This window comes from Marmota flaviventris, chromosome 16 (genome assembly GCF_047511675.1).
Source record: "Marmota flaviventris isolate mMarFla1 chromosome 16, mMarFla1.hap1, whole genome shotgun sequence".
NCBI classification, from domain to species: Eukaryota; Metazoa; Chordata; class Mammalia; order Rodentia; family Sciuridae; genus Marmota; species Marmota flaviventris.
In genome coordinates this window covers 20,032,070-20,104,158 of record NC_092513.1, presented here as the reverse complement: position 1 = coordinate 20,104,158, position 72,089 = coordinate 20,032,070, and the positions used below count along the sequence as shown (strand labels likewise).

General features: G+C 37.8%; 1 protein-coding gene across 1 annotated transcript; it reads left to right on the top strand.

Annotated features, from left to right (window-relative positions):
• The first annotated feature begins 15,235 nt into the window (after positions 1-15,235).
• Positions 15,236-68,085, top strand: Rab27b (RAB27B, member RAS oncogene family). The gene is made up of 6 exons (XM_027949082.2): positions 15,236-15,320; positions 56,579-56,750; positions 58,432-58,517; positions 63,159-63,262; positions 65,944-66,067; positions 67,530-68,085. The coding sequence occupies exons 2-6, from the start codon at positions 56,598-56,600 to the stop codon at positions 67,717-67,719; spliced, it is 657 nt and encodes a 218-aa protein (XP_027804883.1). The 5' UTR covers positions 15,236-15,320; positions 56,579-56,597; the 3' UTR covers positions 67,720-68,085.
• Positions 68,086-72,089: the final 4,004 nt, after the last annotated feature.

Sequence of the window (72,089 nt, the reverse complement as noted above, 5' to 3'; positions counted from 1 at the left end):
TTGGATCTTCTAGATATAGAATCATGTCATCAGCAAATAGTGATAGCTTGAGTTCTTCTTTACCTATTGGTATCCCTTTAATTTATTTATTTTGTCTAATTGCTCTGGCTAGAGTTTCAAGGAGGATGTTGAATAGAAGTGGTGAAAGAGGACACCCTTGTCTTGTTCCAGTTTGTAGCGGGATTGCTTTCAATTTTTCTTCATTTAAAATGATGCTGGCCTTGGGGTTAGCATATGTAGCTTTTACAATGTTGAGGTATGTTCCTACTATCCCTAGTTTTTCTAGTGTTTTGAACATAAAGATGTGCTATATTTTGTCAAATGCTTTTTCTGCATCTATTGAGATGATCATATGATTCTGGTTTTTAAGTCTATTAATATGATGAATTATGTTTATTGATTACTGTATATTGAACAACCCTGCATCCCTGGGATGAATCCCACTTGATCATGGTGTACTATTTTTTTAATATGTTTTTGTATGCAATTTGCCAGAATTTGAGAATTTTTGCATCTATGTTCATCAGGGATATTGGTCTGAAGTTTTCTTTCCTTGATGTGTCTTTATCTGGTTTGGGTATCAGGGTAATATTAGCCTCGTAGAATGAGTTTGGAAGGGTTCCCTTTTGGAAGGGTCCTCTTTTTGCATTTCATGGAATACTTTGAGGGGTATTGGTGTTAATTCTTCTTTGAAAGTCTTGTAGAACTCTGCTGAGAATCCATCTGGTCCTGGAATTTTCTTGGTTAGTAGGCTTTTGATAGCATTTTTTCTATACATGAAATTGATTTGTTTAAATCATGTGTGACCTCCTCATTCAGTTTGGGTAGGTCATATGTCTCTAGAAATTTGTCGATATCTTTGATATTTTCTATTTTATTAGAGAATAAATTTTCAAAATAGTTTTTAATTTTGAAAATTTTGACCATGGCCTAGGTCAGCCAAATTGCAGCCAACCACAGATCAGTAAGCAAGAGAATAGACCTTGGTTTTAAGCCACTGAAGTTAGGAGTAATTTATTATAACTCATTATTTCAGAAAAAAGCTTAGCTAATGCAAAATTCAAAGCCAAGTGTTTGGGGGCAAAACTGCTTGGAAATGCTTTAGTGAAATAGATGCAATTGATTATGAATTAATTATGCACTCCAGCACAATTCCATATTTATTAAGCACATATCTACATGCAAAAGACTATACCAGATACCATTTAAAAATTAAGTATGAATATTATTGAACAGATCCTACAGTAAGATTGATTTCTTGGTAAACAGAACTGTCTTTACTTAATGGCTATATAGAGAATGCCCATTCATGTAGAGGTAATGGTCTTCTGGATTACACTGATTTTGAAAAATGTTAGAAAATTATGTTTAGTTTATCGCCATACCAATCCAAACTTGTATAATCTCAGAAATGCATCAGGGTGGGCCTTGGTTAGAACTTGGATGAAAGAAAGTCATGCTTAACTATTCGTTAATAATTAAAATAATCACAATTTTAATCTTCTGTCTAGAATAAGTTGACATTTTCAGAACGATTTATCTGAAAATATTGTTGAAAATACCCATTGTGAGGAAAAGTAACATCTTCATCTATAAATAGAAGAACAAGAGCCCACCATGCAGCTCACACTGAGCTAACTAGAATGGGAGGGGAGAGGAGTTATAAAAGATGATGTTTTGTTTTTAAGGGGTTGATCTTTAAGCCTAGCTTTATTTCTATGTTCCTTGTCTTGACAGCTTCATTGAAGTATAATTGACATATAATAAACTATACCTAATTAAAGTGTACAGTTTGATACATTTTGACATATGAATATACTCACAAAACCCTCACAATCAAGATAGTGAGCATATCATTGTCATCCCTTAAGTTGCCTCCTGTCCATCTGTAATCCCTCACATGCTCCCTTTTCACTTTGGGTAAAATTAAATTTACAGACTGTATCATGGGGCCTGCCATTTATATGCTCCTAATAAATTCAGTTAAACAAAATTTAATTCTAGGGAACACTGTGCTTCCATGCTTAAATATTTATCAAAAATGTCAAAGTGCATTTCATCCATAGGACCCTAGAAGTGGTCATTATTATTATGCCTTTTATGTTATACAAGAGGCAAAACAAGTAAGTAGAGAGGTTCCGAAAGTTGTCTGAGCTAATAGAGTTCTGAAATTCAAACTCAGGACCTCATAAAGTTTGTAGGTATTAAATGACTGTTGAATGAATGACTGAAAAAAAAAATCTGAAAAGCTCTGTGAACCCTGGACCTACTGTTGTAAACTCCTTGAGACCAGGAATCATGGCTTTCATATGAATTTTGCTATTAAACACTCTTTGTATCTTCAGCTTAATTTTCCATTATTTTTATGGAGTTGGTGGTCAATAAATGTTACCTGGAATTAACACATTTTATATGTGAAGAAAATGAACAGCGATTATAATCTAGATCATTGTGTTACCTCTCAGTTAGCCTTCCTGGTCTCATCACCCATGAGTCACTCCAGAGAAACACGTTTTCTAAACTGTTTGGTGGAAGAGGAAGTACTCCTCCTCAGGATGTTCACTGATTTCTGTATTTCGATTTCCTATCACCCAGTACTTTCTGTAACAGCTGGTGTGTTCAAGTGCTCAGTGTACCCATGGGTCCTGGGTGAATCAGCCATTCTCCATTTCCCCCAATGCAGGGCCATGGTGTAAGTTTCTTCTACTCTGCTAAGATGATAAGCACTCTTTCAGGTGTTTGCCAGTGTTATAGCTTTTGCACCTTTCTCTTGCTATTGTCCTTCTGGGTGAATGCCTTTTATTTATTTATTTTTTAATTTATTGTTTTTAGAAATACATGACAGTTGGGTGTACTTTGACATATACATACATGGAGTGCAATCCATTTCAATTAGGATCCCATTCTTGTGGTTATACATGATGTGGAGTTACGTGGTTGTGTGTTCATATATGAGTGCCTTTTTAAGTTCCTTCATTGCTGTATTTTGGAGTTTCAAGATGGATAGAAGGTAAACAATTTGCATTCAGCAGGATACCAGGATCTAGGTAACATTTAGATCAAGATTGACAGAAATGAGGCTGTCAGTTGCCATGGTCACTTCTTTGTCACACACAATTATATTTCCTCACACATAGAACACTAGATGAAGATCTACAGATGTTCTGGGAAAAATAATTTTAAGAGATGTTAAATAGGTGTTCTTTGAGTGAAGAAATTGTATTGCCATATTACTTTGGATGAGACAGGCTAAATAAGACTAAAGAAGTTTCATTACTTTGGAGATTCTAATGTGTCAATTCTCATTGTGAATTTCAAAAGGCAGTAGCAGAAGCAGCATTTTTCAAAGTAGTCTCACTGGAACCCTTTTTATGCATATACCATTGTCATTACCTCTCAGATGTAGTAAGTAACCTTGGGAGAGAGTTTGGAAAATTCTACTCTACTTGATTGCTTTCACATTTCGAGTTACTAGGACTACAAATCAAGTATTAAAGACAGTTTAGGAATTAATTTTGTTATGAAATTTTTTTTAAAATATATTTATTTATTAATGTTTTTTTTTAGTTATCGGCGGGCACAACATCTTTGTCTGTATGTGGTGCTGAGGATCGAACCCGGGCCGCACGCATGCCAGGCGAGCGCGCTACCGCTTGAGCCACATCCCCAGCCCTGAAATTTTTATATCTAATGGTTTAAAGTAAGGAAGAGCTTAACCTTTGGTGTAAAGAAAACAAAATACATGCACACATGTACATATATTCATACATACATATTTATACTTGCAAAATGTGGCAAATAATACTATTGCTATAAGAAATACTTGCTGTAGCTCAGTGGTGGAGCACTTGCCTTGTGTGTGTGAGGTACTGGGTTTAATCCTCAGCACCACAGAAAAGTAAATAAATGAAAATAGTGTACCAACTACAACTAAAAAATTAAAAAACAATCCTTGCCATCTTCTTGATGCAAATAATAATTCTAAGTCTTAGCATAGGAATTAGAATGAATAGACATAGAGTTCTTTGATCATTCTCTGCAATTATGCTCCTTAATTGACATAATTCAGAGAAGAAGCCAGATGTCATGGCACAGAAATAAATTCCATGTTCTCATGTTTCTCAGTCATGGCTTCTTTCTGTGGGACTTTATGGTTCTTGTAGATCACTGTGGCTCAAGAACACTGCAGCCCTAAAGGGTATTTCTCTACTCCTTTTTATATTCCATCTGCTTTTGAAAAAAGAAATAATAAAGAAGGAGGTTTTTTTTTTGTTGTTGTTTTGTTTTGTTTTTTACTTTCTCCTGTTGTTTATTTGAGGCAGAGGTAAAGGGACATTTTTTAAATACAAAGGTCTTGCCAAGTGTTGGACGTCATATTAGAACTTTTATATGTTTCATTTCAAAATTAAACGTCCATGGAGGATAGGTATCACTATGTCATTTTACATTAGATCAGCTTTTTCAGTAGGAGGGGAGGAAGATCTACATTTACAGACCCCACGTTATAAACCTCTCCTTGTTCAACACCCTCCTGTAAAACTATTTGTGATGTCTGTTCTCAGGTGGCTAAATGGGTTAACTCAGTTAAATTTGGGGGTATGTGCATTAAAAAGATGACTTTGGTTTTAGAGTGGTAATATTTTATCTCGATTTTTATTCTATCAATGCCACCTACACTTGGAAAATAAAATCCTTGTCTTTTTGACTTCAGTAAAAGAAAATGGATATAGCTCACTCAGGAAATGAATATAGCTCACTCAAGAAGTGTATCCTGTCAGTGGTTAAAAAATTTTGAAATTAAAACGGTAGCCAGGAGAGTAATCTGCTTTGGATCCCTGAGTTGGTCAAATGAGGTGGAATCACTATTTGGGATTTAATTCTCCTTTTTGTAAAAAAAGTGTTTCCTTGTTATCACTAGAGCAGTACTCTCTTTCATTCTAGTTCCTTGAGTTAAATAAAAAATATTTCTCTCTCTCTTTCTCTTTGGAACCAGGGATTGAACCTAGGGGATCTTAATCTCTGAGCCACATCCTCAGCCCTTTTTATTTTTCATTTTGAGACAGGGTCTTGCTAAGTTGGTGAGGCTGGTTTTGAATTCACAGTTGTCCTGTCTCCGCCTCCTGAGTCTCTGGAACTACAGGTGTTTGTCACCATGCCTTACCACAATCTTCTTCATGCTGAAACATGGACCAATTTATGTGAATTTTTAAAAAAGAATAGTCTTATTAAATGATTCTGTGTTGTAAATCTGAATATTTGACTGCTTTCCCAGTATAATGGCAAAGTTGAGCAGCTTCTGCAACCTCGCAGTTGCCCTGTGGCCTGAATATCTGAAATATTTTCTATCTGGCCCTTTACTGAGAAAGTGTATGTTGGAGGACATTGAATGAGGTGATGTTGGTCATGGTTAAATATTTGAATGTCTGTGAATATCCCTCACTGGGGTTGAAGGGAAGATGCTGTTATTGTGTGATTGGCATTTGGTTATATCGGTTTTTCTCAACTTTTATTTCACTGTCTCCATCTAGTCTCCTCCACGTCCACCCCAAGAAGTCTTTTCAGACATTTACTTCCCCAAATTAATTTCCATACCACCATTATACTGTATATCTTATTTATGCACCACATGTGTATCTGTGCTTTATACATAAAAGCAGTACGATTATTTCATCCTCCAAGAACAAATTTTGCCTTCTTGGGGCTATATTGTTCCATTAAAAATGCATCTAGAGAGATGGAGCTTCTAATCCTCTTGCCTCTGGATCTACCAATAACTATGTACCTATGTACCTATGTACCTAACCATACAATCTGTTAGTCCTTACTCTGAAATCAATTCCATGATTAAATCAGACCTTCAAGGAGCATCATTTGCCAGTCTCTCACACACACACACAAAAAAACTATTTACCTATTTTTAATGAATTATAATTTGCTATTAATGCCATTCTTAAACTCTGATGGCCATTTTGAAAAACAACCTCAAGCAATTTGTTACGGTATTTACTATAAATTTACTGTAAGGCTAGCTTGTTCCATAGGACAAGTCCTCTTAATGAACACGGGAGAAATCTCTTTTTGACCTTAGTTCTATGATTGTATTGGTTTCTCTTAAGCAGCACATTTGTTTTCTTGATATGGGAATAGTAAATCTTATCAATTTCATGGCCTTCATGCAGCAAATGTAAATGATGTTAGAGAAAGCTTCTTCTTCTTTTTTTTTAATAACTCTAACTTCTGACTTTACTTCACATTCCTTATCACCTCCATGAAATTTCAATTTTATTTTAAGTTAATTTTACTAAAATCAAAAACATACACGAACGTGTACAAATCATAAACATACAACTGGATGAATGTCACAAAAAACAAACAATCAAAAAAGCCACACCTAGGTATCCAGCGTACATGAAGAAATAGGACATCATTAGAAGCCCCTGTGTCTCTTCCCAGCCATGGTCTCCTGACCCCTGCAGGATAACCACCATCTTGACCTCTAAGCCATAGATTAATTTTATCTGACTTTAAAACTTATAGATATGAAATCCTCAGGTAATATTACTTTGTTGCCTGGATTTTGTCATTCAGCATTATGCTGATGAAATTCACTAATGTTGTTACACATAAGAACAGTTCATTCTCATTGCTCTATCACAGTCCATTTTGTGAATATACCTTATTTTAATATCTTATTTTAAAGTTTATGGACATATAGGTTGTTTTCAGTTTGCAGTTATTGCAAATAGCCCTTACAAAAACTTCTGGTAAGCATATTGCAAAGTTTAAGATAAGCTATATCTTGACTATAGTTCAGTTTTCTATCAATGTCAAACCAGTCTGGACTCCTGCCACTTAAGCTGTCCACACCCTCACCAACACTTGATATTTTCAGTCCTTTTACATTGCAACAATTCTGGTAGATGAAACAATTCTCATTTTAATTTTTACATTGCAACAATTCTGGTAGATGAAACAATTCTCATTTTAATTTCTCTGATGACTAGTAAGAGCAGCTTTTCATGCATATTGGATATTTGGAAAGCCTATTCAGCTTACTAATCATTTTCTATTGTTATTACTTTCCATTTTATTTTCTTATTATATTTCACTATTATAGAAAAAAATGCAATGTCTTTCTGAAACAAATTGCTGTCTATGTAGACACACACACACACACACACACATGAAAACAATATAAAATAGGTGGCAAACCCAACACTAATCCAAAGCCTAAGTCTTTTGGACATAGACCCTTAACTTTTTGGTATTAAAAAGCTCTGAGGGCTAAGAGTTCAGTGTTATCAACAGCACCATTTTTATTGCAGAAAGAATATAGTTTATCTGTCCTAAGTCTGATGTTAGTGTAAATTCTCAGTGATCAGTTTTGCTGATTAAGCTGTAGCTAGTAACTAAAGGTCTTTGTGAAATTTACTAGGAGTAAGTTAAGTCCTTTTGAAAATGGGAAGCCTCATGCGAGGGATACAAGTAATAAAACATGCATATGTCCAGTGTACCAGGGAATTTTATTGAATAAATCTCTATTGATTTGTAAATATTTATACACTAAAGGAATCAGCTGGCAGTAGTTGCCTTTTTGGGTTAACTTGTTACTTGTTTAAAATATAATTTACTTTTTCTCCTACAGATTAGTGGCAAATTATAGTAGTTGTTCTAATTTATGGCTTTAGTAAAAATTAATCAATCGAGAACTAAGAACTCTTTAGTTAAGAAAGGACAGCACTAAACATAACTTAATGGATAAACCAATGAAACTCAATTATAGAAGAGAATGCATTTTATTTTCAGGGAAAATTTAAGGAAAAAATGGTCAAAGAAAATACTGAGAACTCAAGAAGATAGTAATGAAAATTACAGGATGCAACATTTCAGAGAAAGGAATTGAATAAGAACTGTTGGTACAAAATGTAGAGATTTAAAGTCCTTCCTTCTTACCAGAAACATGATAGTTCTGAAAGATATTCACTCAAATTTAATTTAAACTTCAAAAATTAATTAAATGCATTAAATTGAGATACTCAAAATGACAAACAGGAAGACTACATGTTTTATTTTGAGGATGAGTAAATAAATGAGATCATTATACGAGGCAATGAGATCCAAAAAAGTAAATTTTGATTTTTGAGACTAAAATGTATAAGTGTTTGGCTTCTGTGACAACATTAGGGACCTTAGTATTTCATTTAAGAATACTAATTTACTAGCTAAGTAAAGGTATCTTTATCATCAAAACATCTTCATTTTAATGTTTACATTTATGAAGGTTGAATATCTAATCCCCTAATCACAACCAGTTTAGTGAATGTAACTAAATTGTTTATGTGATGGCATGAATCCATTAACATGAACATCTGTATTTACATGCCAAGGTGTAAGTAGCAAGCTCCTCTGGAATTACTGCAGGGGGTAGAGATGGTTCCTTGTCATGGCCCCAAAATACCAATTGTGTCTGCAAAAGTATTAGGTGGTCATTAAGGGCCTAGAAATGCTTTCTGGTCCTCAAGGAAAAACCCGAGGAAAAAACATTAATACCAAATCATATGACTCATGAAGTCACAGAATATAATGCTAAGTCAAGTAAGCCAATCCCAAAAACCAAAGACCAAATGTTTTGTGGTATTTTAAAAACAGCAAGTATATTTGTGCCAAAGCAACTGAGGTATTCATTTACATGGAGATGTATATATAAAAAACTTTATTGGATGGAGCCAGGCATGGTGATTCACTTCAGTAGTCCCAGGATTTGGGAGGATGAGGCAGGAAGATCTTTTGAGTTCACCAGTTCAAGAACAGCATGGGCAGCATAATGAGACCCTGTCTCCAAAAAAAATTTTTGGAGTGTTGTTAATAATAATAAAATGAATTATTATCTCATTTCCAATATTTCATTTTTATTTTATTCTAACTTTAAAACAGAGAAGTTTTAAGGATAGTTTTATCATGAGAGTGATAGTCTAAAGGAGGAAGAAGATCCCAAACAGTGATGGCCAGTGTTGAAAGACCTTAGAGGAAAGATCAAGTCCAAGTTTGGGCTGTGTATCTTCCGACTCCTGCAACTTTAATATTGCCTCTGATGAGTTGAGGCCAAGGGTGTCCAGCAATAGCCCAAAGGTGTTTCTGTCATTCATTTCTCTTCTGTTAAATAGTAGGAGAGGGAGTTGCCAAGGTCTACCTGTAAATGTGACACAAGGTCATGATGATTAATGTGAGGGTGTTGAAGTTCCTCTTTCTAATCTTCATCTAGAAAAATACACACATTTATGCTACTACACCTCAAGGAATTTTCTTTATGTGTTGTACACATTTTTCCTGCAAATCACTCTTATTTTGAGAGCCTGATTTGCAATGCTTTGCATCATTTTCACAAACTTTTGTTTTCAACTTTAAATATCTTGGTTATGAAAAACCAGACAATGAAATATCAATCACAGAATGGATAAGAATCTATGCTCTACCTATGTTCACACCTATATTACATATGTTGGTGTATGATGATATCTATGTGTAGTATATGTGTTGTCATAGTAACTTGTTGTCATAGTAACTTTCCTATATACTTAATTTTTATTAATATGGTTTTCCTTCTACTTCATGTTGTAATTGACATTGATTAAACTATCTTGTGATTGTAATTATGTCCACAATCATAGAATTTTGTCTTTATCAAGGGGTCTAATGTCACTCACAGACAGAATCATGGTACACTCAACTGCTGTGACTTTTGGCAAAGTCAGAGCTCGCATTAAAACTGCATATGAACATTGCTCATCAAACTGTTTAGACCCTTCCCATAGCATGTTCCTTGCACACAGGAAGCAAGATTCAACTAAATTACTTCCATATCAAGTCCACGTGTATTTTCATTTCACCTTCTAAGACAATGAGATGAAATGAGGTTTAGAGGTGGATAGGTTATGACCTCACAATTGGGGAGATGTTCTGTGTACAATTGTAAGAATAATTCCAGTGGGAAAAACACGTCTAAAATAAATCTTAACTTGCTTCACATTTGAGGTAATTTGCTTAAGCACACCTATTTCTTGAAATTCCATCCTTGAAAGTGGTAGAACTGGCATGGCCCGGAAGTCCAGTCTTAAGACCTGTTAGTCATGCTGTGGGCTTTCCTCAGACCAGGGAGAGGTTGATCTGTGTCTGCGATTAGACAGACTTCACAGAACTGGCAATCAGCAGGTGGTGGAGACACACCTGTGCCAAGCCTGCTTTCCCTGCAATCCTGGGCAAGAGGTGGGTTAGTTTGGAAATTTCTGATCTCATCAGTGTAGGGGTCAAGTCAAGAGCAATCTTTAAGAGGCTTTGGAGGATAAAAGGCACTATCAGGACCAAAAAGGCAGTGGTTCATGTTGCCAAGGACAAGAAAGAAAAAAATCAAATGCATTTGTTGTTCAAAGTTTTAAAATACTCATCTCTGTCTTCAGCCCTTTTATTCTTCCTTCGGTTCTCTACTGTATCCTTCATGCCTAGCAGAGAACCAGGCAAAATGTTTGCTGAATGGATAAATCACTGTGCAAATCTGTCAAATCTGTCTTCATTCTGCACCCTAAATTCACTTTCTTCACTGCTTGTAGGTTATTATATAACTTGAAGCAGATACTTTTAATAATAATAAAATGTAATGTTATGTCTCTGGAGCAAACATGTTTTGTTTCCATATGTATATTTTAAAGGTACTTACATTCATTTTATTTTTATTTAGGTAATACATTTCATAGCTCAAAATTAAATAGGATGTTGTTTTAAAGTTATTCTAAAGTGACTCAAGCTGGTCTCCTAAGCTCTGGTCTCAATTTCCACAGGCAAACATTTGACTCATTTAGTGGTTTCTTATTGTTCTTATGTATTTCTAAGTGGTTTGCTTGTCCTGCTATTTTTTATTTAGCAATCTTGCACATTAGTTATTTACTTTATATTATCATCATTGAGGATTTAGTTGTCTTATGTATACATAGGTACCGTCTTCACATAGTTTTATGGCAGTTTATAGTCAACCATTTTGTCAGTCTTCTCATTATTCTGATTATATCCACGTCTGAACGAAGCCGTGTTCTATCATATTTATTTTTCTCTCACAATGTTTTGTTTTTCCTGGAGTTCATAATGTCCTTTGAGAATTTATTTAGCATACGTTTTACCAACAGTAAATTATTCCAAATTGCCTCCAAATTATCTTTCAAATTGTGACAGAATAGTCTAATTGCTGTAACCACCCCAGAAATCTTGGAGATTTTATGAAAGTTTATTTCTTGTTCAAGCCATAGTTCAACAGGTGGCAGCTGGGATTTCTATGGATACAATCATTAAGAGCCACAATTTTTTTTTTCCACTCAGCAGCTTTTACATTCCCTAGGGTCTTAGAGCTCTTCATTGCTTCTCTTCTCTGCATCTCATAAGGAAAGGGAGAAAGCATGGAGGATCTCTGGAGCCATTTTTTGGGCGTGGCCTGGAAGTGATGTTCCACACCTCTGCCCACAGTCTGTTCTAGTTTGTTGGATAGAACTCAGCTGGGTGCCCTCCACCTGCAAGGCACTCAAAAATGAAATCTACTGGGGTGTGGAGGAAAAAGAGAACATGGAATCTGGTGAGTGCTGCCAGTTTCCACCATTACAAAAAAAAAAAAAAAAAATTATTGATAAATTTCAAATGCACAGGAATACCAAATAATCATTTTCTATCTTTCTCAGAGACGTTCCCACTGCAAGTCATCCTCCTGCTTCTCTTTAGGACTGATTCACTGCCATTGTTCTGAAAAATTCCCTTTTCTGTCTCCAATGTTGGACTGGCATTTATTTATTTTCAACTCTTTTTCTTTCTCAATTTGTAAGTTTTTTTGGGGGGTGGGAAAGGGACTCTTCCTCAAAAATGGCACACAGGAAGAACATTTTTTGAGTCCTTGCATGTATAAATGTCTTATTCACACGGGTGACAGTATGTCTGGGAATATGATTCTAGGCTCAAAATAATTTCATTTTAAAGATGAAGAGGCATTCAAACAAACTTCTGGATCCATTATTGATCTTGAGAAATCCAATGTAATTTCTACTCTGTGTTTCTGGAAGACTTTTAGGTTCTTATTTTGTATTTTGGGGTTCTTATTATTGCAGAATGATGTATCTTGGTGGTTTTACTAATTAACTATTTAAGTTGAAATGTATTCACCTGGACTTTTAGTGGAGGTTTTGATCCCTAAAGTTCATGATCTTTACTTCTGAAATTTTAAAAGCATTATTTTTTTTAGTTAATTTCCCATTCCTTTCTGCATAAAAAGAACTCTTTTCTAGAACTTTCTGGTATTGCTGTTAGTCAATTTTTCCCTCTCCACTTTTTTTTTTTTACATAACCTTTAATTTTAATTTCCTAAACTTGTTACAACTTAATTTTCTATCCCATCTACACATGAGTAAAACTTTCAGTATATTGTCAATTTTTGAAGCTCCAAACTCCTGGAGGCTGAACTAAGCAGATAAAGGAATTAATTATTGTTGGTTGATTGCATGGCAGTGGGAAAGGGAACTCTGGGTCCAAGCATTCTGGAAACAGACATCTAACTGAATCCTTTTATTTACCCCATCACTTGGCCCTCTCTGTGCCATATTTCTGCAGCTGGGTTTTGCCAGGAGAAGTGTCTTGCTTCTTGCTGATACCCCTTCTGTGGACACATTGTATGTAATCTGTGCTTGATCAGGTACCAAGCATCCAACTGATTTAAATTCTTCAAAATATTCACTGTAATTTATTTTAACTGTCATGGCTCTTCTCCCTTTTATTTTTCACTGTGGTATAAAAACATTTTTAAATTTTCATTTTGTGTGTGTATTAAATGAGTTTGAGGAAAGGGTAATTAAATGTGATTGACTGGCCATTTTTCACTAGAAGTCTCCTAAGTATATTTATATATCTGCGTACCTCAGAGCTGTTTTATTGAATTAGACAGAAATTACATCAATTTAATTTGTGCTACATAAACTCCAGGTACAGGAAATTTTTATTTTATTATTACCAAGACATGGGATGCATCCCCTTGTATTTACAAACATTCAGAGTTTCTGATTCTGCTCTACCTCTAGTCAAAGTAACTTTTGTGAAATGACAAAATAATATTTCTCTCTTGTCCTCTACCACCTTGTCCTGGGCCTCCCTCTTCCCACAGGGAAGGAAATATTCTGCCATTCTCCAGTGATGACAGTATGTTACACTAAGGGCTCTCAGAACAAGAAAGACAGTACTATATGTGACAAGTCACTCCACCAGAACTGTCCCTGCAAGAGCCAGCCTTACCAGGCAGGTGACACACTTATCTGCAGGGAGGGTGAGACGGAGAGCAGATAATAAATGTGTGTGTTAGATTTGCTCATGGCAGGGACTTTTCCAGAAGTACTAAGGAGGCAGCAAAATATAGTGATCACATGAGCCCTACATTTAGAATAAGGAGACCCACATTCTACCTTTACCGACCTTCGTGATTCTGGGAAAGCTATTAGAACTTCCTCAACCTCAGTTTCTTCATTCTTAAAATGGGGACAATAAATATAACAGAGGCCTTGCCTATTTCTGAGCAATGTTGTAAAAGTCAAATGAGATGATCCATGGGCAAGGCTTTATGAACTCTATTGCATACAAGAAATAACTATTAGGATTAATGCAGCTAGTGAACACATTAACTGAATAAGAATGTGAACTAATATTGTGAACACAGTCATTTTAAATCAATGCATTCACAGAAGAATAAAATCAAGGTTATATGTTTTTTCTTTTATCTCCATTGGGGTGTGTGGATACATACTTGTTCTATATATACATATTGTTGATGGAAAGCACAATGGATTTATCGTAACATTAGATTTCTAACATATGTATTTTGAAAATATACAAACTAAACTTTCTATAATTTCTCCTAGCAAATTCAAAACAATTTTTATAGATGGTATCATGCCATGGAAGAATGGAGTAGATTAGATACTGCTACAGCAATAAGCCTAGACAAATATCTGTAGAACTTCTTGTGTCAAGCACTTTCACAGTCATCTTACTGATATGAACTGGGTTACTCATTGTATTCCCCATTTGCAAGACAAACGCAGTCCAAAAAATAGAACAGCTTCCATAGGTTTCTAACAGAGTTGAGAACCTTCTGCGAGAAGGAACATTTTCTCTGGTTTTCCACTATTTCACTACCGATTGTATAGGCTTTGGTTTGAGGCTGTTCCTTTGTCCCTTCCACAAGAAATTCTGGGGAACATGCTTCCCAACTAACAGCATTAAGTCCCCAAATCACCCAGTCAGAACAGTTAAGCAATTTAAATTTCAACAATTATCTCATTGCTTACTAATAAAAATGCAAACAATAGGTTTGGAATATTTTTATTTTCTTCTCAGAGGAATAAAGCCATCATAATTACAGATATGCAACCTTGTGGTCTTACTTTTACCATGAGTCTGAAAATTAGGGAAATCAGAGTTATGTCCAAAATGCAGTCCCCAGCAGACCAGCCAGGATCTTTGCTTTGTGGATAAACCTGTAGTGTTCAGAACAGGACCTACCACGTAGTAGGTACTTAGTAAATATTTGTTCAATGACCGTGTGTGCTCATTATTTTAATAGTAACTTATTGATTTCTGCACTGATTTTAGGAAGCAAGGATTAGGTTGGTGAAACCAATGTATTCGTGTGCACACATTCTAACTTTTAAAATGCAATTTCTTTCCAATCCCCTTTTACTTCCCTGAGGCCTTCCTCTGTCCCCGCATCCCTGGCTCTCTCTGTATTTGTAGACACCCCTCGGAGGAGAGAAACACTCCAAGCGAGCGGTTCTCTCAAGGTGCCAGGGGCTCTTTGAATAGAGCAGAGAAAAATAATGAATAAAAATGAGCTCGCCGTTCGGGCTTGGAGCCCACAGTGCGGAGAATTTAACCAGGAGCCAAATGCGTTTCTTATTGCAGCGGTTGAGTCACTGGCAAGATCTGCCTGAGGTGAGCCTGGCACATCCGCGTTAGGACTCGGAGACACGCCTTCTTCTCACACAAACCTTCCTGATCCAGTGGCCTCGGAGGACTCCCAGGGGTGGTGCTACCAGACCTGCCACTTGCAGTCCCGACTGGCAGGGGCTGGGGACCGCCTGGCTTTGGACCTATCCCGAGCCACAGGTTGGAAAAAGAAGGAGCCTTTCCTATGCCCGTCGCCCGGTGAAGCAGATCGTGCGTGGTGGCCGGTCCCGCGGCTGGGGACGGGAAAGAGACGTCGCTGAAATCTGACACCAGCCTCCTCGGCGCTGAAACTTCGCAGGCTGGTGAGTTGGGGCAGGAGGGCAGCGGCGGCTGGAATGCGTCCCCACCCACTCTGGGTATTCGGCGGCTGCGGGTGCCCGATCCCCGGGGGACGGCGACGCGGAGCGAGCGCAGCTGCAGACTGAGACCCGGGCACCGCGCGCCGCCGAAGCCCCGGCCAACTCCGGGTGGCTCTTTGTTTTGCTCTTTGCCTACCCGACAGCTGGTTAGGACAGAAAACCAAAACCCGGGGTCCAGGCACACGGGTCATGCCAATTCCCTCCCCTCTGTCTCTAAAAAACAGAATACCGATTAATCAGGATAAGGATGATGATGGTGTGTTTAGAGCTTCGTTGGGAAGAAGTGACTTAGTGAGGCCAGTCTGGCAAGTGAGAGGACAAAGATTTTTTTTTTTCCCCACTTCCTAGGGTGAATCAGCCATAGAGAAATCAGGAATGATTTCTGTGTTTCAATGTTTGGCTGTTACTTTTGAATTCTGATCTACGTGTTACATGTACTATGATGTGCATACATGGGTGCCTGTGTGTGTGTGTGTGTGTGTGTGTGTGTGTGTCCCTTCAGATGGTCACAATAAACTAGCTTCCAAGATTTTCCCACCTGGTACATTACCTAGTTAAGCCCCCAAAGACTATTGAAGCAGATGGGTTCTAAGCACAGACTCCCTTCTTTGGAAAAGCTGTTTTGGGTTATAACTGGTTAGAGCTGTCACACCTGTAAAGTGCTTAGCAGCATCTTTGGGAGTCCAGACCAAAAAGTAAGGATATAGGATTTCAGTAGTTTTAAAATGGTCTTCATTCTAAATAAATAGCATGTAGTTTCAAACTTGTATGCAACAAAATTTGAAAGCTATAAATGTTGACATCTACATTTCCAAATATTTATATATATATTTACACTTGTTCATAAGATGATATGTATAGAACATAAATAGTTTATAGTTATGAACTTCAAAAAGTAACAGAAGAGGTGGACTTTGCTATGGTGACATACTCAGGTATGCAAGCTTACTGCATTTTCAAGCTACTATGAAGTCCACATTATAGTTATAAAATGAAAGTCATATTAAGTTATACTCCATGTGTTTATAATATGTCAAAATACACTGTACTGTTGTGTATATCTAAAAAGAACAAATTTTTAAAAATACAAAGCCAAAAGATGCTCAAGTACTTGAAATTTTTTAAATATTCCCTTAAATGATCTGAATTAGGGATGATTTATTGCATACAATAGTAAAGCAATTATGTGGCTCATTTAGACATAAACAAAATGAGAGTCAAACTTCTCTTGTGCCACACTGCCACACCCCCCAGATAGTTTTTTTTTCCATATTTCCTAGCATAATCCCCTGCCCAGATGAGTTCAGCCACTCTTGAAGGCAAGAGGAGATGCCTTACGGATGACCAAAAAGGGTGATCTTGACTGGTAGTTTAATATTAATGAGGCTTTTCTGCTTAAGAATCAACTGTGGACTCCTGTACAATGTTAACATCACTGTTTTGAAAGGAAAACAAAACATTTCAGATGAAACCGGATAAGCCTGTTCTCATAGTGGCCAAGAAGGAATAAAGGGGATCTGTCAAATGCAAGCAAACCACAACTCTCCTTTCTCATGGGTCATTTCTGAGCAGTCACATTTGACCTGATGGGAAGGTAACACTAGGAAAGTCATCTCATCTCCTTGGTGTACCACCCTGTACTAGAACTTCCTTCCACTTTCAGACTCGCTGCTCATTAGTTATCTGCTCTTCTAGGAATGTGAATATTGTCCCTAACCCCCACTGTCCCAAACCCTCAAGTGGTTCAGAACAGAAATCGGCTCTTTTCCCATCCTCCTTCTTGGACATTTTGGTTAGGTTTCTGGTCTCTCTGGACAGTAGAGCATGAAATGTAGATCAACTGTTCACATAAAGTTTGTGTCATGATTAATTCAGTTTCTTGAGTCAACTCATCAAAGCTGTTTAGCCAACAGTTCAGCTCTGAAGCAAGTAATTGTAATGTTGAGATGCAGGAAAACAATTACAATAGAAACAGGACAAGACAGATGTTTCCGATGGAGAGTAAGTCACTTTCTAAAAGATGGCTGCTGAAGGGGGATGATTTTTTATTCATTAGTAGGAATATGTGGGGCTCAAGTTTATTCTGTAGACACAGGAAGCGTCAACATCATTGAGCATAACAAGTCTATTTCAAACTCTACATACGGAGTTGAGGCTCTAACCTCGTTTGTTTCAGGTCCTTCACAATAATTATTCATGCTCTCCAAATATTAACCTTTATTCCCCAGTCCTCTTTAAATGGCAGGCTAGATGATCAGTGATGTGAAGAGCACTCTGCTTAACAAATGGTGAAAAGAACTCTTCAATAAGTTCAGTCTTTTTAACCAAACAACTGCTCAATATACTGAGAAAAAACTATATTAAGTTGATTGTCCTTTTATTCAACACGTATTTATTAATAGTGTCAACAAGCACTATTCTGGATTCCATGTGGGACAAAAGTGGACAAAACAGACAACATTCCCTAACCCTATGGAGCTTACCTTTCCATGGGAGATAAAAAATGAATAAGATGAGCAATTAAATTGATGGTGCATTAGAGAAAGGTGCTAAGGAAAGAGACTAAAGAAAGACAGGCACGCATCAACTGTCACTGTCAGAAGGCAAGGAGTGTGGGAATGGTAGATCAGGTGCCCAGGGCAAGCCCCGCTGAACTTGTATTTTAGTATTGATCTGAACAAGGAAGAGAGTGATCCCTGTGGATGGGAGAAGAAGAACATTCCAGACTAAAGGATAGGAAGCAGGGGTTGCCTGGCACCTTCCAGGGACAGCAAGAAATTTGTGTATCTGGCTCAGACAAAGGGAGAGGTAAGGTCTGGAGAAGGGAGGGAGGGATAGTAATAGGGTCAGGTCATGGAGGCTTTGAAAGTCATAAAAAAATATGTTGGCTTTTGATTTTATCCTGGGTGAAATGAGGAAACACAAAAACACTGTGCTTTAGGTACAACCTGTCAAACATTTTTTAAGAAATACTTTATTGAGTATTCTATGAACTTGAATATTCCCCTAAGCACTGTGGATAAAGTAGATTAATAAAATATACTGGGATCTCTGCTATCATGAAAATTACATTCCAGGGATATAAATAATTAAACAAATAAACGGTTCTATAAGTCTCAGTGTTGTTACGGAAAATATGTGAAAGAGTAAAATAATTCTCCAGGGGTGGAGGGTGACTATTTTTTAGAGTTTTATTTTATTTTTTATTGGCAGACAATAATTGTACATGTCTTTAGGGTACAAAGACATGTACAACTATTTGATGTTCAATATGTATACAGTTGGCCTTCTGTATTGGTGGGTTCTGCACCCTCATAATTAACCAACTGCGAATCAAAATATTTGAAAACAAACTGCATCTGTATTGAACATGGACAGACTTATTTTTCTTGTCATTATGCTGTGGTTTGGATCAGGAATGTCCCCTAAGGCTCATCTATTGAAGGCTTGCATCCCAATGCAGCAATGTTCCGAGGTGAAGCTTTTAGGAATTGATTGGTTCTGAGGGTTGTGACCTCATCCACTGATAAAAACTGTTGGAGATAACACCTAGTTGAAGGGAGTGGGTCCTTGGGTATGTCCCTTGAGGGCTATATCTTGTCCCTGACTGTCCCACTCTTTTCTTTTTGACTGCCATGAGGTGAGCAGCTTTGTACTGCTACACTCCCACATGAGGTTCTGTCTCATCACAGGGCCAGGAATAAGAGTCAAGTGACCATAGACTGAAACTTCTGAAACTGTAAACAAAAATGAATCTCTCCTCCTCTAAGTTGTTTTCGTCAGTATTTTGTCATAGCTACAAAATAGCTGACTAACACACATTGTCCCTAAACACTGTAGTATAACAACTATTGTCATAGCATTCATATTCTATTAGGCATTATAAGTAATCTAGAAATGAGTTCAAGTACACTACAGGGTATGCATAGGTTCTATGAAAATGCTGTGCCCTTTTCTGTAAGGGGCTTGAACATCTATGGATTTTGGTATATGCATGAGGTCTAGGAACCAGTTCTTTCCAGAAACCGAAGGACAACTGTATATTGTGTAATGATCAAATCAGGAAATTTAGCATATCCACCTATCACCTCAAGCATTATTTCTGTGTGATGAAAGCATTCATATATAAGGAAATGATCTTTCTGCAGAGATCTCTCTGCTTCCTTGAATACATACAGTGGGTTGTGAGCTGACTAGAGTAGACAGAAGGCTATTTCAGGAGAATGGAGAGGACAAGGGCATAGACTAGAGTGGGAACCGTAGTCCAGAAGAGAAGTATATTTCTTCAGAAAATATTTGAGGGAAGAGCTAAGAGGACCTGCTAATGAAGTGGTTAAGGGGTAAGTATGATGGAAAGAAAAGGTCAAAATGATCACCAGGATGCGTGGTGAAGATACTAGGTAGATGGGAAAGCCATGTTCTAGGATGGGTAGACGTAGGGAAAAGCTTTGCAAGGGAAATGAAGAATTTGTTTCCAGCCATTTGAGGTATTTTTAGGGATCCAAGTGGAAATATCCAACTGAGCTTTTGCATATATGAATCTGGAGCCCTTAGAGGAAGTCGTAGCTGAATATAGACATTTCAGAATCCACTGCCTTTGGATGCTGTTTAGAGCCATAGTCTTGGGGATATCACCTAGAGAGAGATTAGAGAGAGGGATCTTGCACAGAAGAGTTATTTAAAAGCCAGTTAAGTGGGCGGTAAATTACCAGAAGGCAATATCATCAAGAACTCAAGCCAGGAAGTTTTTTCTAAGAATGGTGAGTGTTGTCAGACATTTCTAGGATAAAGGACAAGGTGAAGACTGGGGCATGGTGATTATGTGTGGCTATGTGGAATCATTAGCATCTCGGATAAGAAGGGGATGGACTTCTCAAAATAAGATTCTGAGAAATGGAAAAGAGAGAGACCACTGGAAAAACTCATGCGGTTACATGCAGGCTTGAATAAAATCCATTTTTAAAACTGGTTTCTAGGACAGATCAGCATAGGAACGTACAGGGTGAAATGCTTGCACAGGTGTTCACTGAGCTCCCAGCATGGCTTAAGGAAGACTGAAACCAGAATGGGTTGAAGTTTGGAAAACATTACTGAGAACCAAAGATTCTGTGAGCATTTGTACAGAACAACGCAGTGGCTAAGGAGGGGTCACTTATCATCATGTGAGTACATGCAAGAGAAAGTGAGTTTGTTCAGTTACTGTTCTGCTTCCCTCTATTTTTTGTGTAAAAAAATGTGTTCAAAATTGAAGGATTAGATAACACTAAAGGAAAATTAAAATCCAAGAATGTGAAGGGATCTTCATGGCTGCAAGTAGCTTCTTTAAATGGGAAATAATAATGGTGGGAGTGGTCAAGAGGACTTGTGTGAGGAATTAGCATTTCAGCTGAGAGCGAAAGGATGTCTAGGTGCCAGGCAGGTGAAGAATCGGAAAAAAAAAAAAAAAAACCACAACAAGCAACTCACTGTTCAGAATGTAACCTGGCTTAGAGCTGGGCACATTCAAAGACTGAGAGAAAAGTATGGAGAAGAGAGTGGAAGGCAGGTGGCAGAGAGGGCCAAGGTAAGGTTGGAGACACCGCTTGAGAAGTCACTGCAGGGATCAGACCAAGGAGGACCAAGAAGGGCAGCCACCCAAGACTTGTTAGTCACAGGCATTGTGAGATGACTGCTACTGGGAAATGGAATGACATGACCTTCAAACTCTCCTCCAAAGCTGTCAGCCTACAAATGTAAGAACACAATTTGTATAATATTGGATCACTATTATAGATCAAAAGTGAAGAACTGACAGTGAAAATTTATTTACAAGAAATAAAAGAGATCAATGTAAATTATGTTATAACTGCCATAAAAGCCAGTTTAAAGAGATTTAGTAAAGCAAAAGCAACATTTTTTAGTTGGTAAAACTATGTTCAAGAATACTAAGACCCACCGACATAATTTTGGAAGTGATTTCATAGAAGACAGATATAGGCTTATAAATTCGTATGATTTATGTCAACTAATTATTGTAGTCTATTATTAATCCAGTATTGTCAGTGCTGCAAAATGTATAGCTAAGGCTGTGACATTCGGTCTGCTTAAGATCTTGATTTTCTCCTGCCTAAAATGAAAGGAATTACTGATTATTTTAGCATTCCTACTGTTTAATTCTAAACCTGGGGGACTTGTACTTCTTCAATTTTAGTTTCTTCTTTTCTTCATTCTTTCCATTTATGTATCTATCCACTTAGATAGAGATACAGATGTATCTATCTATGTGTATAAGTAGATATGTGTGCACTTGAGTATGTGTGTGCATGTATATGAACACACACACACACACACACAAATAAATTCTGTAAAGGAAGAAAAATTCATTTAAAGGGGTTTAGAAAGAAACTACCAGACTTTAGTTTTTTCTGTGGCACATAACTTATTTCTAATTATAGTAAATTGAGGGTCAACATCTTTTCTTGTTGCTTCCTTAACATTCTCAGAAAAAATAAAACTGCACATTAAATCTGACCTGAGGGATACACCAGAATAAGAATAATTAGAAAAAGTGAAATTGGTTTATGTTGTATTTGCCCTGCCTAACTTAGGAGAGATCATCAGAGCCTGAGAAGTTTATTGGAAAAGTCACTCAATACTCAGTTCATCTTATTTTCACAAATAACATGAACTGTTAATAAATAGTTCTGGGCATGTTAAAACATTAAAAATCTATAAAGAAGTTAGATTTTTCAAAGAGGAGGAGGAAAACCCCTGGGCATCTCAGTGCTTTAAAAAAAAATTAAATCCTTTTCCAATACCAGGGTTGCCACATATTGACTCAGGTACCTGCTTGGGCAGCTCCACCTCTGATTTGAGAAGTTTTCCCCAAAATGCAGGAGCGTCACAGCTAGTTTGCGAATTTCTTAATTCCTGGAGTGAACTAAAGATCTCTACCACGACTCACTATGTGGGAACTGTGGAAAATCAGGTCCCTGTGCTGTCCCTCTCCCTCCCTCTTTGATCTTCAGCTCCCTAAAGTTAGTAACACCAGCTGTATTCTCCAATGCTGCCTGTGAAGGTTTGCAGGTTACACTTCCATTAGATACAGTAGTGAAAGCCACACTGTCACACATAGCTTAGGGAAGATCACTGGATGCAGATGCTCTCACTGTGTAACTGAGGGTGAAACAAATCACACATGCTAAACAGACAGGCACCCCATGGGGGGACCTGTTGCTACTCCATCAGCTGGAAGTGGGGTGCCGGCTGATCAACGCCCCTTGATAGCACTAAGACGGATGAGCAGCTCTGGATTGTGTTTGGGACTGTGCTAGGGCCACCGTTACCTGCTGCTTATCTCGAAGTTGGCCCACACAGTCTCCCTGCATCTCCCTTGTTTGATTTTAATTTTCCACTTAGCTGCTAGGATAACCAAGCAAACAAAAGTAGAAAATGTAACTCGGTGAGTAGGGCTTCTGATGTCCTTAATTGGAGTACCCTCTCCCTGTCCCCAGTGTTCACAGAATTGATAAGAATTCATTCCATCTGAGGTTATAAAGAGTGTATCTTGATTTTAAAGGGCAAGGTGAAAGACGGAGCACGAGGACCTTGTCCAGTACGTTTGGTCCTTCCTCCAGTAGAGAGAGTAACAGCAGCCTGCAGACCTAGTCCCCTCTGCAGACTCGAAAAGCCTTGGTGTCATCTGTTTCCTGCATGAGCTCTTGGGAAGGTCTTGAATTCTATCTTGTGGTTTTCTCTGTAAAATGATTCTATGATAACAACTGAGTAGTTGCGCAGATGAATTTCCTCTGTATTATAATGTGCTTTTTAGTTCCCAATGGTATTTCTAATCAAGCTTGTGGTGCTGACTCTTTATAGCACTCACCTTTTCAGCAGATGCTTTGACTTTTAAAGTAGACCCAGTGCATGACTCTAAAGACAGTTCCCTAATCTTCAGTTCCTGGAAGGTGTGTGATTAGAGCGATTTGAGTGAAGCCTTGAGGTATAGCATAAGCAGCCTGGAACAGAAGGGTTGATTCTTAAAATCAGATGGGTGGATATTCAGACACCTAAGGAGCAAGGCTTGGCACCTTGAGAACAGAGAACTAATTGAAAATAGAAAGGGAACATTTGAAACTCATACATGTTGCCCATATATCTAAAGAAAGATGTATTGTTTGCACCACCATATTATATAATCTGTAGAAACATTTTTTTATCCTATTTTTCAGGAATCATGTTTTTAAAAGGTGCACAGGAATTGGAATAAAGGGGTTTAAGAATAGCTCAAAACTGCCTTCGAATCAGGCATTTTACACAGCAAACTTATGTTACAAATGGTTGCTGGATGAAAAAGATAAACATAACAAATTCAAGAATTATTGACATTCTTTAGGAGCATAAATTCTGACTATTTGTAGAATGGCATAAACTTTAAGGAAAATGTCAAGGTAGTTAAAATTAACAGTGGCATTTATTACAGTAAAAAGACCTGGTTACTATGTTAAACTTGCAGCAGCAATTTAATCTCCAGCAGAAAATTTTCTCTGTGTGAAGTTTTTAACTGAAAAAAATCATTCAGGCTGTACATAGGATCCGCTCTTAAAGAGCTTAGAATCTGGAGAAACATGTGCGGGTAATTTTAGTGTAACCCATCAGACTCAGTTCATCATTTGAATGTAGGATTGTGGTCATAAATAGGAAGATAAATGTAAGAGAATTAAAAGTGTAGAAAGATTAGTTAGGGGTTGGAAAAAAAGGGGGGGGGGTGTGAGTGGGCATTGGCCAGATATTGGGATAAAGGAGAAAATTTTATAAAGTCTCACTTACTGGTTTCATTTTAAATAATAAAATTGATAGATGAATAGTGGTTCCCAAAATTGAAATCAGGCATAAAGGAGGGGAAGCAAGTTGGAGGCGACACACCGCGTCGAGGTGGCTGTGTTCCTTCTATTATATCTGCATGAAAATCACTGAAACCAAGGCCTCTTAGGTGAGGTCAGGAAGTTAATCCTGATTGGGACTATTGGTGGCAGGTGATCACTAAAATCCATGAGACCAAATGACACCTCTTGCAGTGTCCCTGGGGAGAGGGAGGAGGGTAGACATAAGACTAATGATTTTTTTTTCTCTGTAAGCATCACTCTGCTTTGACTAATGATGGCATTTACATTTTGGAAGGAGTTAGGGGAAATGTAAGATATATAATCATGCATATGTAACAGTATCATCATTGTTGCTGTTGAATTGGAAGGACACGATTTAGCCTGTAGTTCTTTGATATGAATATGGCATTATTTATGCCTTTCTGTGGTTTGTTCTGTTCACCTATATTTACCCATCCCCCACCCTGTAAAAGGTAAGGTGGATCTCAGTTAATTAGAATATGTGCCAATACTATAGAATGGGAACCCAAAAGGTCCCTAAAGTGATTGAATCTATTGATTCAGGCTCCTTAATATCATGCCCTAGTAACTGATACCCAAGCGCTATTAATTTAAGAGTAAATTAACTCTCACTCTTCATTTTACTTAATAGCTTTTTTCTAGCTCTGCTGTGACTAAGTTTATGAAAATTTTAACCTCAAGACCTACCTACTAAAGCAAAACAAAACATATCTTGACATGCAAAAAGAATTAAAATAATAATTCTGTAGTAATAATTATATTGTAGGATAAGTAATATGTATAATATCATCAAATGATTGATTTGTTAAAAAAAAAAGTAGAATGACAAACGATTAATCAAGTTCAAGGATGTTGTTCTCTTTCCCTACTTTCCTTTCCTCACCCATCTTCATCTCCCTGTTAATACTCTTTCCAGTTGGCTATTTGAAAAAAAGTTTGGAAAACATTCTGTTTACAGTAACTCTTTGCATAGCCATCTGGCTGCTTCTCACTCTCCATCATAAATATTTGTGAATATTAAATAATTACTCTGAGAACATACTGTGTGTCTGCTTGTCCAATTTATATGCTCTCTGTGTTACTTGGATTTCAGGTATGCAAAGGTTAAGTATGCATCAGTTGAGACATTTAATTCTAAATAACTGTTTTTCATGAAATCTCCTTGTAATTTGCCAGGAGCCCAGTTATTTGTTCTTATTATAGACAGAAAAGCAAAATCCTAAAAAATAAAACAAAACAAAAAACCCTCAATGACTCATGTATGAGTTAGATACACTACCCCTCTCTACAAATATCCCACTCAAGACTTCTGATTAGAACCCAGTTGATTTTAATCCTTCTATTCTTTTTTTCCCTCTAGCATTTGGTTGCTTATGTTTTTCTCTAAGTTGTTATCCAACTGTGAGTCTTCTCAATTTAACCCAACTGTAAATTCATCAAAATTTGGGAAAGATGTGTGTGTGTGTGTGTGTGTGTGTAGTGTGTATGAGTGTGTGTTGTGCATATGTGAGTGTGTGTGTGTGTGTGTGTGTGTGTGTGTATTGTTTGAATTTTGAGTACAGGTAAGCTTACATGACATTATGGGCTCAAATTTCTTGTTTTGTAAAGTGTGTGGCCCTGTATGAAACTAACAATAAATATGACAAAATGGGCACAAACCATAATTCCTGCAGAGGAAACATCCTCCCACAACTTTGATAAATGTTCCTGAGCCTCTTTAAAGGGTGACTGTTGGGCATGGTCATCAAGTGTGGAAAGCTGTGTTGATGTTGAGCCCTTGATTAAAGATCTGACAATGAGCATTATCATTTTCAGCTTTGAAAACCTAAAGCAAGCATCCATCACACATGACAGTTTTCAAATCTTCACTGTTGTGGAAGGACATCAAAAGTTTGATAATCTGGGTTTTAAAGGGCACCTTTTTGCAAGTTCTATTTGTTCTTACTAGTGCTTTCCCTTTGGAGTCATTTTTGCCATAAAACTTGTGAAGATTTCAGGGCTTTTCTATAATATACCTGCAAAGTATGTAAAAGGTAAAAGAAGGTTAAAGAAAATAAATATTCCTCCCCTGCTAGACATAATCTTTCTGAATTCCATTTTATTTAACACAATTCCTAAGAATTGGCTCAAGAAATGATTTAAAGGCAAAACTGAACTAGATGATGTAAATGGTGGGTCTTCTCCAAACCACAAGGTTCCAGGAAAAAGGGGATATAGAAACAGAAGGAAATTTTTAAAAAATCTATTAAGGGCCTTTTTCTTGGTTTGATAGTATCATCTAGCACCACCAGCTATTGAGAGCAGACCTCAAATCCACCACCAGTAAAGAAAAATCTACTGAGTGGACTGGATGTTGAATAATATTTTTTTTCTTTTCTAAGCAGAAAATACCACTTGATTACTGTGACCTTAAAATTACCTGTTTACTTGAGTCTGAAATGAATTGATACTAGAATTAAAGAGAGGAGTGAATAATTTTATGATATCAATCCCAGTGATATACATTTATATAAGAGCAATGTCTACATATAAATATATAAATCCATGACATTCTTAACAATATTTACTTTTGACATGAAATGTTGTTAAGGAAGAAACAAAAGATGTCTATTAGCAGACTTTTTAGAGAAATAATATGTCCTCAGCTTCTCCTACTTAATTGGGAATAATGAAGCTTTTTGTATGGCTAAGCATGCTCGAGGGCCCCTGAACTACTCTCTGGGTAAATAATCTTATTACATGTCAGCTTTACCATGCAGGTAAAATTGTCTCCTTGAGTCTTTCATCTTAAACATTCTTTGAGGATGGAGTAAAGAACTTACTTTTTAATACAAATCATGTGTAAAATTGATCTCCAATGGAACTTTTAACTCCGAGCCTATCTTTCTTTCTTTTGATATTGTTCTACATTGCTTAGTGGCATTTGTCACTCCCAAGCTGAGGAATTAATGACTTGTGGACCAATCTTTCTGATTAGTTGATTTCTGCTAAAGTACCTGTGGCTGAAACAGCTTATCGATTGCACGTCCTAACAAGCATATTTGCTTATTTACAGGCAGTAAAACTTCCAAGATGTGCCTAAATCATGGAAGTCCCAGGCTTAAAAATGGAGTTTTAAGGAAATATTTCGGGGCAACAGGAACTTGATCAGTCAAAGCTAATGTGGTCTATGTGGAGGGCACCACTATGACCTGGAATTTGCCTTCACTTCAAATCTTCCAATACATCAATGGATCTAGGGTTCAACAATTTGGACCCCCAGTTCTGAAAATGAGGGCACTATCCCTTCTTGCAGAAAGGGCCTTTGGTCTGCTTTCAGTGCTCAACCAGCTTGAAGAGTGGATTTTTTTCCCCCTGAGCCTAACTAGATAAGAATAAGGGGTGGGTTTATAAATAAAAGTAGGCTCTGCATACATGTCACAGTTACAAACTAAATGGCTGACTTCCCAGCCATTAGCTGAAGATCTCTGGGTTGATTGTGCCTTGGTAATTTTAGAGTAATCAGAGTGTAATTTTTTGCCCTGTGAGTAGTTATCTTTAGAAATAAACAACAATACATGATGAGGTCCTATTTCCAGGCTACCAGCCTAGAAAAACAGGCTTATTACACAGAATAAAATGGTTCCCAAATCAAGGAATTATAAAGAGAAAAGAGCTCGACTTTTGCTAAAGGACAAAAACATACCCTTATTGGTTAGAGTAAGTAGACTGGTGTCCCACGTCCACCACAAGAAGATATTTGCATATGTGGAGGAAAAAGTTGGGTCAGATGTGTCATGGGAGAAGACTGCTATGTAAACAGTAGCTCAGAAACAAAACAAAATAGGTGATCAGGGGGAAATTTGGTTCTGGGTCCCTCCCTCCCTGCCTGCCATCCTTCATTCCTTTCTTTCTTCCTTCTTAAATTTTTATTTGGTCCTAGTTTTCTTCATGTACTTATCTCCAAGTAAAACTCAATTGCAAGATGGTGAAATGTACAAAATGGTGCATAAATGATTATCTCACTTCTTTTGTTTCTTGCTTCCTCTGCCATAAGGGAAACCTGGGTCTAGGTAACTTGAAATTCTTGGAGATGTTACAGGGTTTTCTTTGCAGAACCACCAGGGCACTTGATCCAATGCACTGAAATAATTTCAGTTTCATTTCAAGGTAACAAATTTTTGATTTTTTTTTTTTTTTTTTGGTACCAGGGATTGAACTCAGGGGCACTTTACCACTGAGCCACATCCCCAGCCATATATTTTATTTAGAGACAGGGTCTCACTGAGTTGCTTAGCACCTCGCTTTTGCTGAGGCTGGCTTTGAACTCACGATCCTCATGCTTCAGCCTCCCCAAGCCGCTGGGATTACAGGCGTGCGCCCTGTGCCTGGCTTTAATTACTTTTTTTTAGAAAAAGATTTCTGTAAAGCCGTATATGTGAAACGAAGTTGGGATATTTTCACCTAATCTTTGAGCATAACCTGTTTTTTTCAGGACATTTTCACGTTCCTCAGAATTTAGACGATGATATCAAGTAAAACGAAGAATTTAGCCATACATTTCATTAGGGTAGGTAGAAATCTTTTTCGTGTGCATCAAAGCAGAAATCAAAACGTTAACAAAAATATATTTTATAGCCATTGCCATCAGGTTTTATCTATCTTTACTCTCAAGAGCAAAATGTTTGTTTAACAAATATCCTTAGATTGCCAGGTGCTGCAACTAATAATTTTGCCTTAGATTTACTAGTTTCAGCAAAACTGTATTGTGAATTCATGTACTCTTGTTTCCATGTCTTTTAATGAACAGACATTAAACCTCTATAAAGAAAGTCACTGTTCTTCAAGTTCATTTGTACAATAGTCAGTGGTTACCATAACCTAACTATAGAGTTTGCAGTAAGAATTTCTCTGGGAAATTTTATTTCAGGAATGCATAAAAATGAGTTACTGCCCTGTAGAGTTGTATTGTTGAAGCTGGGTGGTGATAATGTTTATTTTCAATAAAACATTATTATTATTATTATTATTATTATTATTATTAGCACTAGTAAACTGCCGTACATTTAAAAGATGCTTGTAAATTCCAGGGATGGGTCTCAGAGGCAGAGTACTTGCCTTTCTATCCTTTTTTTTTTTTTGTCAAAGGTTCTCAGGTGAAACTACCTTCTCTCTCTCTGGACCACAAGGCTCAGCTCCTGCTGGATTTTACTTTTTCTTTAGGTACTTGACTGCATTTTTATCTCTAAGGTTAAATTACCACCAATCTTTCCATGGGAGGAAGTAAATAGAGTAAATTCTTGGCCCTGGGTCCCATCCTGGTACCAGAGGTGGGTGGGCAAACATCAAAAAGTGATGATGCTTCTAACTTACTCTAAAAACAACTTACATTTAAAGTTATTGGAAAATAGCGTCAGGAATGAATTTGTACTTATCTCTTCTGTTTCCTCTGCCAATCAAACACATGTTGAATAAGGTGTCATATTAAACAAGGTGATGTAGTGACCCCATAATGAAAATGTCCTGACCAGAGGCGGGTGGGAACTAATTCTGTGTTTCCTCTATAACAGGGACTCGGTCTTAGCTAATTTCATGTTTGAAGCAACTTTGTAGACCATAAATAATGTGAAAGACAAGAATTTACTCTTGTAATTTACGCATATTAGGCTTGCATTTACATTCCAAAGAGCTTCAGATGAAATTATTCTAATGGTAGAAACACCTCATTCTCTGGAAAGTTGGAGGAAGGGTGTGTTTGAGCAGGCTGCTGTTTGGGAACTCCAAAACCACTGTAAAAAGAGGCAGCCGTCCTTGGCCTACCACCTGCAGAGCCTCCGTGGTGCAGCCCAGAAAATTGAGGAAGGCTATAGTCTCGAACCCGTGTCCCAGTTAGGAACATAATGATAAGTACAAACCTGTGTCCCAGTTAGGAACATAATGATATGCAATTATTATTATTGTTAATTATCTACCTGAAATATCACCCTCTAAGGCCTGACTTTTAAATATCCACATCTATTTTATTTATTAATTTGTCCTACCACTGATGCTAATAATTTTCTGATGTGATGCTGAGAAAGGTATAGAATATAGGCTCAAATAACAAGGGGAAAAAAAACAAAGATTAGCAAAGACTTATCGACTTACTTAAACCTCTCCACATGCATTTCATAGATTGATTGTCCAAATTCAAATTCTTTTTTTGGGGGGGGTACCAGGGATTGAACTCAGGGGCACTCAACTACTCAGCCATATTCCCAGCCCTTTTTTGTATTTTATTTAAAGACAGGGTCTCACTGAGTTGCTTAGCGCCTTGCTATTGCTGAAGTTGTCTCTGAACTTGAGATCCTCCTGCCTCAGCCTCCTGAGCTGCAGGAATCACAGGCGTGCACCACCGCGCCCATCAATTGCCCAAATTTTTGAGGTTAATTTGTACTGATTTTCCAAACATGGTCATGAATCTAACTCTTGTGAAACTTTATAAAGAGAAGTATCTATGGCTATCTCATAACTCCGTATTGTTAGTAATTGTTTTAGATGTTTATATTGAAGCTTGAGTCCTTCATATCGATAAATTATTAAATGGGAAAAATTCATGGAATTTTTTCATGAAGAGATGTACATATATTTTCCAAATCTTTAGAGAGAAAGCTGTTGAAATAAAAATGGATGGTGACATACAGAGGGAAAAGGAGGGTTTCAGAAAACTGAGGGGAAAAACTTTAAACCTATTATGGTTCATAAAATATATCAGCAATTCAGTTCCCTGTTTCTTAAAATTAAGAAAGTAAACAAAAAACTTGATTCAGTTAGATATAACAAACATGATTAAGTAGAGATGCAATTGAATTTATTGGAAATAATGTAAGTTTTATGCAGATTAACTGCAAGCAGTACCTTACCAGTTTGTAATGCATTCTGGAAGATATCTACTGAATCAAATATGGGAAGATATCAAAAAATTTCATGGTGGACGCTAACAGTGATGTGAGGTCCTCCGTTATTTGCTGCTCTTTAGAAATGATATTTGACAGTGTAGATCTTGGCATGTTATGCATGTTCTTTAATTTTGTGTTGTCAAAGCAAATGCTCACTTTGATGAAGAATAAAGAAGAGAATAAGTGGAGTCCTGAGATGGTGTGTACAAGATGCAGGGCTGACAGCTGAGCCACCCCCTGGCCAGCCACAGCTCTGGGGCATGGTTTTAAATGTTCATTCCCGAGTTGGCTGATTAAAAGCCTGTGCTAGGATTGTACACTGCCTGTTCAGCAGTGTTGGTGGGTAATGGCAGAAAGTTCACAGTCTGTACACAAGGCCCTCAAGGCTCACCTTAACCGTGTGTGCCGAATGTCCACATTGGTCAGGCCTCATCTCAGGTCTGCATGGAACCTGCGGCTCTCTTCTCCGAGGGATAATGGCTCTTGATCGACTGTTTTAAAGAGTGTTAAGTTCAGTGATCCTTCAGTATTCATTTCCAACAGTCATCCGGGGGTAGTCTTCTTTCTTCACACTCCTCCAAACTCCCCTGCATTAAGAAGGTGGATCACCCCAAAATGCATAGAGTGTAGAGACCAAAACATATTTTGAAGAAATCTTTAAAAACCATTCACAATAGAGAACTAAATAGCCCTCTCACAATATTCCTGTCTTGATAAGTTGTGAAAACAGTACTGGTTTGATAGGTTAAGTGACATTCTGCTTCTCCCTGGCAAATATTTACTCATACTTTTAAAACAATAATTAGCTAAAGGGAGGCTTGACACAAACTTAACCTAACTAATTAAGTCCTTTGTAACTTAGCAAAACATCATATCCACACATACACCACCAGTCCTGTTTTGTATTACAATTCATATCAAGAGACCATCTCCTACTTAATCATATTTGTTATATCTAACTGAATCAACTCTTAGCAAACTCTTAGATTATTTTATTTTTCATTCTGTCCAAAACCGGTGAACTGGGGTCAGTCATATTACAAAAATCTCTCACCATTAAAAAAAAACAACATTTAACAGAGAACTTGTCTAAAAAGCAGACATTTGGTTTTATTCTTGATATGATCACATTTGCATAAATAATATTTAGAAACAATTTTCCTGAAACAGGAACATTGCATAAAGTGACATATATTAGTATATTTTCTTATAAATGATTAAGGATGGAAGGAGGGAAGGATTTATTAGTGTATGATCATTCATAGTCCAGTGACTGATATGGTACATAAATGAATTTATTCGTTGGTTTTCCTCTTTGCACTGATTTTCATGACTAAATGCATATGTTCTGACTTTTTAATGAATATATATTCTACCAGGTAGCTTTGTATTGTGTTGTGTTGTGTGGTGTGGTATGTCATTAAAAAGGAATAGGTTGTGGATTCTGAAAGACCTGGATTCAAATCCCAGTTCTGCCAATTAGCTGTTGTGTGTTCTTGGGCAAATGACTTCCCCTTTCTGAGTTTTAGCCTTTTAATTTGCAAAACCTCAAAGGATTCTTGTGATAATAAAATTAACTACTATGTGTAAAGTACTTAGTAGAGTAGCAACTCAATTGGAAGTTGCTAATATTAATTTGAATTAAAGTCCAACACCTTGACAAGTGATCATCAATTCTTCACCTACATCTAACCTCACCGAAAAATTAGGGTACAGTAAAATAAACTATTTGAGCAAATTCCTATCAGTTTTGTTTTCTAAGCATATCCCATATATTAGTTTATGTTCTTATATTGATTTTTAGCTCCTATTGGAACTTACTTTTAAACATTATAATATCTGTTTAAAAATGTGTACAAATACATTCATGTGATTCAAAATAAACAAAACATCTGCATTGAAAGGTGTTTTTTCCTCCTGCCATAGTTTCCTTCCCCAGAAAAAAAAATTCAAAAATCTGTGTCATGTGTATATAATCAGACAATTAGATACATATATTCCACACTTCCCTTTTTTTGCATGAGATTTAGTGTACTATTTAGGGTTGCCAAATGAAATTTGGCAATATTGGGGGCATACAGTAAAATCTGTAATATTGGGGGCATACACTAAAAGTTAAATGGCGTTTTATCTGAAATTCAAATTTAACTGGTTGCTCTGAATTTTATTTGCTAAATCTAGTATCCCTATGGTACACTTTACACTGTTTTGCATCTTATTGTCTTTTTATTTTAATTTTTTTCCACATTATATCACCTGGGATAGTTTTAAAACTCCCCAGGCCCAAGTCACACTTTCTAGAATCATCATTTCATCAGAATCTCTAAGGGCTGGAACTGGGCAACAGTATTTTTTATTTACATACACACACACACACACACACACAACCAATGAACCCATTTTAAGTATAGAGTTCAGTGAATTTTGACAAATGTATGCCCCTGTTTTTAATTAACACTGTATTTTGGCAATCACTCAAAAATCACTTCTTTAATTGTAAACTGTTTAGAGCAAACATGATATGTTATGCTTCTTCTCTTTCCTAGGACTTCTGTGTTTCAGACATACAGGTTGACTAATAGAGTTCTTTATTGCACTTGGTAAATAGTTTTAATGAACAAAACGAGAAATATTATAAGTGTTTGCAACTGCAACACTCATTGCCAAAAAAAAAAAAAAAAGAAAATGAAAAAGAAAAGGAAAGATTGCAAAGCAAGACTTGCGAAGTGCTTCATATCAAGAGTCCACCTCCACCTACTCCAGGTCTCTGCATTGTTGAAGGAATGCTAGGTGATCCATGGTGCTATGTGACCCCATTCATACCCATTTACACAGGAGGACCCTGACACCCAGGTTAAGAAATTGCCCTCATAGGTAGGTAATTAGAGGAGCTAGGATTCGAGCCACATATTCTGACTGCAAAGTCTTCGTAGGGTCAGTTCTTAATCTGGCCTAATTTTGAGATTCCACCATTCTAAACATGATTCAGACTGCTGTTTTTGACTGACCAGGAGAAATGATTCAGAACGATAGTTTCTATTGCTGAGCCCATGATTCTTAGCCAAAATGCCTTCCTCAGAGAACCAGCCAATTGAAACCAAACAGGTAAAATTCCTCTGGGCTCAAGTTTCTTGATCTCCATTAAAGTCTTTACTAGGTGGCTCTGGATTTGTGTTTGTTGGTTCACCTGCCTTGAATCACCTGAGCATGAAGGGCTCATAAAAAGAGTTGCAAGGATGTAATTACAAATTGTGACATAGGGGAAAGGCAGTTGGGTCTTTTGCTAATGAACTTCATGATTCTCTTCAAATTGTGTGTATACCACACCCATGTTGTGATGCACAACTAAAGTGACGGGATTAAAAAGCTAAGGGTGGCTATCTTCTTGCACATGCCAATGTCTTCTTCCTCTTCCTTTATGGATGTGTTTTTTGATGTGCATGCTATAGGGACAGACCACAGAACCATTCAGTTTTCTGCAGCAGAACACACAATGTAAGTATCTATTTCAAGGTCATTTCCTGATAATGATGTCTTTCCATAAATTTGGAAGCTTAGATCAGGAAGGAGAGAAGCTGAATTCTGTTTCTGGCTTAGCTAAGTTCATTTGTCTGTTTTTACAGCAGTTTTGAACATCTCTTACATACAGTTGATTTCTGTAAATGTTTATTGAAGTATTTTGATGTTTGAAACATGAGGATATGTTCTGGGGTCATTTGGAAATGAGGAGATATCAATGGGGACATGTGAAATCAGTGGCTGTGGGGCTACACTGGGATCTTAAATTCTTTTAATTTTGACAATCTCGATTTACTTAGAAGATCTTTAGAAGATCAACTAAACTCAAAATCTTAACATTCAGCAAACAGTAGATGAGAAAGCACTGTAAGTTCTGGGAATTTAAGAGAGCCACCGAGGGCTTGATAACAGTTGTGGGTTTGCTTAAAAAAAAAAAAAAGATCCATGAAACCACAGTTTGAGCCATTTCAGTAGTTTGGGATTGTGTTTAGGCCAGAATCCAGAGAATAATGCTGCAACAGCAACAAAGACATTATAAATATAATTTTCTCTGAGGACTATTTAAAAAAAAAGAGAAAAAAATGGGAGTAGGTTACCTTCTTGGTGTTGTGTTTTGCTCACTGTTCAGACTGTTAAATGGTCTGAAGATTCTCAACTCTCTTTCTCAGAGGTGTGGTGGTCACATGTGCTTTCCCATTCAGTGGGTTCTCCCCTGGCTGTTATTGCTAGTCCACCTTCTTTTGGTTGAACTATTAGCTGGTATAAGCTTAGAAAGATGTGCAGTGTTTGTCAGGAGTTTTAAATCCCCCCTTTTCCCAGCTCAGAACTTTCAGTGTGTCACACCTAACATTGTCACTCAGCCCTCCTTCTTCAACCTGCTTCTATTTGGATTTTTGGGTAGTTTTTTGCCTTTGGCTCCTTTTACCTGTAGAATCCAATAATGCCAGTACGTCTTCATAAATGTATTTAAACAGATCATTTTGATGTCCCCTTTCCTCCTTGCTCCTGGTTTCGGCACCTAGTGTATTAGTAAAAGTGCAGATTATTATAGATCCGGTTAAATGCCACTGGTAAAGGGCAGAGTGGTTTCCCTGGGTTAATTATTTACAATAGCCATAGAGCGCCACAAAAGTGGGCTGAGGCCAGCTACAATACAAGTATTTAGAATTTGATACAATAGCTTTAGGGCCAACTTGGAACAAAATTGTGAAGGAGGGGCCTTGACTCTTAACCCCTCTACTCTTATTTTTTCCTTCCATCTGCCCATTGACCTTATTCTACTGTTTCCTGTTTCTCCTCTGCTTTCTCATTCAGAAATTTCACTGATAGAAATGTGCCCCACTCCAACCCTTTGTCTTCTTTTGATTATCCAACAAATGCCTCTTCTTACCAGGACTTTGCTAAGGGAAACCTTCCTTTAGGAGATTATGGGAGGTAATAAGTTATTTAATGAGTTTACCTAGTCAGTACAGATGAGCAGAACCAGTTAATATGTTCCCTCGTTGGGAACCTCTTTCCCAAGTACAGTTAATATTGCCTTTTCTTTTGGGTCTGTTAAGAATGTCATCTCAGGACAGTTGCAGGCGGTGTGGTCAGGCAGATGCTGAAGGCCAGGGTAGTCTTTCAGTGTCCCTCCAAAACCTGTTTACCAAGGCCACATTTAGGGAGCGACTCTTGGGGTACTTGGGAAAACAGGAGATTTCTATTAGTTTGCCTTTGTATCACACGGGAATGTCAAACATAACATTTATTTTAAAAATATGTTGAGATTGAAAAATAAATAAGAATTAAGTGCCAAATCCCCTATAAGATTTCTATAACTAGGGTTCTGAGAATTCAATGTAGTAGAAATTTGTCTCTAGATAGACTTTCCTCAGGTCCAGTCTCTTACTGAGCAATTAATTTATCAGCTATTGAAGAATAAAGTCTAAAGTAAAAACAGTGGTAGAATACAAACTTTATCCTTAGGATATGTATACTGTGAGCTATTTAAACCTTGTGGTGATAGTGTTTTCTTGATTTTTCCTGAAAATGCTAGATATTTTTATGCGTTAAAAATATGATTCCTACCCAGTGCAGTGGCTCACACCTGTAATCCTAGTGGCTCAGGAGGCTGAGGCCGAAGGATCTTTAGTTCAAAGCCAGCCTCAGCAATTTATCAAGGCTCTCAGCAACTTAGTGAAATCCTGTCTCAAAATAAAACTATAAAAAGGGCTGGGGATGTGGCTTAGTGGTTAAGTGTCCTTGGGTTTAATCCCTGGTGCCACAAACAAACAAAAAAATTATGATCCCTGCTTTTATTTGAGGTACAGATTTTTTTTATTATGTATACATGTATCCAACGTAAAGCCTGGGTCCATTCACAGCCTTGCACGGGGTGTAGCTGAGGGTTGGGGCTAGTGCTTCTCTTGGATTCCCACTTTGATAACCTTACCCTGCAGCCCCAAAGACTCTCCAGCATCTCAGCAAAATCCTCATTAGGTATCTTTACTGTACATGGTTCTAAAAACCAAGAAAGCGAAGTAGATATTAAATACTGTCTTAACAAAAGCTGTTGATCTAGGCACAGTGGTACAAACCTGTAATCCCAGCAGCTCAGAGGCAGAGGCAGGAGGATCATGAGTTTAAAGCCAGCTTCAGCAACTTAGTGAGACCCTCAACAATCCAGTGAGACCTGTCTCAAAATAAAATATGAAAAGGGCCGGGGATGTGGCTCAGTGGGTAAGTGCCCCTGAGTGGGTAAGTGCCCCTGAGTTCAATCCCTGGTTCCAAAACAACAACAACAACAACAACAACAAAATAAAAAAAATAAAATAAAAACAAAACCAAAGAGCTGTTGATGGGGTTGGGTACTATACACTTCCTCACCAGGTGCCTTGATTTTATAGCTTCCTACTAGGTCATTTTAGATTGGTTTCTTCTTTGGGTTCAGTATATAAGGTAACTGATTCTTAAATAAAGTATTTATTTTTCTTGTCTGTACAACTAGAAGTTCTCCAAGACCCACAGTTTTTAGTACATAACCCACCAAATTTGGGGTACCAGAGCTTGTATGAGTGTATTCACCAAAGTGTTGTTGAGTGCATGTTTTGATCTGGGACCCAAAGTGAACAAGATGCACAGAGATTCTGCCCTCTCCCTTGCATTCTACCGAGAAAGGGGAAGTGATAATAAACAAGAAGACAGGTATCAGCTAGGGAGCAGCTAGAGAGCAGGACTGTAAAAATAATTAAAATAGTTGGTGAAGACTTTCTTTCTTTTGGTACCAGAGATTGAAACCAGGGGCACTTAACCAGTGAGCCACATCCCCAGCCCTTTTTAATATTTTATTTAGAGCCATGGTCTCAATGAGCTCTTGGGGCCTTGCTAAGTTGCTGAGGCTGGCTTTGAACTAGAGATCCTTCCGTCTCAGCTCTCCCCAGCCTCCAGGATTACAGGCGTGTACCACTGTGCCCACCCGGCAGAAGACTTTTCTAAATATGCACCTCTGCAAGATCTCTCTGAGGAAGAAACATTCGCGCTGAGAAATGGATAATAACAAGGAGACATTTTGTGAAAATGGGGGCGGAGGAAATGTTATAGGGGGAAAGAACAGCAAATTCAAAGACCCTGAGGCAGGATGAAACTTTGCTCCTTCAAAGAATATAATTTCAGTAGGCACAGAGAATTAGTAGAGACCATCATATAGCACTTTGTAAAGCAGACCAACGATGTTAGGCTCTATTTGCAGTTTGATGGGATAGCACTGGGGATTATTAAGTAGAACAGGAATGTGGTCTCAGTTACACTTTTAAAAGATCACTCTATTTGTTTTGAGTAATGGATGTGGGAGGGCAAAACTGGAGGCATAAGGACAAGTTAGGAGGCTCCTTCGTTGCAGGGACCCTGCCTTTTATCTACATGAGGACCCTGCTGAGGGTGAAAATGGCCGCCATTAACAGAATGGAAGGTATAAACTGGGTGTATGCTGAGCAGAGGGTTTTGTGGGATTTTTAACTATTAGTCATCTTGATAGGACAGGAGAGTGGATAGTGCCTTTAATGTCATTTATTTTAATCCCCATAATAAACTATGTGCCCAGTGCATATAGGTGCCCAATGAATGTTGGTGAGTGACTGAGTGAGCGAGTGGGTCTGGAGAGGTTTGGTGTCCTTGCTTTGAGGAGGGAGCACGCCACCCCATGCTGTGAAGTCTAATTCTTGGTGTAAGAGCACCACGGTCTACAGCTTCTTTAGGGCCCCATTGCTGTTTAAATGCTCTAACACTGTGGCATCTATTTCTCTATTTTCTTCCTTTATTTCCACTTCTCCCCTAGGTTTATTGTTCTACTTTCAGACATTCCAGAAATGCATTCGCTGTGCTAGTTTTTATCAAAGGCGGGGATCAGAGCGACCAGAGATAGTAGAGTCCTCGGGTCATGTTTTGATCTTTCCTTTGAAGGAATCCCTGCCACATCTGATGTCCAACCTCAGAAGCCGGCCGTGTGGGCCATCTGCCAGGGTTCCTTTAGCCACATGGTGAAGGTGAAAGTGCCTTTCCTCTCCCACTTCCTGCAGACAGCTCCCTCCTTTGTTCTTTTCTCTCCAACATATACCTCACTTTTCTACTATGAATTACAAACGTACATTTCCAATTTGAAAACTCGGTAAGATTTGTGCTGTAAATTGTATATGTTTCTTTTTTGGCTTACTTTATTACATTCCAAGTAGACACACCTGACAAGACCAACTTAAATAGAAGACTATTAAGACTATTAAGGAGTGGATCAGAGTCCTAATGATCCTCCAGTGTGTGATGTGTCTGTGCACTTGTGTGTGTTCACGTGTTCGTGTGTGTACGTTCATGGGTGCACATGGGCTTCTGCACATGTGCAGGTGTGCATGCACCTGCCCTCACGGTGACCATGCTCGTCCTCTACAGCCAAAACCTGATATAACCCAGTCAGTGCTATTTGCTGGAAGATAGTACGTTAGCTCCTGTCCTCATCCCCATTTTTACATTTTATCCTCATCCTCATCCTTACATTTTATCCTGTTTTTCTGCATTGCTGAAGAAAATGTAAGCTCGTCTCCCTGGAGAGAGAGGATTTCATCAGCCAGCATCTGTGAGCACCCCACAAAGGTGCCTCACCTGCAGATGAATTTAGGAAACTAGTTTCTGTTTTAAATGCTTGGGAATGTCAGCTTTTTCAGATGATGCCAGCCTTTGCTTGATTAGGAAAAAGACAATGAGTGGAGTTAACATTAGCCTGTTTGTCCTTCTGTAACTGTGAGCTCCATGATGAGCTGCTGCATAACATTAGGAGAGAAGGTGCCGAGAACCTTCTGTTAAAATATAAGCCCTCTCACAGTCACATACAGTGCTGTATTCCACTTTATGTACTCCACTGGAATGCAGAATCAGAGCAAATGCAAAACATTTCTATTCTGTTATTCTGTGTCCTCAGAATCTATACTCCTAGAATTTCACGTGTAAGAATTTAGCTTTCACAATTATGCTTCTTTTGGGAATAATACCATCTATCAAAATAGGCTCAGATTCTAGCAGGAAAATCTTGATTTTAGCTATAAGCACCTCCCATTTATAGTTGAAACTCCTAGAATATTATAAAATAAGATGTAAAAAGAAAGATTTGGATTTTCCTTTTTAAAAATTGAAGGAAGTGGCATAGGAAGAGTGTTCTTGGTCATTGGAGGAATAAATCAATTTCCAAGAATTTCTTTGCTATCCAGACATTTGACTATGATGTGTCAGATGTAGCAAATATATGGTGTGATTTTTTTCCACTGTATAGTTTATATTAAATATTTAATCTTTGATTTAATGGAGTAAGTTTATTTGTCCCTTTGTTAAAATTCACTGGAAACTTACAACAACAGAAACTGTGGTCATGTTTTGCCCTTGGCCAGGAGTCATCTTTAGGGCCGTGGCTTTGTGTGAATAAGATATACTATCACCAGTCTGTGTTCTTTCAGAGGCCACACACTGTGTTCTCTATATCAACTCCAGCACATGTGGGCAAAGCTCATTTTTTAAGCACTGTCTTATAACAAATTTATTTTTATAAGAACTTCAATTTTGGGATTTTTTTTTCTTCCAATTTTGTAATTTTGTTCAGCAAGAACAGTCACTCTGGAGAAGCACAATTAAGAGAGAGTGTGTTTCCACTCAGAGATTCCTTTCTTAGCTTCAGGAAAAGTTGAGCAAAGTGTAATTCAAAATTCTAAGTGGAAAGCTTTTGATAAGTGTAATTTCAGCTCACAACTGTTGCTGGACCCAAGTTGCCCACTCAGCACTTGAAGCCGCCACTTGCAGAGGAGAGTGGGTGGGAAGGAAATCAGTTTTATTCAAGGGTTGGCATGCTGAAGGGGTGGGGAGGGGGGGCTATCACCCCCCAAACAAAGACTATCTTAGAGAACTCAAGTTCACAGCTTGTATTTGCCTCCTAGGCCAGCCCCCCTAGAATTCTTTAGACAAAGACTATTTCTCTACAGGTGAAACATTCCACTTTAAAATATATATATATTTAATGTGGTGCTGAGGATCGAACCCAGTGCCTCACACGTGCGAAGCAAGCACTGTACACGCTGAGCTATAACCGCAGCCCCATATTCTACTTTTTAATTAAAGAAAAAGTTTAGCAAGACCTCAGTCCACACTTTGATGGTATCTGAAGACCTTCAGATATTCTGAAAAACAAAGAAATGATTACCAGTTACGGGATCTTGGGATCAGGGTTTATGTAATTCCTTTTCCTGCAATAATTGACTCTGGCAGGTAGCATCTGAGTCATTTAAATGTGGTTTTCTTTAGAATTTACAATGCCTCCTTAAGAAGACAGAGAATAACTTAATGAGGGAAAATTTCCAAAGTAGAACTAATCTAAAAGAAGGTGGCATAAGAACAGTGGTACTGCCATTATGGCTGTTAAACTCCTCAAATTTATGAGTATTTCATAATTTCTGTCAACCCAAAGTTGTCATTAACTTCCTCAAAAATGTGCACCACCTCTAAGTTGTAAGCATATGAGGACTGCACTGCTTTTTGCTAGAACTCTCCATGGTCAGAACTGGAGTAGATCCTGAGCAGGACCCCAGGAAGCTGCCTTCTGCCCTGCTCTGATTAAACTTTAAAATGCACCAAACAGCGGGAAAGTTGGTCAGAGCTGTTAATGTCTTGATGCTTAAGCTGTAAATGTCTTGGTGCTAATGACGGCTTTTCTCACCGGGAACAGCTGGGGGTGAGAGTTGACAGAGACCGTATTATGAATGTTTTATACTGGAAAATGTTAGGTGAGTTTAAGACATGGTCCATAGATGAGGTTACTGCCAAGAAGGAAACAATAGTCTCATTAATGCTGTAATTAGTCATTGTTCACTATTGTTTTTTTAATCAGATCTCCAGCAGAGCCTTAAATGGCAGAAATAATCTACTACTTTGTTAAGTAGCAGTAAAACCAGCTTTTTAAACTTTCGCCAAGGGTTTTTTTGGGGGGAGAGGTGAGGGTGCTTTCTATACTACCTTTGTTCTGAGGAATTCAGTGACTTCATTTTAGGCCTTGTTGATTGTTGATTGATTAATGATTTTGTGGTTTTGTTATGTTAGGGCCCAGGTCATTTTTTTTTTTTTTTTTAACTCCATTTCTTGGCAAGTCAGGAATGGAGAGAAATTCATGGTACCTGAATGCATTGAGCTAGTGTTTTACACAAAAGTGCAGATTAAAAACCTAAGAATTCAGAGTTAGGTAAGTGCCCCTTGGTTGGAAATGGCTATAATTCTACTCTAAACTCAGGGATGTGGATTCTAATGCCTGCCCCTTACCATTACACCACAGTCAACCTTTAATCCTGGACACCAAAACTCATCAACCACAGCCACCAGGACAGTTCTGCTTCCATCTAAACTGAGTGACAAGGGTCCACATCCAGCCTTCGGGATCCCCTTTTCTGCCTTTTACGCATCAAGCTACAACTTTCCTGTCACCTCCTCTGTGCAGCCCTCTTGATTGTTTCTGTCCTTGCCTTCCCGCCATGCATGTGATATGAGTTTTTCTTTCTCTGAACTCCTGTCAGACTTACAGCCTAGATTTCCCCAGGTAGACTTCATTTCAAAAACACATCAGCTTTCTATCCAACCACATAAGACTGCATAAGAGATGTATGCAAAAGACTTCTTAGTTTCTATTCAGCCTTATATCACACACACACACACACACACACACACACACACACACACACACATACACATATGCATATATGTATGTCAGAAATAAAAATCAAATTCAGAAATTTCCATTAACATCAACATTTACTTAATGTAGAAGGAGCCCTTATCAGGCAAATAAGCATTTTCTTAGGACTGATCCCTTCTCTGTAGCTATAATCTTTGTTCCCCCCCCCCCAGCATTTATTTTTCATAATTATGTCTTATACAATGTTTGGAGGAAAAAAGTAAACATCTTCTTCATAAAGAAGTCTTAGAATTTTTACATTTCTTACTACTGGAGTTGCATGGTTGTATGAGTTATCTAGAATTATATTTAAATGGAAAAATTGTAATAATATGGAACTTGTTTTCATAGCTATCTGCCTGTGGATCCAGAGATGCTATCTAATTTGCTTCCTCACACCTCAGAGGCAGAATTTGTGGGCAGATATTTTGATTAGTATGCTTTTCCTCAGATAATGTAGCAAAACAGCAGAACTTTGGCATGACTTCCTGAAAGCATCAGCCAACAAGAAAATTAACCATTTTGCACAATTATCAGACAAATACCTGAAAATTTGGTAAAGTATCTTATTAAACAAGCATGTGCTGGGAGGGAGGAGGGGAGATGTGGGTCACAGAATATAAAAGTTCAGTAAGGAGGAATAAGTTTAAGAGAACCACAGGGCACCATGGCTGTGGCTAATAATAATTATATTCTTGACAATTGCTAAGAGAGTAGGTTTTAAGTATTCTCATTGTGAAAAAGATTTTGTGCAGTAATGCGTTTGTTAACTAGCCCAATTTGGTCATTTTGCAACATTTCAAAATGTGTTGCACACTATAAATATATATAATTTTTACTTGTTGATTTAAAAATAAATAAAATGTTTTTAAAACCACAAGTACACCTTTAATTTAAAACCACGTCTTTTTCTATAGGAAGACAATAAGAGTAGAAACTTCAATTTACAAATATAAATATAAAATCTTTTCCTATATCATATAACCCTAAGAAGAACAGAGATGGATTGACTCTTCAGAGAGTGGTGTTTTCTTATAGGTCAAGGAATTGTGCTATGATTGGCGCTGGTTAGTCTTGAAACAGGTGCCCATGGTAGGCAGGGAAGCTTCTTCCCACACAGGCACATATTAAGAAAAGACACATCTTTATGGGTGTAGTCCTCTTCTCTCCCAGTAGCCATAGATTGAAAATGAAAGTTGGAATAAGGGTTACTGATCTTGGTGAAATGGTTGGATCATATGGGGAGCATGAAAAGATGCAAATGGTTTTGTCTCACCATCAGGATTCAGATTTACTAGGTTTAGAGGTTGTGGCCAATGCATTGGGAGTTCTAAAAGCAGCCAAGCTTGAGAACTACCAAGTTCAGAAAACCAATTTTCTGCTCTTGGTGAATAATCTCGGAAAGGCATCGGCTTATGTGCATGTACTTCCTCATCTTTTCAACGGGGGTTATTTCTGCTTTATTGCATCACTAGGTTTTTCAGTCCTTGAAGAGATATACAGGGAAAAGATGCTTTCACTGAACAGCTTTGTAGAAATTTAAGGAATTTATTTACTTATTTTACATTTATTTTTCTTGGTCCCTAGTTGAAATCCTGGATAAAAGGATCTCAGAAAATAATTTTTAAAAACTGATTTCCAAAGAAAAAAATGAGCCATGTAATCCACTTGTGAAGAGTAGCAGAAGAGCTTTTCAGATTAAATATGAAGGCTTTGAGAAAATTCTTGAAGTTTGGTTTGCTAAATTCAAATATTTATGTAACATCTTCAGTGCATGTATGTTTTGTTTTGTTTTGTTTTTGTAGTGTTGGGGATTAACCCAGGGCCTTGTGCATGCCAGGCAAGCACTCTACCAACTGAGGTATATCCCCAGCCCCAGTGCATGTGTTTTGAATGAATAAAGTTATAAGATTTCAAGAACTACTCCTAGTTTTCAAGGAAACAAAACTGAATATGCAAGGAAACAAAATTACATGTAACTGGGCAACATGAAGGGAATTGTAATGGCTATTTAGCACAATCCATCAGTGCCAAGGTTTGCCGATCACAATCAGCTAGAGGAAATTGCTCTAAACTGTAACCAGATCAAATTAGATAAATTGTCTCCTTTCTTGACCAATGGGTTTTGCTACAAGGGGTTGCTGAAAGGAGTTACAGAGTCTCAACCTTCTGGAACAGGCTGTAGATGCAGGTCTAGATAAACAATAATGGAAAAAAAAATTCCATTTGGGCTGCTGTTCTCTCCTGCTTTAGGGAAATATCTAATCTCTAAATTCCAAGACCTTCTTTCAGAGATTTTGATTTGTCCCATCTGGAAAGGCCCTGGAGTTTTTATTTTTAAACCTCCCCAGGGTATATTGATGGCCACCTATTTTAGAGACCCACCGGATTAAGTATCTCTCAAGTTCCACTCCAGTGTTGAGTACCCAGGTAGTCAACCCATCCTGCTGTTTCTCAGTGATTTTCAACTAATCTCATTTGTGAGCACATTTATAAAGTAGATTGGTTATCAGAATCCTGTCAAATAATCACTATTTTAATTACAAAAGAAATAACTGTGCGATCATTAGCTTTATAGCATACATTCTACAAGCCATTTCCTTTAGGTTTCAAGCAAGTATCCAAGTTTGGATATACATAATTCTTACTAGTAAGTTACTGCATGATAAACAAGTATTAATGAATACCTAGTCAGTGGTGCTAGGTACTGATACTAGGTGCTAGGTCAAAAAGTTATTTGTAAAAGGAAATGTAGTATTCTTACCTTGTTGGGGTTTTAATAACAGCTTTATCAAGTTAAAATTCATATGTCATAAAATCTGTCCTTTTAACATTAAAATTTGGTGCTTTTAGTGTATTCACAAAGTTGTGCCAGAATCTAAATCTAAAACATTTTAATTAGTCTCCCTGCCACCCAAAGTCCCCATCCTTTAGCTGTCACTCACCTTTCCTCCTCTTGGCAGCTCCTGGTAAACACTAACTGACATTCTGTCTGTAGGGATTTGTCCATTCTGGACATTTCATATGAATGGAATCATTAAATATTCAGTCTTTTGCTTCTGGCCTTTTTTCCCTTAGCAATGTTTTCACGATTTTTCTGTGTTGTAGCATGTGTCAGTACTTCTGCCCTTTCTTTGGCTGAATGACTTCTATTTATGGTCACACCACATTTTGTTTCCACATTTAGTGGATGAGCTTTTCTTTTGCTTCCAATTCGGTGCTTGTATAAGTGATTCTGCAGTGAGCATTCATTCACATACAAGTTTGGGGGTGGACATATATTTTCATTTCTCAATTTCTTGTAGACCTAGGAGTGGAATTCCTAGGTCACATGTGAAGTTTGTGTTTAAGTTTTTGAGGAATGGCCAAACTCTTTTTCAGAGTAGATGAGCCCTTCATTCCTGCCAGCCACATAAAGGGTTCCATTTGCTGCAATCCCTCCTTCACTTCTTAGTATTGATGTCTGTGTTACAGGCGCCTGGTGGGTGTGAAGTAGTGTGTCACTGTGGGTTGGATTTCAGTACTTTTCTAACAACTGCTGCTCTTTTAGTATCAGTTTGTGGCCATTTGTATACAGTCTTTGGAGAAATACTTGTTCAAATCCTTAGCCCATTTAAAATTTTTTTAAAAATTTTATTATTATTATTATTTTTTAGTGTTGAGTTGTAGGAAATTTTTGTGTGGTTTGGATACAAGTCCTTCATCAGATATATGGTTTGAATTTTTTTTTTCACCTAGTCTGGTAGTTGTATTTTCACTTTTTATGGTGTCTTTTGGAGTGTACAAGTTTTTATCTTTTTTTTTTTTTTTTTTTAGGGTGGGGGGGTCACTTTTTCTTTTTTAACCTAAGAAACCATTGCCTAATTCAAAGTCATGAACATTTACTCTTATGTATTCTTCTAAGAATTTTAGAGCTTTAACTCTTACATTTAGGTCTGTGTTCCATTTTGAGCCCATTTTTTTTTTTTTTCTATCTGGTGCCACAGCACCTAGGTAAATAGACTTCTTTCCCTTTGCATTGTCTTAGAACCCTTGTCACAATTGACCATAAACATTAGAACCAAGAGTTTCAAAGTAAATTCTCTTCCAGTGACTTACATGTCTGTCTTTAGGCCTGTGCCATACTGTCTGGACTCTGTAACTTTGTGGTAAGTTTTGAAATTGGGAAATATGAACTCTCTAGCTTTGATGTTGTTTTTTAGTTAAGAATGTTTTGATTATTCCATTTTCCTTGAACTTGCACATGAATTTTAGGATCAACTTCTCATTTCTGGGGAAAAACAAAAAGAAAGAAAGGTAGGTTTTGATGGGGATTGAATTGACTGTGCTTCTGGGTTGCCTTAAGGTAGAACTTAGAGCTTAAAACAGAACCTAATGTATAAGAAGGCAGTGCCACTGTTAGATATCATTATTCTATTATTACGTGAGTTGTCTCAAATATCCCTTTCCTATTGATTGACAGTTTTTGCTGTTTTTCCTGCCATGGCGTGTGTGTGTGTGTGTGTGTGTGTGTGTGTGTGTGTGAGTGTGGCAGTTTTCATAGTCATGATTTACTTCCTTTGATTAAAAAAATTATTAATTTATGTGAAAATTATGTTACATGGTGCATCTTATAAGAATAGCCTAGTGATTGCCTGAATTGACTGTCTGAAGAAAAAAAAAACAACATAAAATCCTGCAGCATCATGTTTTAGAGAAGCATCTATAAAGCTTCTAACTACTATTTCTGGATTTCATGATATCTCTAACTGAAGAATAGCATTTGAAGATGCTGTTATTACAAACCATACAATAATTATTCTTCATTTGACTTAATATAGTGTAAGTTGAACAAGAATCATGTTCATGATTCTTGACAGGAGACATGTTAACATCCACAGGGCAACTTTTTGAGGATTTATTTATTTATTTATTTATTTTGGTATTGGTGTATTTTTTTAAAATTTTTAAATTCTGATTTGTTATATATGACAGCAGAATGCATTACAATTCACATTACACATATAGAACACAATTCATATCTCTGATTTTATACAAAGTATATTTGCACCACTCATGTCTTCATACATGTACTTTGGATAGTCATGTCCATCTCATTCCATGATCATTTCTAACCCTCTGCCCCCTTCCTTCCCCTCCCACCCCTCTTCCCTACCTAGAGTTTGCCTATTCCTTCCATGTTTCCCCTCCCTATCCCACTACAAGTCAGCATCCTTATAGCAGAGAAAACAGTCGGCATTTGGTTTTTTAGAACTGGCTAACTTCACTTAGCATTATCTTTTTTTGAGGATTTAGAGAAAATTGCAACATCTTAGAGTGAAGTTAATGTTAAATGTCCATAACTATTTAGCAGTAGAGAAATATATGTAGCCCATAATATTGTAACCATATGGCTATCTTTCAAGACTGCAATTTGTGAGTCTGATGTAAACGATGCAGGACATTCTATTTGAAATAGGTGCTCTTTCCATGGTGCTATCTTAGCTATAATTAAATCTACTGTCCAATTGTTTCACATTGGAAAATAGAGACACATATCTGAAGTTGGCATATCAACAGTCTGGAAAATTTATATCAGTGAAGATTTTATCCAAAAAAGTAAAAAAGGATCATTCTGAGTGATACAGAATCAGATGATTATTCATCAAATTAGACCATACAATTGGAGGAGCTGACCAGACTATCTGTGAAGCCTATAGATCTTAATCTTGTGTTATAGCTGAAATCAGCCAAGTCAGGGTCAAGAACAAAAAAATGGACATGAAACAGGGGAAGAAGAGCAAGGTCTTAACGGGAACCCGTGAGTACACCCTGGATCCAGGAGGACAAGTGGGGCTCTTCATCTCTCACCCCTGCAGTACTCAGCAGTGCAGATGCAGGTGATTTGCTAAATAAACCGTTGTTTCCTCCCATGTTACTGTGGGCACTGGGCCCACTTCATGACCCGGGGCATGCTGTGGGGTTGCACACATGCAGGTTCCCAGGAAGTCAGTGAAGTTCTCAGCAATCTTGCTGAATCAAGAGGTATTTTCAGGCTATCAGCATCTTATGATACCCCTCAACTACTTTTACCCTTAAACGCAGGCCTGCAGAGAGGTTTCTCTGAATCTGAAACAGAAAGTTTGTACAGTATGGTTTTTTTTTTTTTCCTCCTGACCATTTATTTGCTCATGGGAAGCCAAAAGCCTGAATCGATTTAACCCTGACATTTGGGTCTCACCAGCTCACCAGTGTGTTAAGCACACATCCCTAGAGGTTCGCTTTTTATCATGGGTGCACCTGAGCTGCAGGGTTCCTGTCAGGCCTTTGCTCTCACATCCTTCTCAGAAAGGTCCCACCCAGAACACGTGTCCAGATTATACTGCAGCTGGGGACAAAGCAGCCTTGTGCCTGACTCCTGCCAAGTTATAAAAATCCAGTAGGGAAATATATGAAAAGCATTGATCTGAATGGATTGATGTTAGTGAGCAGAGTGAATTTAGAAGGTACAGTATAGGACTGAAAGGACTTTCTATGGATAAAATGAATGATGGCAAGAAATAGAGGATTGACAGACTGGTTTATAGTATAGATTTTGAGGTCAAGATCTGTGTGTTTTCATTTGTTCCCTGAAGTCTTCCAGAAATGAGCACAGATATTCAGAATTAGATATACCATCTTGGATATCAAAATAGAGGATATTTTGAAATTCATATGAGAGTAATTTGTACGATCACATTAGAATTTCCAGATGAAGTGGTTGATATTATACCAAATCACAACTTTGCAAAATTAAATAAAAACAAGATTAAATGGATCAATTATTAAGGAAGAAATAGACATGGTGCCATTTTAGAAACACTTTCACAGAAAAATCACTAGGACTAGATGTTGCCACACAGAAATTCTTTCAAATCTTTAAAATATCAGATAATTTCAATATCGAAATATTCCAGAGCACCGAAAAAGGAGAAGTTTATATTTTATAAACTGAACACAATTCAAAGCTCAAAATCAAAGACTATTTTTCCCAAAAGCCCCATGGATTTTTCTAATGAATACTAATGAAATAACTAGAAAAAAATTTAAGAAACAGACCAAACAGTGTATTAAAAATTGAGGCATTGGGAACAAGTGAAATTTATGTCATAAGTGTAAAAATCGTTCTATAAATGCAATCTATTAAAAATTTATCAAAATTTAAAATAGTACTGTCAAAATATATCAAATGAAATAAGGAGAAAAATAAAGGGATCATCTCAATAGAAGAAAAAAGGGCAATTGAAAAATCCAATAATTGCTCATATTAATTCAGTCAGCTAAATGGAAAAATACTGCAGAATTTCCAGCTGGGAGCCACAATAATGAAGCGCACTGTGTCTGCTTCTCTTTAATTTTATAATAGAGTTACTAACCAGTGAAAGTAGAACTAGAGAAAAAAATGAAAGCATAAAAATTTGAAAGGAAAACTAAAACTCTATTAAGAAAGGGTGTGATTATACACTAGAAAGTTCAAAATAGTGAATTGAAAAATCATTATCATCAAAGAAAATTTAGCAGAGAATTGGGTAATAAAACCACTTCACAAAAGCTGATAATAAATAACAAACAAGATGATAAATCAAGCCCAAATTTAAGAAAACAAATAAAAGAAATGTTTAGGCATAAACAATAAAGATATCCAAAACCTGAAGGAAAAAAAACCATGAAGTAATTAAGGTCATAGTAGAATATTTGGCCACATGGATAAATATGTCATGTCTTGGGATGGGAAAATTCAAATCATAAAGATGTCAGGGAAAGGACAAGGAGGAGAGGATAACCCTCTCAGTAAAAAGTACTGCATGACAAGACAGTCAGGCTAGGAGTCAGAAGAGAAAAATCTAGAAACAGACACAATTATGCATCAAAGTTTACAGGACAGGGATGGAACCTCAAATCAATGATGAAGAATGGATTTTTAATAAGTCATATTGCAACAGCTAGAAGAGAAATTTGGGTCAATTCTTTATACTATCCATTATAATAAATTCTAGGTGAGGGAGAGATTTAATGTAAAATTGAAACTATGTAAGAACTGTAGGAACACCTATATCCTGAGCTTGGAAACCTTCCTAATTGACAGAATTTTATTCTGATCACCCAAAACAGTCTTAGCAACTATAACAGAAGTGCTTTGGGTGGCATAAACACCTCAATAAAGAGACAAATGGGGAAAAGTATTTGCATCTGAAATAATTAAGTTTTCATTTCCTAACATACAAACAATTTCTATGTATAGAAAAGATAAAATCATTTTTTTTAAAAAATAGGCAAGAGATATGAGGCCTTCATTCACAAAGATAAAAAAATAAAATAAAATAACCCTTTAACCTCTGAAAAAATGCTTGACCTTTATTGTTGTAGGTGAAATTACAAGTAAACTGTATTAATATATGATTTCTGACCTATCAAATTCTCAAAAAGCCAAATGTTTGATAGTTGTCTCTCATGATTTAGTCAATGCCAAGAGCATCAAAGTGGAGAGATCTCATTTTACAGTTTATATTGAATTATTCTAAAAAATGTTATGATGTCTGGTATTTTCTTTGGGAAAAAAAATAAAAGTCTGATGGTTTAAGGTAGAGGAAACAAGACTGACCGTGCATTGGTAACTTAGAAACTGGGTGGTGGTGGTGGGGTCTATTATGCTCTTATAATTCCTCAAATTTAGTGTGTGTTTGAAATTTTCCATAATAAAAAGTCAGGTAAATAAATGTGCATAATTTCAAAAGATACTGTCAAACTAACTCAGATGAAATTGTTACTTAGAGAAAAAATAATTTGGAGAAAAAAAATTACTCATTGACTTAGAAACAAATTTAATGGGTGGGAATCACGACAATATACTGCCTGTGCTGGAATTTCTACCCTTTATTTCTAGAACAAGTAAGCTGAACTTCAGAGTTCAATAAATTCTAGGTTAATCTCTATTTTATATTAAAGCTTTTGGTCACAGATGAAATAAAATAGATCATCTTATTTTTCAAAAAATTGATCTGATTGCTTCAGTGGACCACTGACCACTGACAGATTAAGTAAATGTTCAGGTAGGTTGACATTGATTTATATTTGCTATTTAGTCTGAACCTTCCTTATAAACTCTCATCTGTTAATAATTCTGAATGGCCTTTCAGAAGAATTGAAATAAAAATGAATGGTAATGGACCTTTCTAACAGAAAAAAAGGATGTTATAAAATATACTAGAGAATTAATTTGTAATTTAATTTTAATTGATTTACACCCCCCGCCCCAAGTAGCGTGCCTTCAGTTCCTTTGATGCATAGGTTACAAATCCAGAATAATTCAGCCATCTGTAATTTAGTTCTAAGCTTCTGGTATATTGTGGCAATGGGAAGATACAAGGTCAGTTAATGGGTCAGGCTGTCATTCAGTCAGTAGAGCCTTGCTTTGAGAGTCCCAGAAGACAAAATGCACCTACTGGAGCCCAATGCAGCCAATCAAATAAAAATTAATGAGGAAATAAAAACATCTTTCCATCTTATGCTCAATAGCTTTATTTTATTGACATGATCTACACGGAATGCACTAATACTTTATGAACCTACTATTTTAAGCTTTCCAAAGTGCCTTAAGAATATTGAGTTGGCTTCTATTAATTTAATAAGTTAAAGTCACATGGTCATAAGCTTGTCATGGCATTCTCGAGATTGTTTTTCCGTGTACTAGCAAAGAACACTGTTAATTCCATCATCCGTAGTCATTGGTATATCAAGGTGGCATTTGTTAAGCTCCCTTGTAGAGAATAAGGAATGTACCTTGAGATCCAGGGAAATAAGAGGGTGTGTGTTAGATGGACAAATGGATGGATCCCTGTTCTCTGAGCCCTGTCCTCTTCAGCTGACGATTTTACATTTTCTCAGTCAGCACACTCTCATCTTCAAAGACTATAGTACCTCTGTGCTTTATCTTTTTCTAGGGTTATTTGAAACTATTCCTGTGAAGACATAAATATTCTATTTTGAGAAGATTTTCATACTCTTGCACTACTTAAAAAGGAAAAGGCATCTCAGGAAGTCAGATCTGGGAAGTGCCATAGTGATCATTTAACCCAAACACTCACACATAAACAGGAATTCAAATCCTGAATTTGGATGGACACCATTTGCACCAACTTACTCATGAGACTCATGTCATTAATCACAACATTGGTCTGGCTTGGAAGAGTTTAAATGTATTTTTATACTCAACAAATATGTGTTGAGCTCCCACATGCCAGTTACTATGCTGGGCTCTGTGAATCTAGCAATGGACAGAGGAGATTAAGTCCCTCCACTAATAGAACTTATGGTGAACAAGAATAACGGGGGATTGGGGGTGGGGTGCAAACACAGAGAACCCACGGGCAGCCTCATTTGAGATATTCTGGCTGTGAAAATTATGTTCCTGGCCATACAAGAAAATTCCCTTCTCCCATAGAATGAAAATATTTCTATCTGTATCTATCAAACACATTTTTTGTTATTTCAAATTAAAATAAACAAGAATCATGGATTTTCCTCAGAAATTTGTAGTCGCTCCCACAAGCCATGTATCACCTCAGCAGGTGGCTTCTCATCTAAAAACTGAGGGGCTCGACCAGGTGATTGCTTGGGCTTTTTTATGCTTTTTAGACTCCATTCAGCAGAGCCTCATGGGGACATCTATTTCAATTCTTTTCCTTGCTTCTCCAACCCCTCACCTGTCCTCTGTGGGGGTGGCACTTTAGTTTCTGTATCTCCTGGCTCTTCAGACTCTGTGATATGGCTGTGACACTGTGATAGGGGCCAAGAGCCATACCAATCCCCAGAACACTGCAATCTTCTAGCTTTTTCTTCCCTTTTAGATCCAGAGAACCGAGAACTACAAGACCATCCATCATTGTGCCAGAATATACAAGAATGTTAAAGGTGTCCACTTCCTGCCCTTTGAGGATCATTTCTTAGCCTGGTTGTCAGAAAAAGAAACCTTGCCAAGACTTTTATTTTTCTTTCTGGTGCTATATTTGCTGTGCCAAGGATAAAATATCAAGGTCATAAGATACTAGGACTCAGAAAATCACATAGTAATAAAAAGAGAGGCTGAACCAAGTAAAAGAAAATATGGGAAAGAAAGAGGGAGAGAAAAGAGGGTAGTTAAAAGTTGTTCAAAAAAAAACACACACCTTAAAGATAAACTGTCTTATACTTTAGCTCAACTTGTCAAATAGGGTATTGGAAATACTAAATAAAGGGTTTCAACAGGGCCAAGCTTTGCTTAATTTGGGGTGGTATTTATGTTAAATGCCACAAAGTGTCGGCCACTCTTTATATATACAAAAGGGACAGTGTGGGCCACAGTGAAAATGACCTGTGTTGGCTTGCATCACTCGCTCTGGATTAGAATTTGACTGGGCTGCAGCCCCAGTATTGTCCCAGGCAGGTTTACATATAAATAACAGAGGATGTACTAGCTGCCAATTAGGAGTACATGGTAGATCATGCAGCTGATAAGTGGTTAATAGTCTCATTCTACAAGGGGGAAGCAATCTCCCATGCAATGGCCCTGGGTCTCTCTCCTCCTCCTACCTTAACCCCTCCCTGTGCTGGAAGGGTCAATGCAAGTTTGCCTTCCTGTTAAGTCTTGTCCGGGAAACTGCAGTTCACAAGGGCCACTGCTGTGTTTGAATGGACTCATTTATCAATCATGTTCCATCTTGAAAGCTTATGTTGTTACTTGCAGCCTTAGAGTGTATTCATATCTTGTCTGAAGCCACTTCAGACATTACATTTTTTTTTGTTTGTTTTTTAGTTTTTAATCTTTGGGTGTAACTCTATGTATTGAAGGTGTTTCACTAGATTTGTTCAAGATTTAGTTTTTCTTGAGACTGTCTCATACACACACACACACACACACACAAAGCATAATTAACTTGAAGAAAAATTTAAAGGATGCTGAAGTACCCTTTGACTCTGTTCTCTTCGTTCCTCCTGGAACCACAGTGTTCTGTTCTCCAGCCTTATCTTCCATTGAGGCAGCCAGAAAATAGAAATCTTAAATAGTCATTTGCCATGGTCCGGCTGGGCTGCCTAAGTCCCGGCTGGGCAAAATAACTGAGAGGTGACAAGCAACTTGAAGGTTGAAACAGGAACTACTTTATTGCGAATGAACTCAGCAGGAACTGAGAACTCAAAGTAGCAGGCACCCAAGGTAGCAGGAGCCGCTTCTCTGCGGGACAGCAGAGGTACACAGACCCAACTAATTACACACAGCTTAACTTAATTGACATCATCTAGACACAGCAGTCAGTCGTCAAGGAATCCTCATCATCTTAATGGCTCGCTGGCATTACTTCACAAACCACTCCTAGCATACTGCCAGGCGCCATCTTAACTTGGTTGTGGCCCTCATCAGTCATTGACTGCTAACTTACATGACAGAGTAAACGCATGGACATCACGGACCTCATTTTCTTATATGTAGAAAAGTATTACAATGATCTAGTTTTTTAGACATGTCCATGTGACAGATTGTTATTTAAATTCAGTTTCAATCTCTTCAGAACTTTGGAAGAATGAAATCTTTTCCAGATCTTCACAGGTAGGTCAATAGTTTTCTTTTTCACATGATAATGAGAGCAACTTTTTCCATTCTAGAAAAATCTTTGTAGGCCTTCCTCTACATAGGATATGACACACTGGGTTCTGGAACCCATCAATCAGAAAGTTGTACTAAATAGCAAATCATTCTTCTAAACTCAAAGTGGAAACTTCACCAAGTATCCAGTACTCTATGCTGTCCTTCTAGCGTGTTCTGGTATTCTCCATGTACCCAAGGCAGGGGCATCTGGCATTAGTTTGTGGCTCATCCTTCCTCATAATCAGGAGAGATTAGAGCCCTGGAAAAAAATGGCAAGTAACGTCGTTCCTTCAGACAGCAGAAGTATTAGCAGAACTACCATTTCTATAATTTCAGACAGCCCTTCCTCTTTCTCAAGGTCTGGAAAATATATATAAAAGTATGTAGCCAAACACAGCAGAAGTTGGAAAGGAGAAGCTTTGGTGTTTCAAAAAAGAAGATTTCTCACCCCTGCTTTTAAAATGATTTCAAATTGATGTTTTAAAGGTTATTATACCAGTTGTTAAATTTTTAGAATTAAAAAGGAATATTTTGTATGCACATAATAGCGAACTCCTCCTGCATGATTAGATGCAAAATATACCCCTAGGCTGTTCTCTTCCATTATCTGCAAGTAATTGTCTCTCTCTCTCTCGAATCTCTATGTCATCTTGCACTGCCATTTCTGTTCCTGAGACTCTCTTTTCTTCCTAGCACCATCTTCCAACTGCCAAAGGGCACTGATTTTGAAACAAATGTTTTTAGCTTTCTAACTTAATTTCTGCCATTGCTGTGGCCATGACTATTTCACATTTTTTTTTAAATTATGTGACACGATGTAAAAAGGTTTATACTGAGTGAAATGACAGATATGCCCTCACCTTTGAAGCTGCTTTGATCAAGTTAGTTCTGAATTGAGCAGAACAGAGGCATTTGATTTTTTTTAACCTTGGAAATTACATTTATGTTGTATTTAGGAGGCAAAGGAAAATCAACTTTAATCATAAAATGCTTGTTTTTCCTCTCTTACTCAGGCCTACCAACGCCATCACTATGACCGATGGGGACTATGACTATCTGATTAAACTCCTGGCCCTTGGAGATTCAGGGGTTGGGAAGACGACATTTCTTTATAGATACACAGATAATAAATTCAACCCTAAATTCATCACTACAGTGGGAATAGATTTCCGGGAAAAACGTGTGGTAAGTTTTTAATCTTACTGTTCACCTTGTTGCTTCTCATCCTGTATAAAGTAAGAATGAAGAAACTACGTATGTGGCACTGAGAAGTGTCTTTTATCACATGGAACTCATATCCTGACTCTAGAGTATTATTTACTTCTTTCTTTTTTTTTGGCTATAAATAACATTTTGCTAGAAAAATATTGAATGGCATAATCTCTTGTCTCCAAAGGTATACAAGGCAAATAAATAACTTTTGGATTTGTGTAGTGTGTTTCCTATGAATTCTTTTTTAAAAAATATTTTTTATTTTTTAGTTGTAGTTGGACACAATATCTTTAATTAATTCGTTTCTTTTGATGTGGTGTTGAGGATTGAATCCAGGGCCTCACCCGTGCTAGGCAAGCGCTCTACCGCTGAGCCACAACCCCAGCCCTCCTATGAATTTTTAAGAAATTTTTCCAAATTTGAGTTATTCAGGATCCAAAAAAAAAAAAAATTAACTCCTGATCTGAGTTAAATTCATCAAAAAGACCAAGTGTAAGTCTTGCTTGTAACAAAGAGGTTAAAATCATGATTGGCAAATAGCTGGAACATGAGCTCTGTAAGTTCTTGCTGCATTTTTATTTACGTGGAGCCTCAGCCATCAATCACTGGCTTATTATGAACAGAATGTGAGACTGATTTCATGCTCTTTTCCAAGATAAGGGAGTTTAAGTGAGAATCACAACCACCCTTCTCCTATGCTAGACACTAATGACAGGAATAAGGATATTGTGACATGTGAGACATGCAGCATAGGCCCATAAGCTTAGCCAGATTTCTTGCCACCCAAGTTTTCCCGACTGCCAAGATGGCTGTGGCTCCCAGTTGATGTCACAAATCCACTCATTCCTTGAGAATTCAGAAAGAAAACAAAGGAAATGGGTGCTGGAAGGCCACTGCCTGAGACTTTGAGTCATGACCCGTACTTTATCTCAAAGTCCACACCTTGCAGTGGAGTTTAAGCAAACTTGCTTGCTTCAGGTTAGCTTGAGTTCTCCCCTCCACAATGTCCTCACTCATCTGCATATAAAGCCTTGCAAAATTTTCCCTTGAAGACATTTTTCACTAAGCCAATAAACTTACTTAAAAAGCCCCTTTGAAGAAATGGCTAGTTAAAAGAAGGCCTGAAATGTCCTGTGTTAACTTACTGAGAAATTCTGTGTATATTTCACAGCTCAGTTATTTGGAAAGTCCATTTCCACTCTTGATGAAATTCAGGTATTTGTAAAACACTTTACTGTTTAAAAAAATACTTTCCCCTTTGTAATTTCATTTTAGTTTGCAGTAACTCTGCTAAGCAGGAAGGGATTATAGGACTCAGTTTGCAGATAAAAATATTAGACTTGGGTTAAATGAGGGGTTGATTTTTGAACCTAGAACTTGTGTCCTAAATTTGATGTTTGTTGCCTCTATAAGGAAATGACAGAAAGTATCTAATTTAAGTTTGCAATATGGTTAAATGGCATTGGAAATCATACTTGAACTTGGCATTTAAAAGTTATATATGTAATTTGTGGGAAAAATGGAGCAAATATTTATTCTGTACTATGAACTTTGATTATAGTAATCAAGAGAAAACATATTGATGGAACCCAGAGAATTAGAATGTTGACAAGAATCCAAAGCAATATTAACTGAGGGGAATTTTATCTTTCAGGTTTATAACACACAAGGACCAAATGGATCTTCGGGGAAAGCATTCAAGGTGCATCTGCAGCTTTGGGACACTGCAGGACAAGAGAGGTAATAGGAAATCTCTTTGTTTCTAGTGACATATAGCCCAGAAAAAAAATTATTTTAAATGAATGCTGGATATGAACTTGAAAAACAAATCATATGCTACTATTCTCCTGGTGTAAAAACTGACATTTGTTTTGGCCAGGGATGGGAGTAACCAGGGATTGAACTCAGGGGCGATTCAACCACTGAGCCACATCCCCAGCCCTATTTTGTATTTGAGACAGGGTCTCACTGTGTTGCTTAGTGCCTTGCTGTTGCTGAGGCTGGCTTTGAACTTATGATCCTCCAGCCTCAGCCTCCAGAGTCTCTGGGATTACAGGCGTGTACCACCGTACCCGGCTTAAAAATTGACATTTTCTTGAGAAATAAAAATAAATGATTTCTAGTTAACTAATCATACTAGCATTGTGGAGCTCCTACAGATACAGAGATCGAATTCAAGTAAATTTGACTCTGCTTCTACTAGGAAAAAGCCTCTTCAGGGTTACTTGCATGAAGATGTGAAAATGCTGCTATAAGCGCTACTTGAGGTGGGAGTTGACAGACCATTCTCCTCTCTTCCTATTCTTCTGTGAAGCCTTGGTCCCCTGCCAAGTGACTGACTTGACTCTCTCAGATTTTGGTTATATCTTTGCCCTCCATCTAGAATCTTGAACTCCCTTCCCACCTTTCTCAATGTTCCCCTGTCACCAGGCCTGGCTCAAATTTCACCTCCTCATGAAGCCTCTCTGAGCACCCCAGCTGAAACAAACGGCCACTTTTTTCTGAACACCTGTGGCCCCTGTCTTACCCCCTTACGTTACTAAATTAATTAAATACCACTTTGTAAAAAGGCAAATCTTCTATTTCTACCTCGAACTGCTCTATATTGATTCTCTTGTGGTTTTCTCATCCCATCAAAATTTCGAGCTTTCTAAGGGCAGGGACTTTATCTGGGGCTTCAGCATCAGCCCCAATACAGTGTCCAGGATCATGGATACTCAGTACCCAGGAGTGTTGGTTCCTTCGAGCTGGAGGTATCATTCCATTATTTAATAAAAATGCATTTCTTTGGTTTCTTTTGGATCTAATATTTTGAAGAGTCAGAGTTAATAAAGCTTTTCAACAATGGATCAAAAAAAAAAAATTTTGATGGACAGCAGAGATGTTGAGAAGGTACATACCTCCAAATCCTGCATCGCGTGTCTTAGAATGCTCATGCTTGTAAACACTTCCATTTTTGAAATGCATCCAAAGTGTTCTCACTTTCAGTGGGTGTAAATGTCGGGAGAGGTGCTGGGCCCTCTCCGTTAGCTTTTTTGACTGTGAATTCCATTTACACACACCCTTCAACACTACTGCTTCCTCGGAAGCTGCTCCTCCTGCGAGTCTCTGTTCGTGTGTCAGTTTTGTTGTCACCAAGATGGATGCTGTATAGACCAATTTAATTCATTTTTGAAGAAGTAATAGGAGAAAATGTGCTTCCCATATGTCCTCGCACATGAGATGTCAGCGTAGCATGATGGCAGGCTTCTCTCATCTGTCCCCCTGAGACAGCTGCGCTGTGAGGGACATGGGGAATACTAGGGGCAGTCTTAGAAACACTTGGGTTACTCATCCCCTGAGAATGCAGCGTTCTGTGTATGTGGGGCGTAGCTAGGCAACGAGATCAGCCATGCCTCACACCTCGGCCCTGTGCCTCAGGACATCTGGCAGGATGATCCGGGTACGGTAATGATTACTGATGGAAGTTACCTCGTGGGAAAGAGGAAAAATACATGATCCTTCCGTGAATCTAAAGGATATGGGGCATAGCCTTAGTGCCAGGTGAGAGAGACAGAACAACAGGTGACTGACTCTGGCCTCCGTTTCGTTATATGGTCCTATCTCTCTTCACCTTGCTGAAACCCTGGGCAGAATGGGGCAGCGGGGGTTGGGGGACATGAAACTGGAAAGTGCATTTCTGTTTTCCCTGGGGTGGAATGAAGGTTAACAGGAATACTGGGCAGAACAGACCTCAGAGTATCAGAACCGCCCAGAACCAGAGTGTCCTGCCTACACTACTGTGAAGGAACATGGGACCAGCCCAGTCTGGTCTCTACAATAGGTGTGTTTTAGAAGGACTTCTTGTGTACTGTAGGCAGCCTGAGAGGGTGACAGTCTTGTCCTCAAGAGAGAAACATGCACACTCAGAGAACAAAGAACAGTTTTCGTAGCCACATCACTATTATGGTTGGGCAGGAAATGATTCTGTGGGTACAGCTAGTCTTCAAAGAGAGAGAACCATTCAACAAAAGCACTGTAATCTCCATGAGCTCCCAGAAAACAATAGAAACAAAGTCACAGAGGGAAAAAAATGAGTAAATATTCTTATATTTTATGCTACATCTTCCAATCACGATCATGGTCTATGGAAGAAATGACTACTTTGGGGAAACAAATAGTAGCTAAGTCATCTCTTTCCCCCTTCTTTGGTATTAAAAGTAGCATTCTCTATGGAAGTCATTTTAAATATTTAATAATTTTCTATCTTTATTCTCACTTTCTTTCTATTTTTCTGTTACTCTCTTTAATCTCATAAATATTTAAAAACGAATCCCTCAATGGATAGTGAATCAGAAACACAGCTGCTTTCCCCTCGGAGAGTCCAGCGTAGGGTGGAAACTGAACAAACAAATGATTGCAATTCTGCCCTAGAAGAGTGACAAGGAATCAAAGGTAGTAAGTGAGCCCTCCAGGAAGAGGCTGTCACCCAGATGTGGGTGCTGGGGAAGCCCCTGGAGGAATGCTGTTTCCTCTGGTGCCATGTTTATGCCCACACACAGAGTATGAGTGAGGGTGATCCACTCTAAAAGAAGGAAAGGGGAAAGGATGCCTTAATGTGAGGTCACCCACCGAAAGACCAGCATGTGTGAGAGCACGGGGAGGAGGGTAAACTTTCTCAGAGCTGGAGAAGCTCGGCATGCCTGTGGGAAGTGAAGAGATGGAGCTGAATTGATGAACAGCATCTTGTCCCTGCAGAGCCCTGGCAGAGTATTAAGGAGCTGGGGTGTTAAGAGCCATCTATAATTGTTAAAACGTTGGTAGCAGAGTAGTCCTCAATATGAAGCAATGCAGGTACCAAAACCAGAGTCATGCCAGGGGAGATGGACAAAACTGAGCAGGTCAAGAGGTTTGTGTCACCTCCACACATCGTTTGAAGGAGACAGAAGTTGTGGCAGCCAGGTCAATGACGATGGCACTGACAGGAAAAGAAATCAGGAGGAGGGGCTGGTTTGTTTTTGGACATAAGAAGTTGGAGACACCTGAGTTTCCCCCAAGTGGAAATATCCAAGTAACTAGACACCTTGTGTGAAGGGCAGGAAAGATCTGGATCTATAAACATTGGATTTCTCAACAGATAAGCTGTCATTGAACCAGAAAAGTAAATGACATGATCTAGTGCCTACTTACAAAATGAGAAAAGTCAAGAATAGAACTTTGAGCTGGGTGTGGTGGCACATGCCTGTTATCCCAGCAACTCAGAAGGCTGAGACAGGAGGATCACAAGTTCAAGGCCAGCCTCAGCAACATAGTGAGACCCTAAACAACTTAGCTAGACTGTTCCTCAAAATAAAAAATAAAAAGGGCTGGGGATGTGGCTCAGTGGTTAAGCATCATTGGATTCAATCCCTGGCACAAAACAGAAAAACAAACAAATTTGAGAAAACCAACATGAAAGATCTTTTTAGACTAAAATAGGAAATGAACAATTGGAGGACATTTAGGATAGAAGGTGATATACGTCTCCATTTCCAATTCAATGCCTTTCCAAAATCCATTGTCAAATTCAAAACCTCTGGTCCCTATGTGTGGTCTGTGGTTTTGCCCATTGCTAATGTCTCTGGAGATCTCAGCAGACCTTCAGCTTCCCAGAAGAAGTTGTGGGGCTGGAAGAGAAGCAGGAGAGAAAAGTGTCCCCATTGCACATAGAAGAGCATGTTCTTCAACATCCTCATTAGAAATGAGTGAAGAACCTTCCTCCAACTTCTCAGCCTCTTCTGTCCTGACCCCCTCTGGGCATCCTATTCATCTTCCTCTCCTAAGAACTAGATGCCAGCTCAAAGCTCCATTTTCCCCAAGGAATGCTTTAAAAAGAATCAATTCACCAAACATTTTCCTTACAAAAGAAGTCTAGTTCCAACTGCTAACAAGTTGTGGTTTTCTTCATATGCTTCCAGGCATTCATTTTCAGGATTTTTTGTGCCAAGTTTTCTTCTGGGCACAGACAAGAAAAATTGAAAAGTATAAGTTTAAGTCCCCGCTCTCTCAAGTGGCTTACATTCTAACTGTGGCCCATGCCATGCCCATGAACCAAGAAGGAAAACATTCCAAGAGGCTGCGTAAGCAAGCGTGGGATTGACTATTACAGACACAGTGCATATATAAGTGCCCAGGGCTTATAAAACCAGGACAACCAAAGTCTGGCCTGGCCCTCCTGCCATCTGTCTGCCTGCTTTCCTCAAAGGAGGAAGCCTTTGCAGCTTTCTAACCACCATTTCTGTAGGATAATCCAGCAGGACCAGCCATGGAGACTTCACACCCGAAAGGGAAACAGTGTTGTTGGTTCCATGATCATAAGTCTGTGGACTAACTCCCCAATCCGCCCACTGTGCTTTCTCGCAGGTTCCGGAGCCTCACCACCGCGTTTTTCAGAGACGCCATGGGCTTCTTGTTAATGTTTGACCTCACCAGTCAACAGAGCTTCTTAAATGTCAGAAACTGGATGAGTAAGTGGGACTGAGTCATGGGTGCACTGGCTTGTTTGACTTGGGAGATGCGGCCAGGTTGGGTACCATGGGCTATCTTTGAAAAGGCATAAGAGTTTAGTATTTCCTGTGTCACCTTCACAGTGGTGGCTTCTACTTGGATCACCCAAGGTAGCTTGGAATCACATTTTCCTTTGACTCTGTTCCTGGAGGAAGCCTTTGCGGCTTTCTAACCACCTATATTTAAGGTCTTTATTATAGTAATTAAAAGACTATTAACACCACTTGTCTAGTAAGTCTTGAATGACTTGTTATAACTAAGTGAGCTTCCACTTCTGCAGCCCCTCACCTGGGGAGGGCACAGAGAACAAGAGCAGTGTTTTCTGAGATGGGGACATTAGCCCTCTGATGTGTTCAAGCATGAAAGAGTTAAAGTGGCCAGGAATTGCTCCAGGACAGACAGACAGCTGTGTGAGGGGAAGGCCTACCCCATCAGTCATTCAGCTCACATTGGAATTTGCTTCTCAAGCAGTTAGTTGTTCCAATGTGAGGATCCATTTTTCTGATATAGGAAAATCTCCAGCATCCATGGTCACCTCGATATAATACACAACTGAAATGCTGCCTGATCAGTCATAGAAGTGGGGTGGAAGTGTCAGAATTTGCCCTTATTTATTTTTTTAATTGACATGTAGCACAAAAGAGACTATTTCATTCACAATTTTTAGGACAGATAAAAAGTTTGATCTAATGAGATGCACAGCAGCAGGCCAGATCTGTTGCCCTGTGGGCTGGTTCTGCTCTTGTTCTTTCTGGATTTGTCTGGGCTGTCTGTGGCCAGCGTGATGCTGGGTTTTGTTTTGTTGTTTTTAAATTGGATCCGTTTTTCCCCTGCTGAAGTTCTTTGACTTTCCATTTCACCTGGAGGAACATTAGCAGAGTCCCTGAGGTCCTCCTGAGGCCCCTGTGATTAGATCTGACTTTTTCCTCTTCACTTGTACAGGGCCGGGGCTCCCAGGCCAAGGGTTGGGGGACATGAGTCCTGTTCCTGCCGTGGGCCTTCTACTTCCAATTTCCTCAGTCTTTATTTCTCTCCGCTTTTTTTGTTTTGTTTTGTTTTGTTTTACAGTATTTTTACAGTTATTTCTTTCCCAAGATTTTATCCAACACTTTATTTCTTGGGAGAGGCTTTTCCTGACCCACAACCTCATCTAAAAGGACACTTGACATCACTGTTTCCCCCCAACACTCTGCACAGTTCCTTTAGTCACTGTCACCACATGTCACTATATTAAGTATTTTTGTACTTTTGTTTTTGAATCTTTGTCCCTCTGGAATACAGGCCTGGGAATGTGCACACTTGGTCTATTTCATTCCATTGCAAAGTCCAGAGCTTGGTGAGCAATGGGCACAGAGTAGATTGATCTCTCTCTCTCTCTCTCTCTGTGTCTGTGTGTATGCATATTTATTTCTTTTACTTAAAATTAGTAATATATACTTAATAATTAAAACCTAAAAAAGCTTTCAATGTGAGTTCAATAAGAGTTGCAACCAATGGGCAAAACATCAACAGATTTCTGTCTTTCTTAATTGTTTCTCCAAATGAGTGTTTATTCTGGGATCTGTCTCTATTTCCTTTTAATATGTATTTCCCTATCCCAATTTTGGTAGCATTATTAGATTCTGAGGGGACAAGAAGATAATAAGATTATTAAATTCTTTCCAGAGGTTGATTTATTTGTCTTTTTTTTTTTCAAGGCAGATGAGACTCTTATTTTTAAGTCTCCAAAAGGATAATGTTGGGGTTTAAGATAATCTAGTTTTGTTTTGTTGTTTTTAAATTGGATCAGTTTAAAAACAACAAAACAAAGCTAGATTAATTATCTTAAACCCCAACATCTAGTTAACACTACATCTAATTAACACTTTAATGTCTAACACACAAATAATTGATATTATAGGGAAAGCCTTTGGTTCTTCCTGTAGTTTTGGCAAGATCCTACACAACCAACACTCCTTAAAGTAGGCATTAAAGTAGCCTCTGATTTAGAAAACACAAAGGGACAGATTTCTTATCTTTTTCTTTCTTCCCCATATCTTCCCTCCCTCCCCTCTTCCTTCATTCTTCCCTTATTTCTGTCTGTCTGTCTGTCTCTCTCTCTCTCTCTCTCTCTCTCTCTCTCTCACACACACACACACACACACACACACACACAGTATTTTCTTGGAGAAAGGAGAAAAACAAGATACCTGTCCTAAAATGAATTATGGTAGTTCAAAAATGTTCCATTGCACTGATCACCTCTTGGGACAACAGAAAAGGTGAAAATCTAGCAGCTTCCTAATGGAATAAGCAGATTTAAATAGCTTCAAATTGTGTTCTGGTACCTCCGCTTGTATCTGGGGAGCAAATGGTATGCGGTGGTTTGCTGAGCTCTGGGCATTTCCCTGGATGTAGAAGAACTCAGAGAGGTATTGATGCAGGTACTTCTTGGACATTATTCACTGTCTGCAGTTTGTGAGGCATTATCTCCATTTTATAGACAAGGAAACTGTGACTGAGAAGAGTAAGGGACTTGGCTAATTACTAATAAGCAACCAAACTGCAGATGAACAATTCGATTAGAATCTGGAGTATGAGCAGTCATTTGACATTGCTTGTTTACATCTAACTTGCTGGTTCCATCTGCTTCCTTTCCAAGGCCAACTGCAAGCAAATGCTTACTGTGAAAATCCAGATATAGTATTAATTGGCAACAAGGCAGACCTGCCAGACCAGAGGGAAGTCAATGAACGGCAAGCCCGGGACCTGGCTGAAAAATATGGGTAAGTCAGTTCCACCAAGAAGGCTCTGACCTAGAACTCTGCTGCCCAATGAGTAGAGCAGACACGAGATTGGTGTTTAAAGGAATCTCCTTGGATCAAGAACAGGATGTGAGCTGAAAAAGACCCTCCAAAGAAACATGTGATGGTTTAATGCTTTACTTAATAATAATAGCAGGTGACATTTACTGAATTCTCATATATGCTAGCAACTGTTCCTAGGCTTTAACTCATTTAACTCCTTATCACCACATAGAGATACTGGAGTAATTCCATTTTGTACATGAAAGATTGAATCACTAAGAGATTAAGTACCTGATAGAAGGCCATATACTACTAGTAAGGAGCAGAACTTAAATTAAGTTCGGACAGCTTATGATAGCAGCTCATGTGCTTAAACAGTATCCAGTTGCTCAATAATTACACAAGTCTAAAGAGGAGTACCTGACATGGACATGGTAATGTAGCCCTTGTCCTGAGCTTGAATGACATCTAGAAACAAGACCAAAAAGAAATCTATGTACTTAAAAGAGGACTTCCACCATAAAATTTGTCATTAAAATCTTTTAATTTTTTTTAGTTATAGATACACACAAAACTTTTATTTATTTATTTCTCTGTAGTGCTGAGGATCGAACCCAGTGCCTCACCTGTGCTAGGCAAGTGCTCTACCACTGAGCAACCATCCCCCAAATTTGTCATTAATTTTTAAGTTTAAAGCAATTTTATACTATCTGCCAATTTTGTACTAAAGGATTCTTATTTGGAGTTGTAAATTTTACATCTCAGAATTGTTCATTCTAAATAAATATAGGCCGCATTCACGTGAATATCCATTCAGTGCATGTCTCATTTCTAAATTAGATTTTTAAATGATTGATTGGGAGGGAAGTAATATTTTCACGGTAGTTTCAGTCACAAGTTTGGGCATTTCCTCCCTCCTATTTTTTAAAAGAATGTCAACATCCTGACAGCCTCCTGCAGAGGTTGCCCTGTCCATAAAACTGATGATAGCCATCCTAAAGATCAGCCCACTAATTTTTACTTAACTGAGAAAAAGCAAGGATGTTTTCCAATGTATCCTGTGAAAACACGATTTCACAATCTCTCTGCCAGCCATGTTTTTGCATGTGTGATTTCTTCCTCTTAAAAATATTTATCATTAGCATTCTGTGCGAGAATTCTGAACATCCACTTTCCTTGGCATTTTTTGAGACTACAGTAAGCTCCAGAAGTGTATTATACGGCAGAGTGACTCTATGTAATAATGATAAGTCGTATTCGTGAAAAATGCACAGAGAGAGAGAGAGAGTGCTAACATAAAAATGATAACTGTGTGAGGTAATACATTTGTTCATTAGCTAGATTTAACCATTTCACCATGTATGTACATGAAAACATTTTTTAATAGGATGCACACGTACAGTTTTATCTGACAATATATATGTGATCTTTTCTCTGCTAGCATACCATATTTTGAAACAAGTGCTGCGACAGGACAGAATGTAGAGAAATCTGTGGAAACCCTTCTGGACTTAATAATGAAGCGAATGGAACAGTGTGTGGAGAAGACACAAGTCCCCGACACTGTCAATGGTGGAAATTCTGGAAAGCTAGATGGGGAAAAGCCCGCAGAGAAGAAATGTGCCTGCTAAACTCTACCTAGGAACTGATAATCAAGAACCCCACCCAAATATTCCTCCCCAAAGCAATGATAAGCCACACAATCATTGTTGAGTAGACCATGAACAAAGGCATGTCTTTCTTTTTCTGCCAGATCTGTTTTAAGAAATCAGAGTAGTCAACAGTGTTCCAACAAATTGACCAATTCTCCTTGAGCCCCTTCCAAACACAAAGATTTTTTTTTAAGGTGATCTCACCATCATGGATGTTTTTTTTTTAATAAAGAAGTTGAGCATATAAGAGAAAATATAAGAAAGAAATGTTGGTGAGTTTTAAATGAGAACAAACATTACCTTTTCACATTGGAGAAGGAAGGATGACTAAAGGTGAACATGGAAAGTTGCCTTTAAAAAAGATTATATTTACTTTTTGTACAGAATCTGATACCTAGTTCCAAATTTGCATTGGGGAAAATATAATAGCAACAATGGTTATACAATGAATAATTCTATATAGCTCATAAAAGAATGACATTACTGTGCATAGCCAATAAACGACACTAAAATGCTCAAGTGCTGCTAGGGTTGTGAGAGGGTGATTGTCAGATTTCTGCGAAAATGAGGAGATTGCATAACAATGTCATTTTTATATTCCTAACAAGTGGCAGATAGACCAGAACAGAACTATGATGGCAGAGTAGAAGTGATTGCCTAAAGGAGAAACGAAAGTATGGGGATATGGCATTTGGACAGCTGAGATTAAATGTATCTGTCCAGATGCCTGGAAAAGTTACTTAGCCAAATTTCACTGAAGCCAATTAGAAGCTGACATTATTCATTGGGATTAGGAGGCTCTCCAGAGGTTTCTATTTCAAACAAAATGTTAGGAATCCATGGGGGTGGTATTCAGCTTCATGTTTCATTTTCCATAGCATATCTTGATAAATAGTCACAAGGAGAAATAAACTGTTGCTGTTTACTAAGTATCTCTTTTAAAAATTATTGTCAAGAAAATCTATCTAAAATTTAAAAAAAAAAACATAAAATGTGTTGGTGATATAAAACCCAAAATGACTATCAATTGTGGGTTTCCTTTGTTTACAAAAATCTGGGAGACTCTAAGTCACATACCTTCCTTCAACCTTGGCTTTGAAAACCATTGCAGAAAAGCAGGTGTATCATTTGTAGATCAGCAACTTCAGAATAAGGATGGAGCAACTCTGTGGTCACTCTGGATTTTCAAATGATTAATCACATAGAAATTGAAGGTATCTCCTTATTAAAATGTCTTTTTTTATTTTGCCTAAGGCAAAAGAACACCTATAGTTGGAACTGTAATTGAGGAGTGAACAGGAACAGAGCTCTATCTTATCTCACCAAAATTGTGGCAAATTGTTCTATTTTTTTATATATATATAAGCTGTCTTTTCTTTCTAAGTATTGTCACAAAGTATTTTCCATTGGCCAGTTCTCAACATCATCTAAACTAATATTACATTCATTTTTATCTCAGTTTCTAATATCCATAAGCATTCCTATAACAATATTAAGAATGTTATCAATTTTAACAAAGGCAATGCAATACAATTTTCCATTTTGAGTATAGGGTTTTTTTAATAGGATGGTTCCTCCTCTTATATTTTTTTCCGGCTACACTTAGTTTTTCCATACTCTATGCACATTTAATTTATTAAATTATATACATTAGAAACAAAATACCAGCACCTCCCCCCTCGTCAGTATCATAAGCATAGGCAGATCCAAGGGAATGTCTGTTTGTAAGGTTCACAGGATGGTCTAGACCCATCAATGTGCCTCAGGTCAGAACGATCTGGAAGCTTTGATGGGATCAGTCCCCGTGTAGCTCTCAGTGCCCAGCACCTCTGACTTCTGGAGCACCACACCAGCTTCTAAGATGGATCATGGTTGGCTTTCCCTTCCAAAGGTATTTTCTCTGGAATGTTCTTCAAAATCTCAGTGCCTGTGCCATGAAGATAGAAAGTTATTACTTAAGATATTTCTTCCGGAAAGAAAGTGGCGGGGAATGATATAACCACGGCTGTGGCCAATTTTGGTGAACTTTTGTGGTCATGATAATTTCTTCTTTGGATTCCAATTGTGATGTCCCCTGCATTTTCCTAACAGGGAATGTTTGTTCTTTATAAAATGCCAAAGCAATTATTTTGTTTTGATATGTCTTTTAGTTCCTCTTCATTTTCCAATTACATGATTGATTTCCTTATGCCAAGATTCTGTCACTGTCAGTTATTTAATGAGTATTTTTTCAGGGTCTGTTTTAAGATCATTATTTGATAGCTGTAGCATGAAGCAGAAGGTGATGGTGCCTGTAATTATAGAACTATGCTTGTAAAAATAACAATTATTGGGTAACAATCTCAACAGGAATGAAATTTAAGACTGGAAAGAAATTAAAATATTATTCTACTTACAAATAAAACCTTGTCTAAAAAAATATTTTCTCAGTAAAATTTGGCATCTGACCCAAAATCTATGTAATCCATTGTTAGAATGGGATCTCTCATTATTTCAGTATTAATAGCTCTGTATTAATTCATTTTATAATTTCAAATTGATCTTCTACCATGATATGGAACTCCATGTTTTTATATTCCAGAACAGCATATATTTTTAGCCACAATGTGTCCTGTTATTAATTATCTCCCAATCAGAAAACCATAGTGTATTTTGGAGACCTACTTTAAAAGTACATGACTCCTTTCTGATACAGAATCCATTTCTGTGGAGTTTACACTGGTTTGATGTTTACATTTCCCTAACTCAGTGCCTCAGATACCTCTGTGACCAAATTCGTCTCCAGCCACATAGCTCACTTCCTCTAACCTTGTGTTTTAGGAGGGCTTCACAGAGACAGTCCTCCCACAGCTAAAGGTCTTCTGAGATCTTCAGCAAAAGATTCAAGGTCTTCTTGGTATCTGGAGACAACCACCACCTTCTCTTCATTTCCTAGCTTGCTTCTCGTGGATGGGCATTCCTGGATACTCTTGATTTGTGATTAGGTACAAGGCTGTGGTTTAATGTAAAAACAAGTCTTTTCAAAAATGTATCAAGAGTTGAGAGAACACAATGTTGTCTTGATCTGCCGACAAATGGGAGCAAATGTTGAAGTAGCAAAGAAAATGCTGAGTGTTGGGAGTAGCATTTGTGTCTCTTTCCCTAAAAGTCTTCAAGCTTGTAAGTCAGCACTCCAGCCAGTTGTGCTACCATGCCCATATTATCAGCTATCACACCTGTTAAAATTTTTTTTAAACCAGCATTTTTGTAGTACTTTCTTTGTTATTTTTAACCAGATGGGCCATTCTGTGACTCAGTGGGTCTTTGTCATACTTCTACAACAAGTTCTTTTTGTCCACCTGTTTTTTAACAGATAAAATGAACTGGACTCTCATTTTCTTGTTCCCTTTATAGGAAAGAGAAGTTTGACTATAATGAAAGCTACATTAAACATCAATTCAATAGCAGACACTACAAGCTCTTTAAGCTGTACGTTGAGTGTGCGGGGACTCAACGAATGTGATGAAGCCCATGCATCCTCTCTCCAGTGGGGCAAACTCAGGAGTTAGGAGCAACATGGTGCATGGGTGTGGTGAACAAGTAGGCACAGGTGTGACCACGAATCCTGTCCCATGAAATGAGGTCACTCACCATTCTCCTTCTCTGCTCACTTTGGAAAGGATATGCATCTCTCAACTCTTTGTATATCACACCAGAAATTTGAGCAAAGATCCTCATACATAAAGGATTTAGAGTGATACTCTAAAACTCAAAACTATAAAAAATAATATTCCAAGTCTGTGGATTCCTAAGATGCTGAATAACTTTAAAAGGAAGATTTGAGAGCTGATGTTAGCCAAAGTGTTAGAAGAGTTCTTTCACCTTCTACTCCTAAGCTTTACAGCATTAGAGGAAGTCTAGTGTGTTTGCATCTTTTAGAGAAAATATAAGCTATATAATATTTAAAGATGTCAAGATGCTGGCTGTATTTGAATAGGTTGTCTAAGAATTTTCCATAAGCTATATTTTCTTAATTTTTGAGATATCAGCTTACTTCTGGGGAGAGTCCTGAGTTCTTAAACATGAAAATGGATGTTGAATATTATCTGAGATGAGTGTGGTCTCAGTGCTTTATAAATCTCTGAAGCTGCTTATCTCATAATGTAGAGCTTTAGATAAAAGTTGTTACATATACATAGGAGATTTTCTAAAATTATTGCCTTCAAATTCTTGGGTAGAGACCCAACCACAATGGTATTGGTGAGCAAGAACAAGAAACAACAACCAAAAAAAAAAAAAAAAATAGGAAAAAGTTGGCTAAATCATACTTTTCAATACAGCATAACATGGAGAAGGTCATATTGACTTTT

Excerpts from the sequence above, each read along its gene's own strand:
- Rab27b (XM_027949082.2), top strand. The coding sequence starts at position 56,598 with ATGACCGATGGGGACTATGACTATCTGATTAAACTCCTGGCCCTTGGA. Across the intron at positions 56,751-58,431 it reads ATTTCCGGGAAAAACGTGTG|GTTTATAACACACAAGGACC; the intron begins GTAAGTTTTTAA and ends TTTATCTTTCAG. Across the intron at positions 58,518-63,158 it reads GACACTGCAGGACAAGAGAG|GTTCCGGAGCCTCACCACCG; the intron begins GTAATAGGAAAT and ends GCTTTCTCGCAG.